Source organism: Syngnathoides biaculeatus, chromosome 4, assembly GCF_019802595.1.
Source record: "Syngnathoides biaculeatus isolate LvHL_M chromosome 4, ASM1980259v1, whole genome shotgun sequence".
Taxonomy (NCBI): Eukaryota; Metazoa; Chordata; class Actinopteri; order Syngnathiformes; family Syngnathidae; genus Syngnathoides; species Syngnathoides biaculeatus.
Window position 1 is genome coordinate 30,169,360 of NC_084643.1, and position 54,495 is coordinate 30,223,854.

General features: G+C 41.5%; 1 protein-coding gene across 1 annotated transcript; it reads right to left on the reverse strand.

Annotated features, from left to right (window-relative positions):
- Nucleotides 1-14,371: 14,371 nt before the first annotated feature.
- Nucleotides 14,372-53,105, reverse strand: cemip2 (cell migration inducing hyaluronidase 2). Its single transcript, XM_061818026.1, has 24 exons — nt 52,897-53,105; nt 47,488-47,852; nt 46,991-47,131; nt 45,509-46,073; nt 41,234-41,403; nt 40,090-40,281; nt 37,983-38,152; nt 36,397-36,609; nt 30,756-30,961; nt 29,378-29,447; nt 28,869-28,997; nt 26,893-26,981; nt 24,538-24,669; nt 24,400-24,435; nt 22,524-22,679; nt 21,452-21,629; nt 21,163-21,378; nt 20,874-21,085; nt 19,677-19,859; nt 19,264-19,483; nt 17,192-17,293; nt 16,129-16,274; nt 15,942-16,048; nt 14,372-15,855 (listed from the first exon to the last, which is right to left on the reverse strand). Exons 2-24 carry the CDS (start codon nt 47,819-47,821, stop codon nt 15,653-15,655), a joined length of 4,170 nt encoding a protein of 1,389 aa, XP_061674010.1. The 5' UTR covers nt 47,822-47,852; nt 52,897-53,105; the 3' UTR covers nt 14,372-15,652.
- Nucleotides 53,106-54,495: the final 1,390 nt, after the last annotated feature.

The following is a 54,495-nucleotide window of genomic DNA, read 5'->3' on the forward strand; positions in this document are numbered from 1 at the left end:
TTTTAACAACATCCATCCATCTTCTTAGCCGCTTATCCTCACAAGGGTCACGGGGAGTGCTGGACCCTATCCCTTCTGTCAACAGGCAGGAGGCGGGGTACACCCTGGCTGGTTGCCAGCCAATCGCAAGGCACATAGAGACAAACAGCCCCACTTACAATCACACCTAGGGGCAATTTAGAGTGTCCAATTGATGTTGCATGTTTTTGAGACGTGGGAGGAAACCGGAGTGCCCGGCGAAAACACACGCAGGCACAGGGAGAACATGCAAACTCCACACAGGTAGGTTCGGGATTGAACCCAGAACCTCAGAATTGTGAGGCCAACGCTTAACCAGCACCCTGCCACCCAATTTTATCAACGTTCAAAAACTAAAACTAGTTTTTCTGTTCAGAAATGCAAGTAAATAACGAGAAATATTTTTACTATCATATATAATCAAACATTAAAAATGATCTTAGTCTTCTATAATCCCATTAAACTCTCACTGCTTGACTTGGCATCTTGGTAGTTGACAGCACGGCGTCCTACTTAATACTCCCATCAAGCTTATTGATGTATTGGGAAATGGCTGGAGACCAGCACGTCTGTCCTCAAAAACATCTTACCGGCGGCTGCTGAGAGCCCAGCGCCCCCCTCTTGGTGGACCCCGCTCTGGAGCTCAGCCTCTTCCAGGACTCCGAGAAACGCCCCCTGGTAGTGGGACGCCCGAGCCCCGACGCCCCGGATGCGACTGACGCATCATCACGGGTGGAGAACTGTTGCTCCTTGCGTGTCTCCCTCCGTTCAGCCCACTTCTTCTTGGAAGCCATCCGTGTCGAAATGTGGTAAAGAGGATGTGGTAAGTAGGGCAGCCTTTGTCATCAAACTGCTGCCACAGGTGGCATGTTTGTTTCCTTCCAAACTCGTCTGCCAACTGAGCAACTCTTTCTGGGTCTGAGTGGGTGTCTCAGTCCAGGAAATGATGAAAGAAAAAGCTTCCCTTGCCTTCTTTCACTTTTGTCTCTGCGTCTGTTCTTGTGATTGGGGGAAAACAGAAAAAGCCAAAAAGAGTGCTCACTCGGCTGGAATCTGCCACTCTTCTCTTTTGTAGCCCAGTCGGAGAGGAGAGGAGGCAGAAGCTGCACCCTGTTGCATGTGCTCGTAGTGTGGCTCGATTTCCCTCTCACTGGCAAAGGGAGGGCAGGAGGGAAAGGGGGGTGGGGGGTGGGGGGGTATGACGGCTTCTGAGATCCAGGAGAAAAAAAAAAGCTTTCAGGAATTAGGAAATCTGCTCTGAGGAGAAAGAGCGGAATGACAAAGAGCAACAGATAACGTCAGACAGGTTGTGATGAGACGAGAAAAGGCTCTTGAATAAAGGGAGGGGGGAGTTCTGTTGAGCCTCAGCATTAGGTTGATCGCTCTCTCACTGTGAACACCCCAAGCTCCAAAAACTTAACTCATACTATATAATGCTGCTGCTCCTCTTCTGCATGCATAGTTCACAGTCCATCAGATGATTCACATGAATCTCGTTTTCATGCCGAAGGGAAATCCTCAAGTTTATGACTGACGTGACAAATTTCATTTTAAGGTTACGAACTGCGTGCGGTGGAAGAGTACAAAACACAACACAGAAAAGCGTCCTTAATAACCGAATTTATGCTATTCTTCTTTTGATTGATTTGTATGTAAAAAGTATGTATGTCAGTTTTCTCCTTCAAAGTTATCCCCCTGGAGTCTACGGCAGCCTTCTTTGCCTATCCAGCTCCATCATCACAGCCATCTTAATGTCGGCCATGTTTTCAAAACAGGTGCCCTTGATGACTCCCTTAAAACTCATTCAATGCCAGCCCTCCCGGTTGACACGGATATTGGACTTCTAAAGGTGTCAATGGCAGTGAATGGGAAAGAGGAAAAGTTGGATGCGTTGCGAAGTTGCTCCAGCATGACAATGTTCTTCTCAGCCAGGAAATGTCAGACGGTCAGAGTATGGTAAGCAAGCATGCTTTCCACGTCTTTGCTAACATGCTGATGGATTGAAGTGGAGCTCTTGTAGTTTCACTTTGAAATAGTATCTTTTGTGCCACCGGCGCTGGATTGGTTCTAACACACCTTGTGGTTAGTGACAAACCAAAGAATAACACACAGACAAATTATTCTTACAATGCCACCATAGCAACAGAAGCCCGTCATAAACCGAGGAACCCCTTAGAAACGAAACCTTTATGGTTGACAATTGGATTTTAGACTGATCTCATCAACTTGATCGGTATCAGCCGATAATTAGCACTTTATGATGACCGGCTTTAATGTCATAATTTGCCAATCTAATCAGTGATGTCATTGATTGGCTTCACAAAAGACATTTACTCCACGTTTCCATCGTGTACAGTATATTTGAACCCAATTGCTATTTTTAGGCTTGTCGTGTATCATTTGACTTACTACTGTAAATATCTGACAGCCAATAAACTTATTAAAAAAACACACTGTTGTGTGGGACAGACAACAGCTCTGAGACAGACAACACGTAATGGCTGGATCAGACAACAACATGAATTTGGTCTTGGCTGGAAGGATCCAACGAACTCTCAAACTGTCGCCATCATAAAATGTCTTTGAACTGTCCAGGCATCTTAACTGTTAGATACGCAGTGTTGAACACACATCTACATATCCACAGATCTCACGTATGCCCCTATTAAAATTCACCAAAATCGCATTACACTAGCTGTGTAAAAATGTTGGAAATGGTCTTGTGCAAAAAGTTAGATATGGTCTCAAAAGGTGTAGGTTTAGATCACCATTCTACCACCAAATTGTCAATGCACTGGGCAACATGTCAGAGAGCCCCCGCATATGATATGATTATCTAAATCATTGGGGATTAATCATGTAATGCCAAGTACTTTCCATCCCAAACACGGTGGACAATTTTGTAAATGTATCCATGACAATCAGGTAGCTCTAGCGTAATTCTGTCATTTCACATCTTGGTTGTTCTGTGCTTGTCCAAGCTCTCACTGGGAGGTTCTTATCCCGGAGGCAAATACAAAGAAATTACTCTGGAGCAACGCAATAAACAAGGGAAAGGACAGAGGCGCGCAAGAAGAAGAGGTGACGGTGTCAAACTCTGGGGATATTGTTGTCGTCACCAACAGCAACCATTCACCCGCTGGGAGAGAGGGCTTTGACATGTGCATGTGTGCGCATGTGTAACAGAAGAAAAAAAAATAAAAACAATACAAATTCCCCAGAGGCAATGAATAGGAAGAGTATGGCGTGGGAGTAAAAACACACATCATCCGTAAACAATCGATTATCACTCCTTGTGGATCTACATCGCATGCATATGACTGACACCCTTAGGCTAAGGAAATAAGAAAAAAAACACTGTAAGCACACTGTGTTTCTGTATAATTTGGTTGATAATAGAGGCTGTATGCAAATGGGAAAAAAATATGTAAATGAATACATATTTTTATTTAAATTCAAAGGCTATTGCCATTGTCACAATATCTTTTTAACTGCCTGTAACACAGAAGTTGAGAAGCAGCCAGTCTAATTTAACTGAATGATTTATCCAGCCTATCCTCAGAATGGTCGCAGGTGAGTTAGAGCCTATTCTTGCTGATTTTGGGACACCCAGGACTGGTTGCCATTCAATTTCAGTGCACACTGGGTATAGAAAATTATTTACATCCACCCTTATGGATAATTTACCATTTTCAACACACCTAACATGCATGTTTTTTGGAAAAGCAAAGTAATCGGAGAGAGCCCACACAAGCACAAGGAGTGAAACATGCAAATTCAACATAGTAGAGTGTAAGTGGTTGTTAGCATGTCTGCCTCACAGTTCAAGCTGTGGCCTTCCTGTGTGGAATTTGCATGTTCTTAATGTGCTTTCTTGAATTTTCTCTACTCTGGCTTTCTTCCACATTAAAAAAAAAAAACATGCTTGTTGGGTCGACTAAAGACACGAGATTTGCCCATGGATGTGAATGTAAATGCAAAGGTTTGTTGTCTTGCTTGATTCCCTACAATTGGATGGCAACCAGTCCGGGATGTAGGCTACCCCGCCTCTCGGCCAGTCAGCTAGAATCCAGCTCACCTCATCTCTACAGAGCACAAGAAAAAAAGATGGATGGCTAGGTCCACTCTCATTATCTAACCTGTCAGATGATATTCCTCTGAGAGATGGTCAACCATTAAATTCACAACTTGCTCCATAGCTGTGGCACTTTGTAACACACTTCTCATTATAATGGAGTTAAGATTTACACCACTAAAATCTCCAACCACCAGAAGTAACCCCATTAAACATGAAATTAATACCAGTCTCTGTTTGACAATGCTAATCACAACAGAGCATTACTAACTTTCCAAAGCTCTAAGGATGCTAACGTGTACAGTAGCTGATGACATGGCCGGTTGGGAACATATCTTGAGTCAACAGTCAGGATAAAACGTTCTCTGGCTATGAACAAAAATAGCACTATACACATTTACAACCAGTTAAAAGCTATCTACTGTGTTACATTACAACTTAAAATGTATCGTGGAATACGTCAGCACCCCCGTTTTTGAACAACATTATATGCTAACACTGAATAGCCTTTTACCTTAGCAAATAAATGACAACAGCGCTTGAACAATAATGGACGTCTTACCGGAAATACATCGCTGGTAAAGAGTCCAGAAGCCAAAAATTCGATCTTTTCTGTGCATCCAGGAATGTCTGTCACGTTGAGGCTGGGACCCAAAGTTACTTGAAAGGTTCGAGTTGAAGGAAAAGTTTAAGAAAGTCTAATTGACGCTCGAATGCGGAATTATCATATTATTATTGTACAGGTATTGCTATTTAGTCTAGTAGCTAGCTATATCTTACAAAATATAATATACAGCCCTCACGCACTAGCTCAAACTGAAGTGACATCACACATGGGCAACGAATATGCAAAATGACACTTCAATGACAATCAATAAAGTCATTTCTTACATAATTTATCTACGAACGATAAAGATCAGGAAATACAAGAAAATTGCATGTATTCAAGGACAAGCAGCATAACACGAAATCTCAAATGCAGACGAAATTAATCGATTAAACCTAATAACAAGAAATATATGCCACCAGAGAGCGCCAAAGAAATGCTTCAATTAATGTAGCCTTAAAAAAAAAACACGAACAGACAAGAATTTGGGCGAATAACTGATAGTTTTAACATATTGTTGTAACATGCATCTCCCTCACATGTTCAAACATTTCTTCAACATCAAGCATCCACCTCAACCCCAAATTTTGATGTTGCGTCATTAGTTCTTCGTGATAAATAATAAGAAATTATGTCCTATTTCTGCTCAACCACAGCAACGTACAAAGTTCTTATTTATAGAAGTTGATTAAGCCAATGGCGGGGGTGGGGGGGTCATGCATTACAAAGCATGGCGGATAAAAACCTCATAAATGGTCATGAATGTGAATATAATAGGTCATGCCAGGTCGTCACGAACAATCTGTGATCAGGGAGTCGTTTTAATTGCCTTGTCAAGACAGAGGGATATTTTTGTGCGATGCTATGTCCAATTTAAATTTGAAAAATGACAGAATAACAAATGGAAATGTAAAAAAAAGACATCGAAAGACACCTTGGACAATGTCACTTGCAATATCTGTGGGAGCAGAATGCCACCTTTCAGTGTTTTAATGCAGATATTTTCACACAAGAGATAAAAGTCGTGCATTTTCCAAAGTCAGAATCAGCAATCAGGTCCACCTCCAGGTGTAAAAACCTCCATCAGTAACCACTTGAAAGTGCGGCGGAATATTTGAGACGTCATTACTTTCACCACATTAAAATGCAGAAATTAATCTGTTGGTGGGGGGGGGGGTATGATTTTGCACTTCCAAATCCAACTTTCAGAAATCCATAGCTTAGTTTCTGCCTTAAATCTGATCTTTTGAATTTGCTGCCTGCATTTATCATCCACTTACAGAAAGTCTATATCTGCAACACTTGCACAGATCATCAAATTGATTATAAGGGGGAAAATATTTATTGTTACAATTAGATTATTCATATCTTTTATAATTAGCTGATGCCATTGGAGAAAAATATTTGAGCCGACTTATTGTGTAAATGTAGTAATAGCCCCATCCCTGCCCACACTCACATAAAGTGAGTAGTGAGGCCACAAAATGGCAACCAAACATTAAAAATGGAGAGGATCATAAAGCATCCACACCATGCTTCCAGCATGCACACAATCGCGAATCGACATTACATAAATTATCGTATTCAATTGTTTAAATATTTAACACAAACAAATTTTCACACGCGGCCGATCACAGAAAATCTTAATAGCATCACAAAGGCCCCAGATGGAAAGCTTCCCATATCCTTGCTTGATAATGATTACTGTTTTCTGAAGTGAAAATATGTAAATCCACAGGGATATTCTAACAGCATATCGGGTATGACATATTTTCTGGGCAAAGAGAAACTTCTTACCTTTATCTCTACACAGAGCGGGGTGAGAACTCTTCTACTGTGCGGTTTCCTCGCCATCTTCCTCTGAGGAGCCAAACCCAAAAGAGCAGCCGCTGAGAAAACATTTTTCATCAAGCTAAAAAAAAGCTTCTTGTGTGTGTTTTCAAACCCAAATAATGCATTTATATGGGATTTGAAATGTGCTTAATTTGTCGAAATTGTATCTCTAAAATACACCGCCCGACTCTTGTCTGGGGTGCTTTGAAGAAAAACGCAGAGAATACGAAATCAACAGTACGAAGGACGCTATATGTTCCATTTGCATAACCGATCCAAAGTCTCGGACTAACATCTGATTTGGATTCATGAGCGGAACTTGGTATCGGCACAAACGCTAACGAACGATTCTCATGCGAGGGGCCGAAGGCACCGGCAGCTCACACACGACATTCCTTTGTGGTCCTTTCCCAACATTTCATCACGTTCATCTATCGTTGCACTGATCAGATAGATTTTTTTTTCTATTCATAACGGCGGGACACGGGCGCGTCGTCCTCAGTGAAAAAATCAATCAAATGTATTTCAGAAAATGTGTGGGATGGAATTCGGGCGGCCTCGTTGAAGCGTGACAAATCTCGGGTTCATTAAGTGGATCGTTCGTATCTGTTCTCAAATTCTCATTTTATTGTTAATTTTTGGCTTTGGACATGTAAATCGGGGCTGGGGAATCAATAAGAAAATCAATAAGACTGATATCAGCTATATTCTGGTTTCCTCCCAAAACCGTTACACATTGGACAGGTCAAGAAACACTTTACGAGTGCATTATACACTCTGCGGTGCCTTGAGAAACAAGTTTAATTAATTCCTTGACCGTACTCGTAACTCAAAACATTCAACACTCAAATCATCATTCCCCCCTGAAATGAAGGGAAAGGCCATTAATAAGTTTCAAGAGTACAACGGGAATAAAAATACAATGGACATTTTTGGGGTATATGTTTTATAAAAAGGAAAATATTGTTGTACTTGATGACATGAATAAATAGAATGTAAAGAATTAAACAACTTCGGCACCATGATTTAAAGCTTTCATGCAATTCAATGTACTTCTCCTTAGCCAACAAGAGCTAGCTTAATAAAGTCAGAGACACAAACGAATCATCTCTATGGTGAAAGTGACAGAGTAAGCTGCTATGTTGTTGTTTTTTGTTGGATTTTTGGAGGGGGTAAAATGCAGTATGTGCCTGGGAGTACTTGGACGTTGTTCGTTCACATGTGTTGCTCCACTGTTTCTGTTCAAATGTTGGTATTTTCCCGAGTCTCTTTTAGAAAAAATTAGTAGAGGTCATAAAAGTCACTAATTGTAGCTAAAAATGTCACTTAATTTCGTGAATATTCTCTGACAATAAAAATGGCAACAGCCGCTGATAGGGAATAACTTCTGATGTACTATGCACAAACCTTTTAAGTTTCATATTCAAAAGGAAGGTTGATTTTTACATATCAACATGTGATGTTTACCTCCCTGTCGCATTCCAACACTAATTATGACTTTCTCTTTTTGTGTGACAGAAAGGTTGCGATGCATTTTTAAGCAAGCTGCTCGCATTAATAATTTAAGCGCAGCATCTATATCCAGACTATACTGGTGTTTTTCTTTTGCCACCATTTGTAAAATCTATCCAAAGAAGCTGGTTTTGTGGATCGGGTCCCTGTTTACACATAACACTCGCAGGGGAGCGGATCCAATCACAAAGTAAATTGACTGTGCAGCTGGGGCCATTTTCCTCAAACGTATTAAGAAAACACACAAAAACCTCCAGATCGCAATTTGTGATTTCAGATGAGAACAAAGCAAAGGCAGAGCCCGACAGGGGAAAAAGCGCCACATTGCTCCATTTACACTAGAAAGGATGGACTTGACGTCAGGCGCTGGGAAAGTTTGAGTTCCGCGGACTGAAATGAGGGAACAACCTGGAGGTAAAGTCGCTGTGTGCCGGACCACAAGAGATGTGCAAACACACCAAAAGTTCCGTTACGACAAGACACAGAGCGAATAAAAGTCTTGCAAAAACAAGCACACGACACTTGAAACTATTGTTGTGGACTCGATATATGTTTTATGCCAGTGCAAGGGTGCCGGGGAATGATGATAATTTATAGATGTGGAGCATATGGTTGCGTCTGTGTCCAACAGCTAACAGATGGAGGGTCAAACCAAGAAATCGAGGGAATATGGTGCTAATTATCATTTATTCAGCACCACATTGGGTAGAATACATTTGTACAACAAGAGTCAGTAATAACGTCATAACTGAGTCAATGGCTGGTTTCTTACCACGCTGCTCCTTCTGACTTTCGGAATCCTCTTCAGGTGGAAAAGGGTCCCTCGTGTCTTAGTCTTAAAAAATTATAATATCAAATAACAGGGAAATGTGTGAAGGATAAAAATGAAAGAGACGAGGAGAGAGGAGGAGAGTGCACAGATGATTGGCAGAGGAGAGGAATGGAGGCTGGGAGAAGATGGCTGGCTCCAGGAATCAGGAAAAGCCACAGGTGGGCAAGACATCCCTGTGTGTGTATGTGTGTTTGTGTGTGTGTGTCACACTGTCTGTCTGTGCTATAAAACATCTGTAGGTCCATGAGAAAAAATGTGACAGCACATTATTTTCGACACTCATTTCCTTGTCACTTCAACAAATGTACAGCATTTCAATCCTGAAATGACTGGATTTGTAAAAGGGTTTGAAATATAAAATATGTGAGGCCTACAAAGAGGAAGATGACCTCATTTGGCTACCATGGAGACCATATGGATGAGCTCGACTTTGCTGTATAGTTGAAAAGTTGCTGCAGTGCAGACTTATGAGGGAACTCATTTAGACGGCTGTGCAGGATTGGAGATCCAAGTGTGTGTGTGTGTGTGTGTGTGTGTGTGTGTGTGTTGGGAGGTAGATGGTGAAATTCATAGCTTCCTCACCTAGCAACTGGCCCTAGAGAGATGCTGAAACGTTCTAAACACACGCACACATTACCACACAAAGACATGCCATTTGATGGCTTGGAAGGTTAATGCTTGCAAATAAAGCAAAGTCAACAGCGGGTGGCTAAATGCGTTCATTTGCGGCATGAATTAATGACGACATCACTGGGACGCCACAGCAACAGAGGGGAAGGGGTCGCGTCTTGGGACGGGGCGATCGGCCCCCGTGTCACGCTGATGTCATTTTAGGGCTCTCGCATGCGTTTCTGTTGTCTGGCAACATGAGCGCGATGGATGAAACAAGATGAAATAAACACTCGTGACATATGAACACTCCCTGGTATCGGACACCTCCGTCCGCCCTTTCACGCCCGCAAGAACCGCTCAAGGGCGACAAAGAAACGTTCGGTTCTATGGGAAACATAATGGCCAGTTAGTCCTCAAATAGTGTATTTTATAAGGATGATTGCTTATACCACAACAAATTCTCAGCCCACAGAGAAGAAATAATAATTTGAGTGAGATGACACAAAAAGATATTCACAAGGAGACCACCTTGAACGCAAAGGTGAAATTGCGCGTGCCTTTCAGCGTTGATGGAGAACAAAAATCAAGTCTGCGAGGGCCTTAAATCTGATTTTAACACTTTCCTTTTTGCCGTGCACTCAATGGCTGCCGTGTTACGGCACAACAAAAACTGAAGAGGAAAGAATAGATTCCCGTTAATTCTGTGGCAGAGAAAGAAGAGCGTGTCCTTTGCCAACACTGAGATGATGGTCGACTTACTACGCAGGACAAGATGTTCTGGGAAGTGACAAAGGCGAACGGAGGCATGTGTGAAAAGCTGAGCATTGCATTATATCCAAACTTGACTGAGTTCCACCAAAATCTTGTAATGGCATATGCTGTACGCCCTAAAAGCACCTTTGTAAAGGAAGATTATTTCTCGCATCTCGTGTAATTGGATTGTGCATTAGATTGTGCCTGGCAAGAGGCCTTTGTAATGTTTTGACCCTTAAACACCTCCAACAAAGCAAATTTATCCCCGAACAAAACGAGTCACATTCAAGCTGTTAAGATTGTCACAAATACGCACAACAATGTGGTTACGCTGCAACTAAATGGCTTCAGGAGCGCCTGCATAAATCCCACGCTGGGTTTTAGCAGTTAAACACGGCGGCTCCCTTGCGTCCTAATCACCAAATTGAATTGAAGTCCGTGCTGAAAACATAGCGTAAGCACTTTGGACGACAAACAACTGTGTCGTAATCCCGCTTTTATTACATTTCTTTGGGCCTGATTAAAAAAAAAAAATCGCCACCCCACACGGAAAAGTACACCGCGTTGCTGCTAATAATAGCGCAGGGCCGTAAGGTATCACATAGAAACGTGGTCTCGTGCATGTCCATGGCTGTGTCTGGATCTATCGAGGGAGGTACACGAGGCAACAAAATTTTAGGGTAGCCATTGTTAAGATACTCAAAGGTCCCAGTTTATTTGTATCACACTATTCTTACACCAGGCAAATAAATATTCAATAAAAACAAGTCTAAATAAAAAGGTGGAAATTAAGATTGATTTATGAGGACGTTTGTTGAGCCTTTGAGGTGCAGAAAAATAGAATATTGCTTCAGATTACTACCTACTACACTGTGTAGTCAATGAAGTGCTTCCTCCACAATGAAGTGCTGCCTCCACAAGTGAAAAGACTTTTATTTTTTTTTAAGCTTCCCGTAACCAACAACCAACCTCTCTTTGCTTCCAGTCACTTACTGAAGCTCCACCCCGGTCATCATGGTGATTAAATCCATACTCGTCATTTGCACAAAGCCATTTCTGGTTCTGTGGGTGTCATATTATCACATTACCCCCTCTTAGCAGTCACTGTTTCTCTTCGGTGTTGACGTAAAATAATAAATTGAAAATAATGAAGTCTCAAAACTGTGAGCCGATATCTCACAAAATCTGATTTTCATAATGTTTTGAGCACTCCACCTGCACCGTTTTTTTTTTTTTTTTTCCCCCCAAACCACTTTAACGGGCCAGTAAGATGACTATAAACAGGCAGTAGATTGACATCACTCCTCAGGGAGGAGGGGTTGCCATGGAGACGAACCCCCACGAAGCAGTCAGAATCATTTAATTATTCAGGAGCGGCATCAGCAGGGAATCAAGTGGAACTGCAAAAACCATTAAGAAGTCACATCACGGGCTGATTTTGTGAAGCTGTTTAAACAGCTGGGAAGAAAATTTCATTAAATACTTATCACAAAATGTAACGTGAGGTACACCTGCACAAGTGGACTACACCCTGGACTGCTCGCACTTTTCGACAGGCATTACCATAAACACTCACATGCATGCCTCCATTGAGTCGGAATGGAATTCAGAATGGTTCACTTCTCATAGAGTCACTCGTCTAAACGTGTCTGTGTGAGTGCAAGATGTGAGGTAAATAAACCACAGTATCACAACTGCTCGGGATACCCAGCCGCAAGACGGGCCGCACTATTTAATGGATTCCTTAGCTCTTGTTCTCAGTTCTCGCTGTCAAGAAATGGGACACTATAATTTCACAGCATTCACTTGCTATTCATTTTCTGCTGCTTATCTGGGAGCGGGTCACAGGAACCCCTTGTCCAGCTCTTCTTGAGGGAACCGAGGTGTAGACTCTCCAGCTAAAGACATAGACTCTCTAGTGTATCCTGGGTCATCCTACCTGGGACGAGCCCAAACACCTCACCAGGGAGGCGTTCGGGGGCATCCCATTTGACTACTCTCGATACGGAGGTGCAGGGGCTCTACTTTGAGGCCCTCAATGATGATCTCATGCACCTCTAAGACAGATGCCAGACCAGGTTTGCAACTCATTTTGGCCACTTGCATCCGTCATCTTGTTCTTTCGGTCACTTGTGAACATTAAGTGACGGTAGAAACATAAACCAGACGAAAGCTTGGCCTTTTGCATCAGCTCCTCCACTACAGACCGATACTACATCTGAGACATTTTGTATCAGACACTGCCAGTCCATCTCCTGCTCCGTTCTTCCCCCACGCTTGAACAAGACACCAAAATGTACCGTAATTCCCGGCCTAAAGAGCGCACCTGGTTATAAGCCTCACCCAGTACATTTATAAAGGAAATACCATTTGGTACATACATATGCCGCAGCAGTGTAAAAGCCGCAAGAGCCCACATTGAAACCCACATTGAAACACGAGATATTTACAAAGAAAGACGAGTTTTCTTTGACGAAAGATGTGAGAGTTTAACGCTAGCGCCGCCGCGCTAACAGGGCCACCTTGAAAAAAATTATACCGTTAAAAAATCACTGAGACACGGCAGCGCAAACAGAGCCGGACCGGTAAAAGTCACTTCGGCACATATATTCCACCGGTCTCGCTCTTACCTTTCCCGCTTGAGTGCCCCCTTGCGGCCGTTAGAAAAACTGCACGAATTAGCCGCATCGCCGCATAAGCGCAAAGCGTGTGAAAAAAGTCGCGGCTTATAGGCCGGAAATTACGGTATGTATTACAGTGTATCCATCTCTGCATGTCCCCTACGGCTGACTGGCGACCAGTTCAGTCAATTGGAAAGGCTCCAGAACCCCGAGACCCTGAACAGGACAAACCATGCTGAGAATGCATGGATGAAAATCCCATATGGTTCTCGTGGCATATCGTGATCCGAGTGGAGATTTCCTCTTGTTACCTAATATGGATTCGTGACTTATAAATGCTACCTTGTAGGTTTATTTCATGATTTAGTGTGTTGATATAAATGTCAATTATTTCATCTGGCCAGCACTTGGCCTCATATGGGTGGGAGTCGGGGGTGGAGGTTGAGCTGGAGCCTGTTCCAGCTGCCTTCGGGTAGGAGGCATGGCGGTGTGCTACAACCCAGCCATTCGCAGTATATGCATTTTTATCCCTCTGCTAAAACATTACAGTTGTTCTTTCTTGCATTACATGCCTCTTGTGGTTTAGTCCGTTATTTGTTTTTTGTTTGTTTGTTTGTTTGTTTGGTTTTTTTTTTGGACTGTTTTTGGCACTTAACATCCCTACGATATGCAGTAAATTCAATGTTAGTGAGTGAACATACTGCATGTGTATGCAATAGCCCTCAAGCCAGCTCAGCCACCCACACACGCGCACGGGCGCACACGGACGCATGTCTCTTACAGTGTCATATTTTTAGCCCTGGCATTTCGCTAATTGTGTTTGCGCAGTTTAAACGGCCCCGTATTACAGCATTAAAAGTAAATCCGTGCGCAATACGGCAACACAAGCATCACAGTCAGGGGAAATTACGTTGCATGTTACAAAAAGATTTATTTTTCTTTTTGCACAAGAATGTAATTGACGTGCCCTGCCTTTCAAGTCGCACAATGTGAACCCCCAACGTGGCTCTGCAGCATTCGATTGTGTTTTGTTTTGTTTTTAGAAAAGGCCTTTCTATGTTTCTAATGGGATTTACAAACAAACAAATGAAAATAATTCCCCTCGCCATCCACTCAAGAGGCGTTAATGGGAAGGAATGTTGAAAGTCAGTTCTTTTTAACCAATGCTAGAAATGCTAGGCTGCCCCCATGTGGTCAAATATAAATACTGTTGATGTAATCCAGCCAGCCATCCACTTCATCCATCCGTTCTCAACATCGTTTCTCCTGTGGGGCGTCGCGGGGTACCGGAGTCCATCCCAGTGGAAGGCAGACTGAACCAGAGCACATGTACACGAGGAAAACCATTCATACTCAGATTCACACTGCCATCGGTGACCCATGATTTAAATTTATAAATGATTCATTGTTATGTACTATATGTCAATGAGTTTATTGATAACTGATAGCTGCCTGTACATGTGTATACAGAGTACGCCCAAGGAGAAAGAGCCAGATACTTCTGAAAGCAGCCTTCGCATTGCATTTTAATTGGGTTTTGGATCAGACTACAGTGCTCGTACTACAATATATCGTTACAGGTTCAGTCATGGAAACAGCACTTAACGAAAAGCATACGTGTTTATTTCGGTAACATAAAAAATGGCAGGTATCCACGTTGAAACAAAAACACTCTCGACAACCAGTTTGCCTAGTATATGTACAGAATGACAAAATACAGTATAATTACAATTTAAAAAAAAAAAAAGTGACTTTCTCTCTATGGATTTTCCCTTTTTAAACAGCAGAGTGGTTACAAGGCCACAAATAGTCCCATATTCACACATACACTTGTAGTCAGTCACACATTGACGCGTATCAATGCTCAGTGGGGGAGCCCTGCTCACATCCAAAAGGCCTCTCACACTCACGGGCAGGCACAACACAAACGGCTGCTAAATTATATTCAACAAACTATTCTATAGCCCGGGGAATGTCTTTACATTCCACTCTACATATATTTGATAAGACTTATTGTATTTTGTCTATCCTTTGCTCACGTGTCCTGCACTTTAAATACCTCTGTATAGGCAAGCAGTCAAAGGGTGCGTTACTTCTCGTATGGTTGCACTATATAATATCAGGAGGATTTCCAGTTAAACGATCCCGAAATGTGTATTAAAATAAGGCTAAAGCAGATGAAAGTAGCTGCAAAAGAGGTGTTGAAATATGCATGTGAATATGGCTTGTTGTTGTTTTGGCACACCCAACTCCCATCAGCTTTGTTTAATACACATTTTGGTCAGAATGGCGTTTGAATTGATATCGACGCAAGTACGTCTTGTTCCAGTTTTGTTCCCTGTCCAAAAGGGTTTTCAATTGTTTTTGTGTTCGTCACTAATGCACTGTGCCCTTCCCTCTGATGAGATTCCGCTTTTCATTTATTGAACCATAAAGGAACATAATGGCTCGTTTGTTTTCTCATTTTCTTTTCCAGGCTTATTTCGCAAAGGTCCATTTGGTGGCTTTGGCTTATTTTATTTTTAAATAAAAGTGCTTTGGAATTATCGGCCCATGCTCACACACACACACACACACACACACACACACACACACACACACACACACACCACACACACACACACACACACACACACACGCACGCACGCGCACGCACACACACACACACACCACACACACACACACAACATCATCCAAAACACAACATATATGCCATTGTTAATAAATTAAAGTTCAGCAGTTCACATTCATCAGCCAGTTGTGTGTGTTCTTCTAGTTCACATTGGTTCTCACTGGAGTCCCGTGGCTTGGTGAAGCAGTTCCAGGTCTCTGCGCGTCTGCTGGACCGCCGGTGGCGGGCAGCCGTACGCTTGCTGAGCGAGCGGCAAGAAGCGCTCCTGCGGGCCTGGGATGTCGTCCCCTTGGCCCGCCTGCAGACTCACCCACGGAGGTGGGGAGGTGCTGCCCTGAAAAGCCCACAGTGCCACACTCTCTGTGGGAAGAGGCACACACGTTTTTTGGGTTTTGTTATGGCACCAGACAGCGATATTAGTTATAGTTGTAGTCATTGCCACAAACCTTTGTTGTGCAAATCTGCGGCCTTGGCCAAGCCCAAGGGAATGAGATATGGAGCTACATCAGGCAGACCCTCTGGCTGACCTCGCGTTGCCATCAGCACAATGGACCTGTTGACCAAGACGAGAACCGGGTAAAACAAAAGAAACATTGCCGCCGACAAAAGTCGACCTTAGGTTTCCGCACTCGCCTTTTTGATATTCCAGTGGTCAAGTGCTGCTTCATCTTGTCGTCCATCTTGGCAAATGAAACTTTCTTTGTGACTTTTCCAGAGCAGGCGTCCACGGAGACCACGAGATAGCCGGGCTCAGTGAAGGCCATCATCTCCTCATTTACCTGACAGAGAGAAAAACAGACAGGTCAATACCGGAGAGTACCTACTTAAAAAAAAAAAATGAACACTAATTGATTAAACCTTTGCAGATTACTATAACCTAGATGACAGAGAGTCAACACAGAAAGCACACAGTCATCTTGCTGACTAAATCATATTGCTATGTGAAGGGCCACCGTGTGCTTGTTGTATGCTAATATTAGCCAAAAGCATGCATCCTGTAATCAGGCTCATGTATTTTGCTTTTTGCATGTACATTGTCCGCTTGCAGTTAATTTATTTTATTTTTTTTAATTGTGGGCCAATACCCATTTCTATCAGCGCTGCATCTACAGTGGGACAAAGCAATATTTAGTCAGCCACCAATTGTACAAGTTCTAAGCGAGGCGTGTAATTTTAATTGTAGGTGTACATCACCACATACAGAAAAAATGAGGAAAAACAATCCACTCTACTTAATAGATACAATAAATATGAAGTTCAATGGAAAATTTCAACTTTTTGGAGGGAATGGGGAAAGTCTCAAAGGGATTTTATGGTGAAATTGATCCCCACTAAAGTAAACAGGCTGGGCTTTAGTTTGAGTTAAGATTTAAATTTCACATTTTTTGGTATTTTAACATGTATGGGGTGCATTTTGTTATTTTTATCACGGTTTTGGAGAAGAGTAATATTTAACTCAATATTTCTGTTTTCATTTTTGAATGAACGACTTGCTAAATAAACTTTATACATGTGAAAGTTTAACGCTTACAAATTTACATTCTTTTGCATTGAATAAATGATTATGAATAAATGTTTATGTTGACACTTATTAGTTCCGACATTTCCCAGCTGAACTTCCCGTGGAACTTTACCAGCCACTTTCCACTCCAGTTAGTGACTGGCTAAAGTGTGATGCGTGTCACATGTTGCTCACAGCGATAAAGGAAAGGTTGTCTCCTCTTTGCTGCTCCTTCACGCTTAGAGATTTGATTTGTGTCTGGAGGTAGGACATCCACGGTTCGCTGGTAAATACCCGCTGGGGAAAAACAAACAAAAAGTCACAGAGGGAAAAAACTTCCAGCACAATAAACAAAAATCATGCTAGTTTTACTGCGCTATATCATGGAAATGTGCAGTTGTTTTTTCTTTGAATGTAGCATTTTATGTTCAAATACATATGGAACAGTGTTGACGAAATATAAATGTGCGATAGTGATTACATGCAATAAAAGGTCAATCCATATATAAGATGAATCAATATTTGGAGGAAAAATTTGGTGTGTGACAACATTTCACACAACTCATGAGTGCACATCAAACATTTGTGTTGTTTTCAGACTGTTCCATTAATTTATAATTTATAGTTTATGCCACAGCTACCCCACATTCTTTTTCCTTTTTAAAATAAATTTCCAGTGAACCATATTTTATGTTTTGCATGACCCTGAGTATTCCCCCACGTGTAGTCCCGATAATAGGGAAGTCTGTTTAAGGCATGATAAACAGTAGACTGGCGGCATGGTGGCTCAGCTGAAAAGCTTTGACCTTACAGTTCTGAGGTCCTGGGTTCAATCTCGGACCCGCCTGTGTGGAGTTTGCATGTTCTCCCTGTGCCTCTGTGGGTTTCCTCCGGGCACCTCGGTTTCCTCCCACATCCCCCAAAACATGCAACATTAATAGGACACTCTAAATTGCCCCTAGGTGTGATTTTGAGTGCAGCTGTTTGTCTCTATGTGCCCAGTGATTGGCTGGCAACCAGTTCAGGGTGTAACCCGCCTCCTGCCCGTTGACAGCTGGGATAGGCTCCAGCACTCTTCGCGACCCTCGTGAGGATAAGCGGCTAAAGAAAATTGATGGAGGGATGGATAAACAGGAGACTTTACACTGCCCTTATCGGTATCAGACCATAATTAGCATTTTATTGGCTAATCATCTTTAATGACAAAATCCACCAATCTGATCGACGATGTCATTGATCGGCTACACAAAAGACTAATTTTTATCTCAAGTATGCTGGAAAAGTGGTTCATACACAGTTGAAGTTGTTTCTGGATTAACATAATGTTATGGAGGTCTTCTAGTCAGGTTTTAAGATGCTGCTTTGTACTTCGTCAGCCTTTCTAAGTGTTTTTAATGACATCCTCCTGGCTAATTGACTCAGGGATGATGTTTGTCTTGTGCCACTGGACCTGACTGCAGCAGTTGATCCTGGGGACTAGAGGATGCTTCTGACTTGCTTGCAGCACCTGGTGTGTATTAATGGCAGTACACTTGAGTGCTTCAGATCCTGTATGACGGGCCGCACCATGTGTAAAGGCCTCTTGATACTCCTGCATCCGCACGGTTGACAACACCTGCATTGCATCACGTGACCTACGCATCCCCCCACATGGCACCTCTGTGGAGCTTGCCACGCACACGTCAAAAAAAGTTGCTCCCGTGATTGGTCCGTTTTTGGTCACATGCTGTGATGACATACAAGCCATTCCTCTCTATTCCACATATCACCTAGGTCGCCACCTTCTTGATTGGTTCTGCAGCATAATTAAACATATCATCTGGTCATTTAGGTTGATTTGTTCAAGCAGACACTGTTCCACAGTCGCCATTGTTGTTGCTTTGTTCCTTGTTAAGGTAAGGAAAGTAAAAACGGCTACTGGAAACAACCAAAAAATGCTGAGGAAACTCCACCTTGTGGCGTCCAAGTCAATAAATGAATCCCCCCTGTTGACCTGTGCCCCTTGACACACTACCAAACACCAAGAGTTTTGAACTTGGGTTTTACAGTGGGCAGTGATTTTAAGATCGATAGGCAAGGGCAATACTGATTTCCATTTTCTATAGATTTTATGCTTGCAATTTTTATGGACGTTCAAATGTGTTGATAATGTGTTAAAAATGTGTGTTTTAAGTTGTTCAAATGAGTTTAAAGAAGTATTAAATCATTATTTTGATTTTGTATCTCAAGCAGATCTTTTCACCTATTGCGCTGCGTTTGAAACAAACCTGTGTGGCACCACAATCCTTGCAGGGTTGTGTTTCTGGGGTCGGCATAGGCAGGACGGCCACCGGAGTTTTAGCATACTTGGGGTAGGCCTTGCTGGTGCAGTTGCACGTCTGTTGGGAGGACGTAGTGGCCGTCACTTTGACTCGCTCGCAGCCTTTGACTGAGCAGTAGCTGTGACCGTCACGGCCGTGGCGGGCTCGCAGGTAAAGCCACAGCAAGCTGGTGGGAACAAAATGTCATTGTTCATAAAGTTTGCATGTGATGGCTGTAAAATTTGATTGTTATGCACATCATATTTGTTTCAGCGTTGAGAAATTAAGATGGCTGTAAAAGATGCATCTTATTTTATCAGCTAAACTTTACTGTACTCGCACATTTGGTTGATGTGATTTAGCTAGATGGCTTCTCTCACCCAACATTTTTGTCAAAGTAGTACTTTCTATCGAGTGGTCTCGACTCCAAGTCACCAAGAGAGAACACGGGCCCGTAGTCGGTAATGTCATCAAAAGTGTTGCTCTGCCTGTCGTTGATGTCAGCCATGATCAGGAAGGTGGCGTCTGGTGGGTAGCACAATCCAACTAGGACCCAGTCATCTCTGATGGACAGGAAACATGGGTCAGCTTTTAAACTGGATGTGACTATATTGTGACACCTGGCTGTGACACCTACTGGAGTGATTTTGAACCACTGTGCCAGGAAATTATCAGAATATATATGACATATACAGTATACTCATTATATTTTATCAAAGGGTGTGTTTCTATTTTAGGTAATCAACATAAAGCATGAAATGAAACATTTTTAGTGGTTGAGGTTAACAAGATTATCATTTGTAAAAAAAATTACATCTTAATTTTGGAAAATCCAACTTCAGATTTAAGTATCCACAGACTATTGTTCATTCATTATTAAATGGTTTGTCAACTTAACAAAATGCTTAATGTTAAATAAGTTCTTAAATCAGAACAGTCATTGAGCCCCTGCTTACTACAGTGAGTGAGCCCACATTTAATTAGGAAAATTGCTAATTTATTGTTTTTCTGTGCTATAAAGCCTCATCGAACAAGGTTTACTACATCTAATTACCACATACTCAGGACAAGACACTTCCTATTCCATCACTTCACACTTAATTTCTGGGTTGTAGTACACTCCTAAATGTTCCCTGATGAACACCATCAGTGCTACCTAAAGCGAAAAATCTTTTAAGTACAGTGATCACCACTTATAGACCTGTTACAACAATGTACAACATGTGTTGGAGTGTTTGAAAATGGAATTTAGCGCCTGCTGTTTGTTATCTTCTATTTGAAGGATTGCAATCTTAGTAAGTAAAAGATCACTCAAAACACAAACCAACAGCATGTGCAATATTTTAGAGAGAACACACAATTTAGCACCCCTAATTTGAGATCTTGGTTAATGGGTGTCATGCCATTAACAACTGTTCATGGATGAAGACTACACAATGTACACAGAAATTCGTAATATATTTCCTAATAATGATTTACTATTACAACACTTTTTGTAGCGCGGTATCCCAAATTGATAATTACTTTTAAAACTTAAAGATGACTTTTATATCTCATACACGTGTTTGTGGGCTCACTTTTCAAAGTTGATAAGAGAGAGGACAACTTCTCTGGGCACAGGTCCACTCCAGTGCAGTGTGTAGCTCTTGCTCATCATCAACACCGGCTGGTACTGCTGTGACGGCGCCCCCTGGCTGTTAATGCCCCTCAGAACAAGCGGAGCAGCGGGGTACTCGTCTCTGTTGATGGACAGAGTGAGACTGGGAGCACCTTGTGTCTGAATGTAGACCTGAAGAAGAGTGAGAAAGAATGTATATCATATAACGGTACAGACATTTTAAAATGCACGAGTGGCCTTTGACGTACCTGTGAGTAGTGGCCACTACAAATCACTCCATTCCACAGAGGTTGATTTACACAACTAGGATGCTGGATTAAAAAATTGTCAGCCCTGCCCACATAAGTGTCCTTGTAGCCTGTCACAGAACCGTCCACATCATGGAAGATTGAGTTCTTGTCTCCATCTAGGTCATTCTCCTCAAACCACTGCCCCGGACGACCAAAGAATGACCGCAGACCCACCTGAGGATGGGATTTGGTGGTTGGATGCTAAGATAATAAGATTTAAAGATAAAATGGATGAACATGTTCTTACAGTGGAGTGGAAGTGGAGGTGGGACATGTTGTTTCGCGGGGTGAGCTGCCAGGTGTTTTTCAGGCTGAAGCCCACTGCGCTGGTGTAACGCTCCGGCGTGGGGATAAAACCACGGAAGGTGCTGCAGGTCAGCCGCAGTGGGCCGTCATAGATCTGGAAACCCCGGATTGGGAATGTCCTATGATGGAGAAGCACGGGGAAACATAATTATGTGCTAACAGTAAATACATTTCATTTTACAATTAAAAACATCCTAAAGCAATACATTCATTAATTTTCCAGACCGTTTAATGTCAATAGGGTCAGGGACATGCTATAGGTTCATTGAAGACTCTAAATTGTCTGTAGGTATGAATGAGAGTGCGAATGAATTTTTTAATATGTGCCTTGTGACTGACTAGGGACCAGTTAAGGGAGCACCCCACCTCTCGCTCAAGCATAGCTTGGATGGGCTCCACCATTCCTGGGACACTAGTGACGGTCATCAGGATGGAAAATTGATTAATTTTCACAACTACATTATCAACAGGTCCTCGAAGTGAAAATTCTTACTGTTCACATACACTGACCAGCCACAGCCTTATTAGACTGAAAGTTAATACTTTGCAGGTTAACTAGCAAAAAAAAAAGGACAAAACAAAATACAAAGTTCTCAGTGGATATGCAGTAAAGGGAGGTCAATACGAATAATATATATTACTTATATTTCTACAACCAAATAAATATTGAGTTCTACTAGTGATGGCTTTATAATTTAAATGTCATTAAATTCCTTTCCAGGAATCATGGAGGAAACAGTGACACCAACCTTATTAGGAACTCTACACTGAAAAAATGGAGCAATTGTGATGAAGTCATCAAAATGCAGCCATGAGTCATGTCACTCAAGCAAACTATGTGTTGAAAGAAACCAGCTCATTCCTCTGTCAGGAAATAAGCAATGTACTTCCTTCCACAACCTCATGCGATACACAAACAGCTGCGGCAATATCTACCATTTTTCTGTTATTTACACACGTTCCTTCACATGACCAAAGTTTTTTTTTTTGCTATTCACGTCAAGTTCTTTCACCTGTTTCGAGGGAGAGTTCTCATCTTCCCATCAGTCCCTCCTAATCCCCAGTATTTATTCTGTCCTCCATTGGTGCCCCGGTTTCGACTTTCTCCCACAAACAGAGACTGCGTCACCTCCTGACTGGAACCCTCGTCCTTTGGGTAGCTGCCGTCGCTGCGACAAGAGCAAGGTAAGAAATAAAATACAAAACTCCAGTAATGCTTTCCTGAAAAAAATTCTCAAATTGTATACACCAAGTACCAATTAAAAAATAATTAGGTCTACATGTAGCCCAATAACGACTAACATCAAAATACAGTGCAGTCTGCACAAATGTTAACCAAAAACAAGAGATGTTTTTATTTCTAAAAAAAAGTATATTTAATACTTCTGAATGCCACTGTAACATTATGCAGGACGCCAATGTAACATTATGCAGTTTAAAACGTAAATACTGTTTAACAGAACTCTAATTCTCTGAACATTGGCAAGTAAAAAAAAAAAAAAAAAGAAGAAGCAAAAAGAAGAAGCCACATCATCCCACATGAGGTAAATGCTTGCAGATTAATTTCTACTTATCTACACGCGTTTCAGTACAATGTTGGATTGATTGCATCCCTACTGCCTCGATGATCTTTAAAGAGACTTTGAATGAATAACATAACACGAGTTTCTGCTTTTATATGATTTCTGTACTGTGGTGGTGTCATGTTAACACAGGCGGCTTTTAAGTGCATGTGTTTTAATCAAGGACAGCAAAAAAAAAAAAAAAAAAAAGATTATTTTTTTTTTGTCTAAGAATCTAGCGACTGAATAAAATTTGGGGATGCCCGCTGTTATTTTCACTTGAGCATCCAAATACAATGACATGATTGCTTTGCTTGAGCGAGGCTTCTGACGAGGACGTCTGGCACCCGACGCCATGTTCGTTCCATTTTCATCAATAGCACCCTAAAAATGTGTGATTTTTCTGCATATTAAATCAGCAACTTGATATCATTTTTGGGTGATCACTGTTGTTTTCATGTGAGAGTGCAACAGTATATAATCGCAAAATAAAGCATAACACCAACCTCAACAAAGTGGTATTTGTATATATAAGTAAGATGGCGTTATATTGTTTTTTCGAAAGTTTTCATTTTTGAGGTGAGGGGCTTCTGTCCAACAGCAATGACCTATAAAATATAATAAAATATTTTCCTTTCTTTTATAAATTCCTTTTCCCACAGTGGCTATACAGTGAATTTGATCTCTATTTCTGCCCCTGACATCACACCAAGACATGGGGGCATCTTGATTCTGGCGATGAAAAAAGGTTGTTCCACATCCAATTAGTGAATTAACAAATGCTCCAAAAGAGATTGATATTATTGGAAATAACTGATGGTTTTGTTTTCGGGAGCATAAATACTTCAAATCAACTTCTTAGTAAGTCACCTTCTTAGTGAAATAATGGAGCATTTAGACCGCACAATTCTAATCCATATAGAAAACAAAAATGTGTTTGAATAATGATTGTATTCTAATGTATAACACATAAAAGTAAAATTGAGAAAATTGCACCTTAATAAATGCTTGAAGCAGAACTTAATAAATTATTATAAATTATTAAAAATAACTAGAAATATAGTGTACATCATTAAATACAACTAAACAGTACATAACAAATGAACTGTTCTGGATTTTTTTTTAAATTAAAGAGGTTTGTATACAGTTAGAACATTTAATTCAGTGATTCATCTGCATACCATTAGAGGAATTAATGCAACTACCATTCTTTGGAGTCACTGCACTAGAAATTCAAAAGACAAATATCATCAAGTTCGGGGTGAGAAAGTGAATAAAACAGCTGCATGAAGCCTGATACGAGCTAAGCGTTCCCATATGTACGCACCTGGCAAAGGATAATCCCACTCCATTGTCTGCAAAGCTGTTCCCAAAGACAAAACAAATGACTTAATTTATGTCTGCTTTTGGTTTTCCACCGATCATATTTCAAAATGTATCAATATTTCCGCTGCATTCGTCTCACCCAGAATTCCGGATGACGATGTCACCGCCTCGTATCCATGCTCCCATATCGTTGTTCTTGAATGAGACCAGGGTGTCAATGACCGCCGCCACTCGAGGTCGGCTCGCATCCGCATTCTGGTGAGGTCGGAATCTGACAAGTGTAGTGATACAAGTGTTACCGTCCCTCCACTGACATCCTTTTTCAACCTTCATCTGCTTTTATCAACCCCTCTTACATCTGTAAAAGAGGTTCTCGGTTTGGATGTTTCTGACATACAGTACAATATTTCAGGGTTGCGGACATTACATTATAACTGCGCTTGCTGGTTAAAATTTGACTGTTTTATTTGGGGCACAGACGTGAATGTGTGAATGTGATGCGTTACCGACGGTTATTGTAAAAATTGAATTTCTCTATATTTGCATTACAAGGTTTTTCTTTAAAGCTCCAGTGGTAGCTGCTTTACATATTTTAAAAAAAACTGATTTACAGCCCTTGCAGCTTAACAAATACAAACACAGTAATTAAATAACTAATAATTGTGCTATATAAATGGACAGGCATAAGTGGGTTTATAGAATTCAAATATAGGTCTTTCTGAACCGTGAACACTTCTGTCTGCAAGCCTCCTTTGCTGTGCACTGCGGGTGCAGAGCTGCCAACCTGTGAAAATTCACAATTTGCTCAAATTGGTCTTAATTTGACTGGCGACCTGTTCAGGGTGTACCCTGCAACCTGCCCAGTGGCAGCTGGGATATGCTCAGCACGCCTATGACCCTAGTCAGGATGGAAAATCAATGACTATTTCCTATATCCGCAACTGCTGCTGACACGATGAAAAATTTCCCTTTTGTGGGAGTAATAAAGTTTATCTTATATTGCATATATCTTTGAACAATGTTCAAAGATGTTACTCACTGGAAAGACTTGGTTCCAGACAGACCTATGTTACAAGTGTATTGTCATATCAAATTTCTTATTTCGATGTTTTGCAACTGCTTGTGACAATAGTTTAGCAATTAGCATGGCTTTGACATTATCTTGGTGTCTCTCCTCCTGACACTCGTTTCATGACACTTTTGTAAGAGGCGTGGTAAGAAATTAATCTTATTCGCTACCATAGACCCGCTGATCAGTGACTACCTATCTGTTAACATGAGACACGAAGAGAACTTTCACCTCCGCAACTTAGCAGACAGGCGTGATAAAACAGAATCCCCCATTCAGCTGTAAAATGTTGACGCAACAGTAATGTCAGATGCTGTGTTTTTTCCTTCTAATACCTGCAACAATCAGTGTTACGGCCGTAACGAGTCAATGTTCAGTGTTTTCCATAACATAATATGAAGGTTCCGTAACATTTGGCAGCTTTGTGACTGGAAAGAGAGGACGTTTTTTTTCTCTTGAAGTGGTTTGGTGAAGATATTCATAGATTCGGAATGCACTGCCAAGCAAGATTACGAGTTTTGGCCAAAATGGCAAGAAAAGAAGGGCCCTTTGTCTTTCAGTCTGACTCTTATTTTCATCATCTTATGGTTCTGATTGGGAAAGGCTGTGGGCACCATAAAAAGATCCAAATATGGATTAAAGAACTTGGCATGTTACCGTTCTCAATGTTGCTCAAGCTCCCTTTGTCCAGGTGTCACAAACTGCATTCTCTTTTCTGTGTAACATTAAGTACTGAGTACATTTTAATATTTCCAATTCCAGCCCAAACTCAGCGTGGTCAACAGTCCCAGGATTTTTTTGTGGAGCCAAGGGTGAGTTTGGGAAGAGAGGACACGATGTGTGATAGATTGCTGTTACTCAACACAAACCTATCTGGACCACCACCAAAATGCAACAGTGTTGTAATATCATCCATACACCCATAGTGAAGAAAAGATAATGTTTTGGAGAGAGTTACAAATAATTTTTGGCATGAAGTGAAAATTAAATTACATTTTAAAAATTTAATTAATTTAAATTTAGGAAGAAAACAATTAAAAACAGGTAATAAAATGATAAACACGATATTGAACAACTATGGCCAAACAGAATATGCTTCAGAATCCTCAACAACTTCCAAATAGCATGGGAAAAAAAAAATCATGAGAGACGACTCGTAATGTTAGTCTGCTTCTCCTGCTATTACAAAATGTAATTAAAAAAAGCTAATCATGCATTTGAGTTTTTATACAAATAAACTGAACTTTCATCAGGTATACTGAAATCCTTTGCAAAAAATGTTGAATCTTAAAAAGAAAAATCAAAACTCTCTGACGTCTCACATGACCTTATGCAATGCTTTCTGTGAATTTAGAGGCATACTTTTCTGAATTGCACAATCGGAGAGGCATTCAGACTATTTTTAATCTTTGAAAAAAACCTCACCTGGCATTATTGTCTAGACACAGGTATTCTCTAGGGTCTGCAGCACTTGCATTAGAGGTCTTTACTCCTTTATCAATGAACAGCCCGGCCTGCATGATAAAGAGACGAGGGTGATTATTGACATACATGCAAGGATTCCAGTTCTATAGTGTATTTTATTTTTACAGTCATTGACTTCCAGAGCTCATACATGACCCTATCTGAATGTGGGTTGTGTTGGGTATGTGAAAATATGCTGTGTGTCAATCTTGTAGGTAAAACAAAGTAGAGTTGATCTGCTCTCTCTCTTTCTCTCTCGCTCTCTCTCTCTCTCTCTGTCTCTCACACGCACACACACACAAACACACAGAGTGGACAAAGAACTCACAGTTCACCTGACGACCACTTTCATTACACAAGAGAGAGGCTTGTTCTACAGTCAGTTTCGCGTGTGTGCATGTGCCTGTGCGTGTACATGCGTGTGTGTGTAACGGCTGCGGTTCATATGTGCTTCTTGTAAAATATTGCATTCAATAAAACACATCCGTAAAAAACACAGGTCAATATCTCCATAAGGTGCCTTTTAAAGGTCCCTCTTTCACCCCCCAAAATTGAGATTTTTCCATTGAAATAAATGCCGTTGGAATTTCATATTGGTCACACAGTTAATATAACCGCAAGCACATTGTAAATGCAAACAGTAAAATGTGAGTTTGCTGATGGGCTGTGCTCGCATTTTATGAGAGCATGTTGGACCTCCACTTCTCAATATGATTCAATTAGCAAGCTGACTACATGTGCTGTTTATCAAATATATTTCCAATTTCGGAAACCTTTTGTTGTTTCACTATGACAGTGTGGAAATGTTGACGTGACAACATCCAATTGTACAATTAATATAATGAAAAATATTCAACACGTGTATGTTTTTATTTTGCAAATATCCACAATTTCAGCTTCCATGGCCAAAAATACAGTGCACTTAATGTAACTGAAAAGAAAAACATCAAAGAGTTTCTTAAAAGGGGTAGAGTACCCCAAAAAAGAAAAGCTAGCAATTTCAAGGATATGTGAAAAATGTTCTATAAATAATAAAATTAGAACATACATGATCAAAATGACAGAAGTAATTTTCTGTGGACAATAAAAGCAGTACAAACACCTATAAAATGAAGTAGGGGTGTTGTTTAATTTAGAAAATACAAAATCCAATGCTTTAAAAATCAGTTTTAATCTGTAGTCACTTGAATACACTACAAAAACGAGATAATGTTGAAACTAACTTTTTGTTTTTTAATACAAATATTCACAAATTTTGAACAGGATGGGAAAAAGATGAGACATCTCAGATGAGATGAGCTCTGTCTCACAGGAGTTTATGGATGTTGTTATGATATGGCTTTTGCTGCATGGTAGAGTTTTAACTTGGATTTGTCGATGTAACAAATAGCGTCTTACTTTGTTAACTTACAATAGTTTTCTGAAGTTTCCCTGAAGCCAAATGGCAATATTCTTTTCATAATGATGATAGTTTTTATGACAGGCATAGTGTTCAGTGTTGGTTTTCAACCTTGCCGCTGATTTCTCAGGTCTCTCTGACTCTTTTGAGGATATTATTCACTGTAGATTATGAAATCCTTAAATCCTTTGCTAATGTGCTTTCTCATTGAGAAACAGTATTCATAAACTGCTGGACTATTCGGTCATGCAGTTGTTCACAAAGTGGTAAGCCTTGCTATATCCTTGAGTCTTTCAGGGAGGCTCCTTTTACCCAAATAAAAACAAATCTAAGTGGGAAAAAAATAAATAAATAAAGGAAACATTTTAAGAGACCTTGTACTGCTCTGTGTGCAAATGTTTGGCTACAGATAATGAGACATCAGCGTTTCATTATTCCGCTACATTTTCAGAATGACAGTGATTCTCATGAAAACAACAGAAACATTCCCTTGCGATATTGACCTACTTATTAATGTCGTATATCTTCCTCACATTACCTTAAAATTGGAGTGAATGCGGTTGTTGTAGAAAATCCCCAGAGGGGTGAGTTCCGCTTTCGTCTCAGGTACCAAGCCATGAGAGTCTCCTGTTGAGGAGCTGTGGAACACAAACCATATGCCAGCATCCTGGAACACAGGGAAGTTGACAACATAAATCTTTGTTGCTGGTATCGATCGTAGGGTTTGATAGCTTCAGTCAATCTCAAAGATAACGAAGGCAGGACCACTACATGCAGCATTTTAGATGAAATATGCCACTTGATCAGTTACAATGCACAGAAAATATCCCCTGCCTGGAAAACCAATACATACCAGCAAGTAGACCTACCCCCCATGAGACAGCTCTGCTTTTTATTCTATTATATTAAAGCTCTCAAATATGTATGTACACCTAATCCGAATAAAGACTCTTAAGTCCTATTTTATTGACGGATCAATTTGTTATACGCATGAAACGATTCACCACAGGGATCTTTTCATTTACGGAGGGATCTTGATGTAATTACCTGAGAACCAGCAGCGGCATTGCTGATAAGATTGTTGTTGGGGTTAGTGATCCAAAAGGTTGAAACCGCCCTGGAAAACATTCACCACACAAAGAATATTAAGACAGCAATACCTAGGCACATGGGAGATGACCAGACTATGAAATCTGTGATCTTTCTCAAACATTCCCCAATAATCTAGGTCTCCAACATAAACCTTGGACGGACACAACCCTGCCAAAACACACACACATACCACTGGAACCAGACGTCGGAGGTTCTCTCACAGTTGCACTTCTCTGACTGTGACAGGAAAACATCCGGTCTGAAGGAGTGGATGTTATTTCACCGATAAAAGCAGTGTCTCTCTCATGGAACTGTACCCTCTGTTGTCAATCAAAGTACGTCCACACCATGTCTTCCCACAGTGACTCACTGATTCAACAGTGACGTTCATACATGCACATATTTTCTAATACTATTTTAATCTCAAAATGAATATTTGAGCAATTTTAATGCTTGCCAAGATTGTGTGTGTAAAATAAGATGTTCTGGCTCTTAGCTTTACTGTTGGATAAAAAACACTGTGTTTTTCTTCAATTTACTTCCATTAGTAAATTGGTGGTTTTCCTAAATCAGTCAGTCTTCCTGCAAAACAGTATAGCCCAGTAATCAAATACATACTTTCATTAAAATTAGCACAACATTTGGGGCCTCTTTCTGTTAACGTAAACTGCAGGGGTACGATACTTTAAGGTTCTGTATTTTGTCAAACCAACTTTTTGTAGTATTTGGAATGTAATATTGCATTATAAATTGTATTATCGTCCACACAATCCTGAGTCCCAGATGTTTTTTTTCAGAGCGTTCTGAAATTTTGTCATAATAATTTGTTGAGTTTTTCTATGTCACTAACAAACATTTCAACCTAGCCCTAAACTCTCAAGCCAGCGCTGTCAACAAAACAAACGTGTGCTATCACAAGTGGGTCTATCTACATGGAAGCAACAAATCAGAGGAGAGGGAGTGATCTTGGCCAAAACAGGTGATGGCCTACTGGGCTTTCGCGCATTCACCTATCCTCAGTTATTTCCTGCAAAACTCTCATGTCTCATATAAAAATATTATATTTGCCAAGACTCTGGTGGCATCTGGTTACCAAGCACCGACTGTATGTTAAACTGAGGGGAGGAGCATCATTTGGCCAGCCAAACAAATATGACCATTCATCCGAGATGACACGCTGTGGCGACACCTAACGGGACAAGCCGAAAGAAAGTGTGTGTGTATGTCTTAGAGAACAAATTTAGCATTGAAAGACAACTACAATCTTTTTTGTGTAGATGTCAATTTGTCGTGGATTTTTTGCCAAGGATTTACTGTACAGTCAATGGCTTACTTGCACTCTGTACTGGGGGAGGGAGTGTAGCCCTTGTAGACTTTGTCCTTTATGCTGAGGCAGAGGGTGTCATTGCGGTCAGTAGGTAGCAGAGTACCAGGTCGAGTCAGCAAGCCCAGGTTGCGGTAGAAAGTGTTCCGCTGCTCGATGCCATCCTCCAGGAAGAAGCAGTGACCCAGAGTGTCATAGCCCACAGTGTTCTTCACCTGATTGGGAACATAGCAGAATCAGACAAAGATTAAACACTTTTTGTTGGAAAATTGGTTATTTCAAATACTCTAAAAGAAGAAGTGAAGCAGTGGAATGAGATAATATTTGAACCTTCTGAACCTTCTGAACTCAATTGGTAAATTTCTTATTGATCGCCTCGTCGATTAATTTGTCCATCCCTAGAGGTGAAACAATACTAAAGTATACAGCATATGTTAAGGCCCATTGACAGTGTATTTAATATTCTCAATATTCACACGAGAGGAAAACAAAATATACGACCCACATACTTTGCCTCATTTATTTAATACCAAATACCAGGCCCGTTTTCGGTTGTTAAATCCTTCTAAAGCTAGGTTGTGGATGAAGAATCCAAAGCTTTCAGTTTCCTGTCTCTTCAGGAAGTCATTATCCACGGTTATCTTGTTCAAGGTTCATATTGAGGCGTTTCAGTGCATTACTAATTGTGTCTGGCTTCCTCTTTTGCACAAACACAATGCTGGGAAAACGTCACAGATGACGCTGTAGTTTGAACAAAGTCGTTTACTGATCGGTGCTGAGGGAAATTGGTTGGCGATTGCCAGTGGAAGAGTGTTGACAGGAAACCTCCATGGATGAGTTAGACATGGGAAAGAGTTCATATTGGCATTGTACTAAATATGTGTACTAAATACCTTTGTACTTTCCATTTCCTTGATGCTGAAAGGAAAAATGATGCCACTGCAACGACCACGGGGGAAAGATTCAAATGAGATGATGTCCCATTGACGTCAAGGCATAATCGTTTTCAACAGACAACCTTGAACACTTGATGTCAATCAAAATGTGCTTTAGTACATAAGATATAGAAGTAAGTATATGTAAAGTATGTATAAAGCTCTACGTAAGGGGCAATTTTTGTTTTTGTGTGCGCTAGTTTTTCTTTGGTCTACATTTTGTACTGTTTTTCATACGTCTAGTTTTCATGAAAAATAAATTGTGACTCTGCTATTCAGTTACATGAATCGATGCACGTTCATCCAAAGCATTTTGTATGTTGTATATAAAAGGCTCAAAACACAGTAAGGCGTATGCTACAATTCAAGCTTTTATAAACAACTCAAAGCATAAACCCTCCCATCTGTTCTGCGGCACTGAAGTACTATTTGCGCAACACATCCTTTCAAAAGTCAGACCTTCAAAAAATAAGCACAGAATATTATAACAGTTACACCACACTTTCCTGGGGTACATGGTGGCTTATTTAAGAGTCACACTGTTAAATAACACCTCGTAGAGCCAAATAAAGGGTGATGGTACTGTTATTACATTGGCATGTTTATAGGTTGAAAGCCAAAGTTTTACCCAATACAACAGAAAATTCTGAGTGCCAGTGATTTGACACAGAATGCGAGAAACACTAATGAATTCAAGAAAGAACACAGAAAATGCTTCACGTCTCTCCCCTCCTTGCTGTCAAAACCATCAAGAGTCTTCACTAAATTCAAAAGTTATGTTAAAACTTGATTTATCTGCTTCATTAGTCTTTTGTATTTAGTTGACACAGTCTGTGTATGTGAGGTTATAGTTATTCTCTATAAATTGTATTTTTGGCCGATATTTTTAAGATGTCTGGAATGGATTAATCGAATTGTCATTATTTTCTATGGGAAGTATTTCTTAGGACTTCATACGGGTCAGTTGTAGTCAGACTTTCTGGAAATGATTAATCACACAAACTGTCATTCTCAACATGAACCTGCACACATCTGGCAAGGTCCTATAGGCTACAAGTATTCTTCTTCTTTTCCTTTCGGCTTGTCCCGTTAGGGGTCGCCACAGCGTGTCATCTTTTGCCATCTTAGCCTATCTCCTGCATCTTCCTCTCTAACCCCAACTGCCCTCATGTCTTCCCTCACCACATCCATAAACCTTCTCTTTGGTCTTCCTCTCGCTCTTTTGCCTGGGAGCTCCATCCTCAGCATCCTTCTACCAATATACTCACTCTCTCGCCTCTGAACATGTCCAAACCATCGAAGTCTGCTCTCTCGAATCTTGTCTCCAAAACATCCAGCTTTGGCCGTCCCTCGAATGAGCTCATTTCTAATCCTATCCAACCTGGTCACTCCGAGCGAGAACCTCAACATCTTCATTTCTGCCACCTCCAGTTCAGCTTCCTGTTGTTTCTTTAGTGCCACCGTCTCTAATCCGTACATCATGGCCGGCCTCACCACTGTTTTGTAAACTTTGCCCTTCATCCTAGCAGACACTCTTCTGTCACATAACACACCAGACACCTTTCGCCAGCTGTTCCAACCTGCTTGGACCCGTTTCTTCACTTCCTTACCACACTCACCATTGCTCTGGATTGTTGACCCCAAGTATTTGAAGTCATCCACCCTCGCTATCTCTTCTCCCTGTAGCCTCACTCTTCCCCCTCCACTTTTCTCATTCACGCACATATATTCTGTTTTACTTCTGCTAATCTTCATTCCTCTCCTTTCCAGTGCATGTCTCCATCTTTCCAATTGTTCCTCTGCATGCTCCCTGCTTTCACTGCATATGACGATATCATCTGCGAACATCATGGTCCAAGGGGATTCCAGTCTAACCTCATCTGTCAGCCTATCCATTACCACTGCAAATAGGAAGGGGCTCAGAGCTGATCCCTGATGCAGTCCCACCTCCACCTTAAATTCCTCTGTCACACCTAAGGCACACCTCACCATTGTTCTGCTGCCATCATACATGTCCTGTACTATTTTAACATACTTCTCTGCCACACCAGACTTACGCATGCAGTACCACAGTTCCTCTCTTGGTACTCTGTCATAGGCTTTCTCTAGGTCCACAAAGACGCAATGTAGCTCCTTCTGACCTTCTCTGTACTTTTCCACGAGCATCCTCAAGGCAAATAATGCATCTGTGGTACTCTTTCTAGGCATGAAACCATACTGTTGCTCGCAGATACTTACTTCTGTCCTGAGTCTAGCCTCCACTACTCTTTCCCATAACTTCATTGTGTGGCTCATCAACTTTATTCCTCTATAGTTCCCACAGCTCTGAACATCCCCTTTGTTCTTAAAAATGGGAACTAGAACACTTTTCCTCCATTCTTCAGGCATCTTTTCGCCCGCTAGTATTCTGTTGAATAAGTTGGTCAAAAACTCCACAGCCATCTCTCCAAATTGCTTCCATACCTCTACCGGTATGTCATCAGGACCAACTGCCTTCCCATTTTTCATCCTTTGTAATGCCTTTCTGACTTCCCCCTTAGTAATCATTTCCACTTCCTGGTCCTTCACTCTTGCCTCTTCAACTCTTCCTTCTCTCTCATTTTCTTCATTCAACAACTTCTCAAAGTATTCTTTCCATCTATTTAGTACACTACCGGCACCAGTCAACACATTTCCATCTCTATCCTTAATCACCCTGACCTGCTGCACATCCTTCCCATCTCTATCCCTCTGTCTGGCCAACCTGTAGAGATCCTTTTCTCCTTCTTTCGTGTCCAACCTGGTGTACATGTCTTCATATGCCTCTTGTTTAGCCTTTGCCACCTCTACCTTTGCCCTACGTCGCATCTCGATGTACTCCTTTCGCCTCTCCTCAGTCCTCTCAGTATCCCACTTCTTCTTCGCTAATCTCTTTCCTTGTATTACTCCCTGTATTTTGGGGTTCCACCACCAAGTCTCCTTCTCCCCTTTCCTACCAGATGACACACCAAGTACTCTCCTGCCTGTCTCTCTGATCACCTTGGCTGTCGTCGTCCAGTCTTCCGGGAGCTTCGGTTGTCCATCGAGAGCCTGTCTCACCTCTTTCCGGAAGCCCGCACAACATTCTTCCTTTCTCAGCTTCCACCACATGGTTCTCTGCTCTACCTTTGTCTTCTTAATCTTCCTACCCACCACCAGAGTCATCCTACACACTACCATCCTATGCTGTCGAGCTACACTCTCCCCTACCACTACTTTACAGTCAGTAACCTCCTTCAGATTACATCGTCTGCACAAAATATAATCTACCTGCGTGGTTCTACCTCCGCTCTTGTAGGTCACTATGTGTTCCTCCCTCTTCTGGAAATAAGTGTTCACTACAGCCATCTCCATCCTTTTTGCAAAGTCCACCACCATCTGCCCTTCAAAGTTCCTTTCCTGGATGCCGTACTTACCCATCACTTCTTCATCGCCCCTGTTTCCTTTACCAATATGTCCACTACAATCTGCACCAATCACAACTCTCTCGCTGTCTGGGATGCTCAGAACTACTTCATCTAGTTCCTTCCAGAATTTCTCTTTCAACTCTAGGTCACATCCTACCTGTGGTGCATAGCCGCTAACCACATTATACATAACACCCTCAATTTCAAATTTTAGTCTCATCACTCGATCTGATACTCTTTTCACCTCCAAGACATTCTTAGCCAGCTCTTCCTTTAAAATAACCCCTACTCCATTTCTCTTCCCATCTACTCCGTGGTAGAATAATTTAAACCCTGCTCCCAAACTTCTAGCCTTACTACCTTTCCACCTGCTCTCTTGGATGCACAGAATATCAACCTTTCTCCTAATCATCATGTCAACCAACTCCTGTGCTTTTCCTGTCATAGTCCCAACATTCAAAGTCCCTACACTCAGTTGTAGGCTCTGTGCATTCCTCTTTTTCTTCTGACGCTGGGTCCGGTTTCCTCCTCTTCTTTGTCTTCGACCCACAGTAGCTGAATTTCCACCGACGCCCTGCAGGTTAGCAGTGCCGGGGGCGGGCGTTGTTAACCCGGGCCACGACCGATCCGGTATGGGATTCTTTAGATGAACGCTCATATTTGTTTGGCACAGTTTTTACGCCGGATGCCCTTCCTGACGCAACCCTCTGCATTTATCCGGGCTTGGGACCGGCCTACAGATTGCACTGGTTTGTGCCCCCATAGGGCTGCATTGTCCTATAGGCTACAAGTATTTCATAATAAAAATAGTAATCCTCACTTTTGATTGACATGGACAGAAAGCTATTAAAACAAAACATCTACTAAAGTATTGTGATTGCAGTGAGAGTAGCATAGATGGGTCGGTTATGCCTTTTAGCTATTCATAAGATAAAAAATATAAAATACTGAGATACGTTGCATTGTGATACAGTGCAATTTTAAACCATTGTATTAGAGCCCATTAGAATCTGTTATCCATAGTCACCAGGTAAACATTGTCTGGATGTACCAGGACTAGCCAGTTTATGTTAGAGAAATCAATATGGACAGGAACGTGTGAACAGACTTAGTGGGACCAAAGGAGAACGTGGAAGAATATAAGTTAGTTAATTAGTTATCCAAATGTGGAACTTGTAATTGAAAAGGACTCTGGAGTAAGAGTTAAGTTGCAACAACCAGTCTCACCAAGTGTCTAAATGGACAATTTATCATCTGCTTCAGCATTTTAACATGTATAGAATCACTAACCAGCAAGCCATTGGTGGCATGGATGGTGATACACCGAGAGAAAGAGTGGTGGATGGAGAGTCCGTCCACATAAGTGGGCTCCCAGTAGCCTCCCTTCTGGTCCACGTCACCACACATGTGGAAGTGGATCGGGTAGCGACTCTTCTCTCTCTGCTGGCCCATGTTCTTCAGCTCTACGTAGGACAGATGCACCGAGGAGAAGTTTCCAAATATCTAACATATTGGAAGAGAACAGGGGGGCAATAAAATGTTTGTGTATTACAAAAGTAGACCACATTGGCTTTGTGAAAGCTAATTATCAATATTACAGAGACAACAAATCACAAAACCTAAAACCACACATACTGGATGTAATAAAGTGCAAACAAACAGTCCAGGAGGTCTTAGGTCTGTGTGTGTGTGTATGTGTGTGTGTATTGCATAATCTACATGGTCTGGATCTTGTTAAGGAGGAATTGGTGAAGCCTTCAAGCAAACTGTAACTCAGTCAGTGTACGTGACAGCTCATGCTCTCAATTTTACACTGACACACATACGCACAATGGCATAAACTACATTAACCAGTTCTCATTTTTGTGTCCTTTAACAAAATATTTTGCTGTAAACATTGATTCCCTGAAGAGCATAGATTCTTGCTCCTCATGCAACTATTTAAACAGCAACTTGGTCCTTCTAACTCTGTCAAAACAACTTACAGTGAATGCTGAAAATAAAGGAAGAATAACAGCAAAACAAGGCTTTTTAACGAAATTGCATCATTTCCAGCCATTTTAAAATTTAACTTTCAAGATTTTCATGCAAAATACATAGAATACACATTTCTATAAAGCTGGAATGCTTATGCAAAGAATGGTGCAAAAGATTTTCAGAAGTATAAAATCAAAATTTTATTTTTCACTAATATCTGTAATTATTGCCATTTTATTGCTTCATTTGCAGCCAGATGATATTAATTTAACAAACAAACATTCCATTTTAACACAAATGTGAATTTGATATGAACAATTTCTGAGTTCCGAGGACCGGGGTTCATTTCCCATCCCTGCCTGTGTGCAGTTTGAATGCTCCCCATGTGCCTGCATGGGTTTTCTCTGGGCACACTGGTTTCCTCCCACATCCCAAAAGCATGCATTAATTGGACACTAAATTTCCCCAAGGTGTGATTGTGAATGCGACTGTTGTCTGTCTCTATGTGCCCTGTGATTGGCTGGCAACCAGTTCAGGGTGTAGCCTGCCTCCTGCCAGATGATAGCTGGGATAGGCTCCAGCACTCCCGTGACCATTATGAGGATGAGCGGCTCAGAAAATTGATGGATAGATGGAGGGATGGAAGAATGGATGAAAGTGAGGAAATTGGTGTTTTAAAACAGCAGTTGTTTACATAAAAATCAGAGCAGGGACCATGAATAACGCCACTCATTCAGCACAGAAGGTAAAAATAGAACATCCAGTTTTACTATGCAGAATGGGAAAATATGCAGCAAAGTCAGAATACAGTCACCTGAGAATGTAATGTTAAGCTGAAGCTTGCAAACCCACATTAGCACGTTGGGTGTAAAGTATGTGGTCTGCGCTATAGTTACTACCTTGATGTGGCCTCCGTAGGTGTCGTGGCTGTAGAACTGACAAAAGTTGTTTCCGTAGCAAGAGTTTTCCATTTCACCATAGATGAGAATGTTTCTGGAGAGTAGTGCTACTTCAGCACGCATGTCCACTCCATCAATGATCTCACCAACATGGTTGTAAAGAGGTTTTCCTGTGCAACACACACATGCAGTCAGCATTGGATGATTCACTGACTGGATACAAATAGAGAAGTAAGGCACATAATTAGACCAAACCGAAAACAGTTGTAAGTGAAAACTCGAAATTCAAAGCAGTAAATTTGGCATGTTGGTACAAGAAATGGATCAGTGAATTAGTTGACAAGAAACCAATACAGTATTATCAAACATTTATTGACTGAATGATTACACCCCTCTACACTGATACCAACTACGGAGTCGGGTCCAGCAAAGAAACTTCATTCAACATTGCAGGGGCCAAAAATGGGTGTTAAAGCTGTCTGGTGTCCCTGTTTTATCCATAGAAAGCCTTGACACAATGTGAAAAACGTGAGGGAGTTAATCAGAATTTGACAAGCCAGGAAGGAATGTACTGGCATCTGTGGTAAACGGTGTGCCGCATTGAAGTGCGCCGTTGAGCTTTCAGGACCCAGCAGCCCCTTCATCCCCCACGGCCCGTCAAGGACACTGTGATACACCGTGAGAAAACTTTTGCAGGACTTGAATATCCATCAATCCATCCATTTTCTGAGCAGCTTCTCACGAGGGACCCAGGAGAGTTGGCGACAATCCCAGCTGTCATCCGGCAGGAGGCAGGGGACACCCTGAACTGGTTGGCAGCCATTCACAGGACACAGAGAGACAGACAATAGTCGCACTCACAATCACACCTAGGGGCAATTTAGAGTGTAAGAGTTGAATAGTGAGGAGAAAATGGCCCAAACCCCACAGTATTAAGGATTAGGGGCTGCCATGGGTGCCAGGAGCATCGGGGAAATGTAGCCTTAAATTTCCAATTAGTATAACCATAATATACGTATAATAGATAGATGAAACTGCAGTTAGTTTTTCTTCATACTTGTATGGTAATTAAGAATGTTAGAAAGCTACTGAAAATAATACCTGGACAGATAATACAGATATTCTGATGGCAGCCTAGAGCAAATTACTTCACTTTACATTCTTTCCCATGGGAAAAAAATTATTGTGAACCTAAAGAATCATCGAACGGATTGTGTTCAAACCTGGATGTTCCTTTCTACTAACCAAAAGTACAGTCTTTCAAATAGTTAAATTCATTATTTGCTCCCCACCACAGAAATAGGCTTAGAAGCAGCCGCACCTCACACTCAACCCACTAAAATAATATACTGTACAGTTGGAACAGAAAACTGGCTTATTAAAACATACTTCAGCTTTCAAAGTGCTTCTGTCCACAGGGTGCTGCTAACAATGATAACACAGTGCAGCTGTTGGGTTTTAACAGGGACTCCAAAGTCAAGACCCATGCTTTATCGCATCCTTTTCTGCAGGAAGGGAGTTGGCCTTGGCTGACAATGGAGTAATGGCAAAGGGAAATATACCTGATGGTAGGATGGACAAAGACTGTTGGGTCAGAACATTAGGGTTTAACAAAAAGGCAAATACCTTTCAGGCAGATACCGCCTTAAAAATATATGTATGGATAAGTGTTGTAAAGTATTTATGATTTTACATACAAATCATTAAAAGTCAACAAAAAAAGTTCAACAGGAAGGTGAAGCAGCATGGTGCAGCAATAGTTGTCATATCTGCCTCGCAGTTCGAAAGTACACCGGACCAACACTATTTGTAGGGGAACAGGGACTGGGGAACTGCGAATAGCGAAAATCTGCCAATAATTGACAACCATTAAAATTGGCATTAAAAAAACAATATTTTTTTATTGTGGGGGACAGCAGCAAGGTACTGCAACAAGATGCTGCAGCAAAAATTTGTGGGGTTAAATGTACTGTGACTTCCTGCCACATTCCAAAAACATGAATGTTAGCTTAATTGAAGACTAAAATGCCCACAGGTACGAATGCGTGTATGAATTTTGTTTTTGTCTATACGTGCGATTCCTACCATGGATACCACGCTGGCTCACCTTGTATTCGGACCTGTTGAGTGGTACAATGAGGGCAGGGTAGAAGGGTAAACTCTTCAGCTTGATGCATGGAATAATCTGTACTCGCCACAACAATTTGATTGCCAGGGTGCCAGGTCTGCTGCACCTCATCCTGGAGATTCAGCACCACCTGGTCCACCGCATCCACCTGGAATCCTGAGATGGGGAAACCTGGGAGGGGAAAATAATGATGTTTTTATTAAAAAGAATCAGTAGATCAATTGAAGACTCTAAAACTGCCCGTCGTTGTGAATGTGAGTGTGAATGTTTATTTGTTTATATGTGCCCTGTGAGTGACTGGCAACCAGTTCAGGGTGTGCCTCGCCTCCTGCCAGAAGATAGCTGGGATAGGCTGCAGCACTCCCACGACCCTGGTGAGGACAAGCGGCTCAGAAAATGGATGGATGGACGGATGAAAGGGATGACGGGACTTTATCAAGTAACATTTTCTGAGCAACATCACCAAAAAGGGGATAAAACAAAGTGCACGCCTGCCTGTAGAAATGAGTCAACTATGAAATAGGTTTGCCAAGGTGTGGACGTACAGCAACCCTAAATAAACAGCTCTAAGGTAATCTTTAACAATTTAAAAGCCTGGTATTTGTCATAATGATATGGTCACAAAGAACCCTAACCTGTTACCTAATGCTCAGATGAGAAATCAGTCATGTGATACACCTCATTTTTCACCTTTGTACCGGCTTACACAATAATGAACAATAATCCACCACCATTTATAAATGCAAGCTCACATGGCCCCAGAAGCAATATTTATCATCACTATATTCCATCACTATCATGCCCCAATAGGTACAGTGTACTATTATATGAAGTGTATGAGTTTTTACATCATATTCTAAGAAGAGTCTATGACTTAAAACAGACTTTAAACGTTTACAGTTTAAAGTTGAAATTAAGTATGGTTGTTTTGTTTTGTTTTGGGGTTTTTCTTGTTGCCCAAAGCAAACTGTAGTAATCTTAAAATAGCTATTAGTAGTTATGATTTAAAATTCATAATTCTAATTTTTTTTTCAATGAAAGCACCAGAATGAACTGCCTAATATATATTGGCAAAGAGGACATTGCAAAATGTATAACTATTGTACCGCTAAGGTTTCCTCACCATTCTTCCACTCGCTGTAGGCAGTGACCGAGAAGTGCACACCATTGACGGTGGTGAAATTTCGTCTTGCCAGAGCTCTCCCTCCAGTGTCGTGGTTCTCATGTTCCCTGACATCCTCGGAGCATGACGTGTTACCGCCGCCCACCACGGACACCAAAGCCCATGCCTGCCTGCAGAGGAAAGGGAGAGGATGATGAATTGCTTTATTGAGTTTTAGAAGAAACATCAGTGGGGGTTCAAGACTGTCATGTCATCATATAAGATGACAACAAATCTTTTAAAATTACAGAAATTCTCAACTCAATGTTTGTTTATGTCTAAAAGAAAGCTGACAATAATACTAAGGTACACAGAGTCAGCAGCTTTCTGGTCTTCGTGTTTGCTCAGAAGCAAATGCAGTTTTTACAGGTGAAACCAAAAGCCGAAAAGGACAACTATCTAATGTTTAGCCAATCCAAAAGGCAACACCTGAGCGCCAAGACACAACCAGAACATCAGTCATGTCTTCCAACACTTTTGCTCACTTGAAAAGTGAGTGACTTCAAACAAAATTAGCTCTGTCCTGAGTAGTTTATTACATGTAAATATGAATGCAGTGGAACCTCGAAGTTCAGATGACTCAGGGGTCATACAAATGGGACTTCGACCCAAAAAATCTGTGTAAAAAATTTTGTAGTCCCAAGACCTGAGCAAAGCTTAAAACCATGTGAAATGCAAAGGCGGGTCAAGCCAAGCGATGCCGAATGCACATGAGCCGGTGCTGTTTGCCATGGGCCCAAAGAAAGACAACAGTGCTACCAGCAGCAAAGGAAAAAGAAAGTTGAGTAAACCACAGTGGATTTAAAGAAGGAGAATACATAAATTAAGTGCTATGATAAGTATGAAAATGGGGTGCATTTTTGCTACCGTTTTGCTAACTATTATCATATGGCTAAGTCGAGTTTTTCGACTATCCTAAAGAATAAAGATGTAAAGAAAGGCAGCTAGTGTTACCAAAGAAGTGACTAGTATTAAAAAGCAAACCCCACAGATATGGATGAAGTGAAATGGGGAACCGGATGAAATGGAGAAGCTACTGGGGTATGATCCAATCAAATTATGGAAGGCGACTTTGGTGTAACACTTCCTCCTTCCTTCTTGAGTCTCTTTGATTCTATTACACCGTGACCAAAAAGGTAAATGATACACATTTAAGTTGCTTTAAGTTTATGCATTTTTTTTATTGTTTGAATACAGGGTGTGCATGTTTTTACACAAATAGCAATTCAAATAGGAATTTACGATTTGAAGGTCGGGAATGGATTAAACTCATTTATATTATTTCCCAAGGAAAAAAACGTTTCAGAGGTTGAAAACATCGGACTTTGAACACTTCACAAGAATGAATTATGTTTGAACTCTGTTCCACTCTACCATGAAAAACAAGCAGGAACTACATGTATGTACATTTGTCTCATATTCACCTTTTGATCTGAAACCCAAATGCCTACAGTACACAATAGAAACAAGGAAATGACCTTGCCATTGCAATACTTTTGGAAGGGACTGTAACAGGACAATTTTGACATCAGATCCTTGTTGTCTGCCTCAAGTCTCCCGCAATTCTTTTATAAGTCAAAAAGAAAAATAATACAACAAAATGTACAGCATTGCATTTGGCAGACATCCTTGTCCATAAAGATGAAGACTGCTGTTTTTGTAACTACCAGCAAGAGGCTAACTTCCTTTACATGACATAATTGTATAAAAGTTCACAAAGCTAAATATGGGAAAAAGTTTATTTTTCTTTACATCAGTTCCATGATTTATACTGATTTGAAAATTTCAGAGTTGAGAGTGTTTGACCTCAGATCCACTGTGTCACATAATCATTAAAATTACAAGAATGACGGTTTGTAGTGAAATGGTGTGTAATAGATTGATTGTGACTGTCAAATTCCAAGTGTCTAAGGAAAGCGTGAATGTTCATGGGATAATTGTTTAAAATACACAAAGATGAAATCATCTGACTGGTTGAGCCCAAAGGGTGTGGATGCTGAAAGGCACTGGCCTTGGGCTGAGGGGTGTAATCCTGTCCTGAATTTCAAATGTCATAATTAATTTATTTTTGTCCAGATTCCAAATGAGTTTTAAGACTTTGGATTTTATGGCGATAATATGTCAGAATAGTCAAACACACCATAATAAAACCACCCTCTGGAAAACTATCCCTGAACTATTAAAATGCTAATTTGATTCCAATCCAAGTTCTCCATAAATAAGGTAACAATACAAGGTAAACAACCTTCACAGAATAATAAAATAATCTTTTTAAAGATGAAAGTAGTACAGTGCACCTCGTGGATGCACAAACCGGATCCATCTGGGGAACCACACTGTTAAGTGTGGAACTTCCCAGGGGGGAAAGAACCTTTCACCTTGCACCCTGTGGGAAAAGTGACAAAAGCACAAGCAGGAAGCACGGGGAGAGCATAAACTCCACATTTTGCCCTTCAGCCTCGGCCACTGGTTGATCTTCACAGCCTTTAAACAACCTCATTATTGGTGGGTGTGTGACAGTCTGTAAGTGCTCTCCCGAGAGATAAAAAACATTTAATACAAAGGATCTAATAACAAATGGTCTGCTTTAGTTTCCAAAACATGTTAGGTTTATTTTTTTGTACCAAACAGAAAGGTTTTGAAAATATTTTTTCAGCAATTTTGTGTTGGAATATTGAGCTGCAGTCTATTATTTGGTTGAAATGGCTCTAGAGTCATGGACATTATTGGCTGACGCACCGTGACAACCCTCAATGCATTTGGAGAATGCTGCTACACGAGCTGGATTCTTTATTGTGTTAACTTTAGCATGCGTCTGATGTGTTGCTGTAACAGTCTCCCGTTATTTGAGCCAGTTCACACTCAGTTCTATGCATTTAAAACCTGAAATACAGTGCGCTTCAACTACAGTGAAACATTGAACTGTGCACTATGTTTATATATGTCAGCGGTAGGTCTCCTATAAGTCAAACCCACAGAGAGCTAAGACCAAATCCCTCCAATAAATGGTGAAAGATTAGAAGAGTGTGCATGAAGACAGTTGTGTACACACACGGAGCTCAATCATCTGAACCACTTGAAGTGCTGTGTTGTGAATTTAAGTGGATTTCTGTGAAGACCACTGTGCTGGCCTGGTACACTGAGGCGAAACGTGACACTGGAGAACTTGGCTTAGTGCTCGACTTGTCTGCCAAGCAAGGACTGAGCCGGACCCGGTTAGAAATAAATCCAGACCTCGCATTGGAAGAAAGTTATACTGTATGTTTACGGGTCCATTATAGACACACATGGTTCAATCAAGCAATTCAACATTTTACAAAAACACTTTTGTCCTTTGAAGAAATATCAGTATTAGACACTACATTTCCTGAAGAGTGTTTTTTTTTTTTTTTTTGGATGAATGTTAGAAACATTAGGACCATAACATTGTTATCCGGTGTGTGCTTCCTTTCCTGGCAGAAAGAACAAATCCAGAGAAAACAGGAAGAGAAATACCATGCAAGAATTCAAGGTAGAATCCCAAATGGGAATTTAAGAGAGCACATTATTCTAGACAATAAAAACCTATGGAACAAAGAGATGTTGCTGGTAGTCTATCTGAAGAGGATTCAAAAGGTGAGAGGGTTTCAATGTAGTCGTTAAAACAAACTAATTTCAGTCCCAAAGGACCAATAAAAAACTAAACCCTGTCAATGACACAACAAAAGCGCACAAGTATTTTTCATTTGGCACTGAAGCTCAAGGTCTTATTTTTTCTGAGATGAGACTTTTTCCACCTGCTTCAGTTTGTACTTCTAAGTAGACATCTATTCGATTGCTCACAAAGAAAACTAACATTCCTAATTCGTAGGGCCTGAAACTGTGAAAACCATGCCGCATTGAACGCAACACTTGCCTGGAGACACGCAAACACACCAACATGCATATGATATATGAATATATTCTGGGCAAGAGGCGCTTGGTCACAGCAACTAGACAATTTTTTATCAGAGAGGAAACTGAGGTAAGCAAGAAAACAGATCGCTGTAGCAAATTTGACACTATAGGCACATAACACTGCAGTATATATATAACTAAGTAAGGCACAACAATCGGTAAACTATTCGAGTAGTTGGCCAAGACCCTTTTTCATGCTTACCCACTGAAAAATTTACCTAAATATGTCAATCAATGGCAGTAGTCAGTTGGTAATCCCCCCCACAGCCAATTAAATACAAGTGCAACAGGATTCCTCACCTGTATTTGAGATCGTAGACATAGCTGCTGCCAAGGGTCTCTTCAAGGGCCTTCTTGGTTTCGTCCAGAAGACTTTTGACAGCAGAGTCTCCAACGGCGAGTGTGACTATGCGACCCGATGGCAGGGACCGGAGCAGCTGGGTGAGCCTACGGCTGTCATTGCGGGATTCGTGGGTGTCGTAACGTTCCCTGAGAAGGATGTCTGCTGTGTCCTGATCCACCACACGCAGGTTGATGCCTCTGCTGAAGTTGCGCTGGAAGGCATCGCCCCCCGTTCTTAGGCCAGAGGCAGGGACGCTTTTAGTTAACAGAGACCAGGAGACTCTCTCTGTGCCATGGAGCTCCAGAGTTCCACCACTCATGACACCGATAAACTTCCCGCCAAGACCGGGTACATTGCTGTCTTTGCTGTCAGAGCGGCCCACGAGGGCGATGGCAGCGTGGGAACGGTAGCGACATTTGGGCGCACCGATGTGAAGGGCACCGCCATTTTCAATGAGGATATGTCGTGTTCTTAAGGATATGTTCTTAGAGCCTTCAGGATTGTCTGCGAAGACTACACGACCTGTGAGAAGAGTAAATTGAAATGAGGAGTTAAACTATATGACAGCACGAACAGTTACAAGTATGAAAATACCTTCAAAATTAGATCTTATACAATAAAAGTAGAAGAGAGTAAGAGAGTGTGTGTGTGTGTGTGGTGTGTGTGTGTGAGAGAGAGAGAGAGAGAGAGAGAGAGAGAGAGAGAGAGAGAGAGATCTGTTGTGGTACAAGGGGTTCTGGCAGCATTTGTTCAATATGACACTGGCACTAAAGCCGAACACCAGACCATTAAAAAAGAAACTGCCATTCTAGCTATTAAGTACACCCATCCCTGGTGAATATATTACATTTCATACAATTTTTCAAAATTTTTTATGGTGCCAATCAAAATTGGAGATTGTGTCATCGAGGCAGGTTGTTTGACACAGATCGATTGTGTTGTCTACTTAAGTTGTCCAATACGTAGTGGTGGGTAAAATATTGTTTCAACAATGCCCTGCAATTTTTCTTTATCCAATTTAATATTGATTCTGCAAATCTGCTAATTCAGTTCACCTTCTGGTAAGGTGCTGTGTGTATGTGATTCGCCTGCTATGGATGGAAGCCAAACGCAATGGCTACTCAAGCAAAGAGCGACTGCAGGAGTAATGATGCGTGACGCTGATGTTAAAATCTGACATTTTGGGGAAATTTCAGATTCCTCTGTAAATCCAGAACTAATTGGCAAAATACACTGCAACCAATATCAAATCCAATTGAATTGTAACCCCAGAATCGATATCAAATAGAATTGGACCCTAAAGTATCTAAATCAAATTAAAATTTCAAGTTCTTAACAATGCCCAGCCGTACTAATTAAGTATCATCGGCAGTATCCTTCTGCTAAAATAATTTATATAGAACTCATCAATTGCCGTTGTCCTTTGATAGTCTTCTTACCTCCTGATTGAATGGTAAGTGAGTGGAAAGTAGCGGAAGATTCCAATCGAAATAAATCTCCTCTCCTGACAACAATGGCCTTCTCTGGCTGGTGGCCTGGGTTCCAGTTACTCAGGGAGGGATTGTGATCAGGACAGTTCTCTGCAAAGATGACCAGTAAGAAATCAAAAAAGGATTCAGCTTAAAGGATAAGACTGTACATGGCTCAGATGGTAGCGTGGTTATCTCCTAACCTGAAGGTTCTTGGGTTGATCCATAATGTTAAAATGGGGAACAACAATACTAAATACACTTTTAGGAATAAAGCTTCTGTGTCGTTTCTGATGGAGACCTAGATCTATTATGAAATTGTATTTTAATGTTAATCATGATGGTGGACCTGACAGTTAACACATTCACTGCGATATCCATGTTAGGCTGGCATTAAATATCTTTAGAGGTGGTTCTTGATGTAAAAAGTTTGAGAACCACTACTTCAAAGGACATAAAACACTTACCGTCTAAAATGTCACCACTAGTGAGACTAAGTACAAGTATGAGACTGAGAAAGAATGCCCCAATGGACACCCCGAAGCAGATGATCGTGTTCTTTCTCAGCCGGAGGCTCTGCGCGCGCTCCCGGCGCTGGTTCTCCTCTGACAAGCTGAAGGTGGCTTGTCGCTGCGAAGGCAGGCCATGGGGTTTGATCGGTGGTGGCGGTGGCGCTTTGGCCGGCGGGGGTGAGCGTACTGGAGCCACCCGCCCAGGGACGTAGCCTGGGGAGCGCTGGTGGCTGCCTTTGGGGGGGGCCGCAAAGACCGGGAAGCGGCTCGGACCATCACTTGTCGGCATGGTAGTTACGTCTGCTGACGCCTGCTGCTATCTGAATGGGGGAAAAAAACAGAGGGATGGAGAAAGAGGGTCAGGCAAACAATAGTCATTCAACGCTCCATGTCTGAACAAATGAGTCAGTGCGGCGCTTTGGAAAACTTTCAAAAAGTGTGGCAAAGAGAGAAAAAAAGCATGGAACATTTTTACAAAAGTGTTGCATGCAAACTTAATTTGAGTCACATTTTTGTGTGCGCACTGAATGAAACCAACAGTTTGATATTTATTAGTATTAGTACACAGATTGTCATGGAGTTCCATTCCTACAACAGCAATGTAGTTAGAGAGTTGGAGTCTATCAAAAAACTACACTCATGCAATAGTCATGTCATAATTTCAGGAAATACTTGTATGAAAACGCTGTGTGCAACTGGCTAGAAAATTGGCCTCACAGTTCCGAGGAACGTGGTTCAATTCCCGCACGCGCCTGCGTGGGTTTTCTTTGGGCACTCTGATTTCCTCCCATTTCCCAAAAACATCCATTAATCAGAGCCTCCAAATTTCCCGTCGTTGTGAGTGTGAATGTTTGTTTGTTTATATGTGCCCCGTGATCGGCTGGGAACCAGTTCAGGGCATACCCCGCCTCCCGCCCAAAGATAGCTGGGATAGGATCCAGCACTCCTGTGACACTTGTGAGGATAAGCAGCTAAGAAACTGGATGGATTTTTATGAAACCCACTTTTCATCCATCAATTTTCTGAGTTACTTATCCTCATAAGGGTCACGGGAGTGCTGGAGCCTATCCCAGTAATCTAACCGTTTTACTGTTTGCGTACTGTTGAGCGCCAGGAGGTTAGTCGTAGCTGTACCAACTCGTGTATCAATGTGCTTATTTTGTGTTTGTTACCGTTTGCTCAACAAAACAAAAGTACACCGGCAGTTGTGTCTATTCTTCTTATTCTTCCACTTGTGCAGGGATTACAATACCTTCAAACTAGTCCTGGTACTGGGCTGTATTGAATAAATTTGAATTGATAAGGTGGAACGGTGGATCAGCTGGAAAGCGTTGGCCTCACAGTACTGAGGTCCCGGGTTCCATAGGGCTAGGTTAGCCTGTCTGGAGTTTGCATGTTCTCCCCGTGCCTGTGTGGGTTTTCTCCGGGTACGCCGGTTTCCTCTCACATCCCAAAAACATGCAACATTAATTGGACACTCTAAATTGCCCCTAGGTGTGATTTTGAGTGCAGCTGTTGTCTGTCTCTATGTGCCCTACGATTGGCTGCCAACCAGTTCAGGGTGTACCCCGCCTCCTGCCCGTTGACAGCTGGGATAGGCTCCAGCACTTCCCGTGACCTTAGTGAGGATAAGTGCCAAAAGAAAATGGATGGATGGATAAATTAATTAATACCATGTGTTAGCATTTTTAGATGTGCTTCAGTGATAGTAGTTCTGTTTAGCAGTATATTCAGTGCACTTTTTTAAGCGTGCAATGAACACAAACTTTGCATATTCTTTCATACAGTCGTACTTCCTGGTTCGTCACTATCACACCAAATTATTTATTCAAAGAGTGGTGTGTAAGTCTGCAGTAACGTGAGTCGGTGTGGAAAAAATATTACTGTGAAGCTTCAAGACAGATTTTGCTTCTACTTTTTCTGTAATGGCAATGTCCTAATTATTCAATAAATTGTTTAAAATCATCAAACTTGTACAAACTCGTTCATTGTGCCGTCTACAACAATGCAAACTGGAGACCCCCACAAGCAATACACCCATGTGTGGTGAAAGGGCAGTCAGGAAAAAGAAGTCAGACAGAAAAGGTCAACAGTGAGGAAAAGAATCTAAAAGAGCTCATAAATGACAATAAAAAAAAACCACAGGAGGCAAAGAAAATAAAGTACAAAATGACACACAGGCCAAGTCACTGCTATAATAAATAAAAGAGCTGAAAATATACAGTTTGTAATTTATAAAATAAATCTACTGGAACCAGTTAAGGAGTTTCTTGTAGGTAATGCGACTGAAAGAAACTCAAATGAAAAACACTACAGGTGGTCATCACAAGAATGAACTGTCCATTGGTTGGTAAGTGTCCAAAAGGTGGTTGGAAATACTGGCCGATGATAAAAATTTATGTAAACACAGTTTAACCAGATTGCACCAATTACAGTAGGGCATTAGTGCTCCACTTGCATCTCTGCTTAAAGAACACAAAAGAGGAAATGAGGCACAAAGTGGGTGACACGGATATAATATATATAGTGTTTGCACAAAAAAATTGAATGGTGACACCTGCGCATATAAAAATAAGAATAGAAAATGTTGCTGCAAAAACAAAAAAAAATCAGCAGCTACTTCTGTGGAGCCAAATACTCTGCACCACTAAAGTCACATCACTTCCTAACCATAAAAGTTTTTATAAACACTTTGACAAAAATGCTATTGTCCATTCTGCATTAAAATGCCACAGACATACTGCATCCGTTTTCCCCGGCATTTGCCATCATTTCAGTCACACGTGAACTGGATCCTATCCCAGCTGACTTTCGCAATAGGCAGGGTACACACTGGACTGGACTGGTCATCAGCTTATTGCATACAGACAAAGAAAAGCTAAGCAAATTTATTGACATAGCACATTTTATATAGTGTCACTGATGGTGTAGTGGTACACATGCCTGACTTTGGTGCAAGCAGCATGGGATCGATTCCCACTCAGTGATGTTGTCGATATATATATATATATATATATATGGCTGGTGACTACTTCAGAGTGTAGTCTGCCTTTCCCCCAATATTGGTAGGGACTGGAACTGCTGTGACCATTGTGAGGATAAGTGGCTTGGACAATGAGCACTGACATTTCATATACAAGGTAACTCAATGTTTTACACGATTGAAAGCATTTAAGAACAAAGAAAAGAAACAGCTTATAAAAATGAAAAACTAAAATAAAATAAAATGAAAAGTGTAGAGTGCAAGAAACATTGAAAAATAGAAATTTTCAAAAAAGCATGAAAAAAAAATAACTTTTTAACCTGGATTTAAAAACATCCACACTTGGGGCCGATGTCACCTCTGTTAATAACTTATCCTATTTGTGGGCAGTATAATAGCTTCATGGTGCTTTCACCATATTTGTTTTGGACTCCGCACTCAACCATTTGACCTTAGTCTGTCAATCTCAGAGCCCTACTGGATTTTTATTCCACGATCATTTCTTTCATATATTTAGGAATTAAACCATTCAGTGATTTATAGACCAGCAGTACAACTTGTACAATGTAAAGACTTTAGAATTTGAGTTATATGCTCTAACCTCTTCTGGTCAAAATCACAGCTGCACCTTTCTGAATCACCTGCACCTTCTGTATTTAATTCTCTTTTGGGGAGTCCAGTCAGAGGACCATTACAATAGTCAAATCTACTTGAGATAAAAGTATGGATGAGCTTCTCCTGGTCTACATGGCACATACACACCTTGACTGAAAATATATTTCTTCAGACTTCAGAAGGCAGTTTTAGAAATTGATTTTATATGACTGTCAAAAGTCAGGTAGAATCTATTAGTACACCAGGTAGAATGTATTAGTACACCAAAGTTCACACTTGTGGATGATTTAGCATCTTTAATTAACCTCTCACTCTAAATTGCCCCTAGGTGTGATTGTGAGTGTGGGTGTTTGTGTCTATGTGCCCTGACAGCTGGGATAGGCTCCAACGCTTCCCGCGACCCTCGTGAGGATAAGCAGCAAATAAAATGGATGGATGGATGGATGGATGGATGGGATAATAGCGTTGCCACTGGACTTTTGCCATTTGCCTACAACGTTACCACCGCAAGCAGCACTGACCCAACATGGAGCCGGCCGACGTCCATGAATGCAAGAGAGAGAGCTCAATGTCTCAGCGGATTTGGAACATTCCTTCTATAAATGTGTGACTCACAAACAGATGACCCATCAGTTATTAGAAAAGTAGAGTTGTTTGTTTGTTGCTCTGCTTTCATCTTGTAGTAAATGTGAGTCATGCACCCTGTGAGTGCGAGATTACAATGTTGGGGTAGATCGGTATAATGCCAGCACCATTATACCGGTTGTGAGACTTGCACCACTCTCATCTACTAATAGCTTCACACAACATGTGCAACAACAGGGTTTAAAATACTTCTTCTCCTAAATGCTAATGTAAAGGGAACTCTTGAGTATATTCTTTGGAATATAACACTTTATCTACTTATTATTGTATTGTTACTACTATTTGAATTATTGTCTTTTATGGTCAATGGACAGAACTTTGCTACAGGTGCGGTTATTGTTTAAGTGCTTGAGATACATTTGAGTTGGAAGTTACTGTACACATTCCTGACATTGAAAACGGGCTGATCTGCCCCTGTTGAGGTGAAGGACTCAACATATCAAAGTATTCATCGCCTTGGACATGACACTGATCACAATGCACATGCACACACAAACGCCTCATGGACCTTCCTGCTACTGAATATCAAACAGATGTGAAAGGCAGACACTCACACATTCCTCTGTCTTTCAAAACAACAACAACATTATTTTTTTCTTCTCCTGACTTCTACATTCCTTGTGTTAAAACACAATTCCAGCTGAGCTGAATCACGCGTTATCTTGTACAGTCGTTAAATGGATAAACACTAAAAGAATCTGCAACATCAAAGACACGACTAATGTTCCCTGATCCATGCACGGGACAGTACTCGCCTCATTCTTGGCAAATGTCTTCATCACTTACAGTAGCTCAAATGAGAGGGGGAGCTCGGCTTATGATTAAGCAACAGTACAATACGATATACAATAATATACGTTGTTGATTTCATTACATCTTCACAATTTGAGTCAAAATGACACCACAAAAAGAGGTACTAATTGAGAATGTTAGTATTTGGTAGCTTGCCGAACGGTTTCGCACTTTGAGAAAAGAATGTGACACGCACAGACATCACCGGGGATGGCTTCAAGCGTTCCCTTCCTCTTAGAGACAGCGAAGCGTCTGGTTCTTCCGACGGCGCGCACGTTGACACAAGCGGGCACAATGTGAAGCCTCTCGCGGAACGGCTCGTGAGTTACCTTCGGCGGTGGTCGGGCTGTCCTGCCCCCGCTCTTGTCCATTCGCTCCAAAAGCCAACTCTTGGGACGGACGGAATCGCTTCACCCTCGCCGTTGGGTGTCCGCGTGCCTTTTATATTCACCTTTTCTACACATGGTCGTTTTTTTATGCGTGCTGAGGGGCAGACGTTCGCCCTCCGCATCCGACGGTCAACCCCCTCAGTCGCCGAAAGGAGGACTGGACTGGAGAAGAGCTGGAAGTGAGGACGCGTTCAATGACAGTCGGAGAAGAGATAAAACCGGAATGGATGTTTACATTTTGCACCACACGCTAGACATACTGCTCTTTTCTGTGAGATTTGAAAAGTTATGGCGTGTAATGACAGATGTTTATGTGCTACAATATTTTTTCTTCGCTTCTTTTTTTAAAAAAGGCCGCGTAATCCGTCTCCAGAGTCCATGAACGTCTCAACAGGGGGCCTTGGAGCCTCATTGGTGGAGGGGAGGAGCTGTGAAGGCAATGCCACACTGCCACCTGCTGGAGAAAATACAACAGATACAATTCTTAGAATTGCTCGGAACACGGGAGTATTGACTCATGTGTGGGCCCAAGGAAAATCTAATCATCCGGATCCGTTTACATAATGCAAAGATTTTGAGTACTGTTTACTGAAAACCAACGTGTGGATTTTTTCTAAACTTGATCAAAACCTAAAAATCCTTATTTTACCCACATCTAACAAATAAATCATTTCAATGCTTTTACTGTAATTGATAAGAACGTGGGGGTATGGCAAGGTGGCTCAGCTGGTAAAGCGTTGGCCTCACAGTTCTGAGGTCCCCGGTTCAATCCTGGAACCGCCTGTGTGGAGTTTGCATGTTCTCCCCATGCCTCCGGTTTCCTCCCACATTCCAAAAACATGCAACATTAATTGGCCACTCGAAATCGCCCCTAGGTGAGTGCATGAGTGTTTGTCTTAATGTGCCCTCAATGGCAACCAGTTCAGGGTGTACCCCGCCTCCTGCCCGTTCACAGCTGGGATAGGCTCCAGCACTCGCCGCGACCCTCGTGAGGATAAGCGGTGAAGAAAATGGATGGGGGTATGGTGGATGAGGGGTTGGCGCATGTGACACAATTTCTGAGATTTGGGATTTCATTCTAGACTTCCTGTGTCGGGTTTGCATATTCTCAACATGCTTGCATGGGTTTTATCAGGGTACGGCGGTCCCTCTCACTCCAACATTCCCAAACAAGCATTTAAAGTTCATGAAATATTCTAAATGGTGCTGAGGTGTGAAAGGCTGTTAGCCGAGAATGCGTTACTCAGTCGCGTGCGAGCATGAAGCGCGCCGGCTCGACTGTGAACACAAAGCGGCACCGCTCGGCTCCTTCATAAGCCACACTGGCCGGCTGCAGTGAGCCGCGATGGCTCATCTCCGCCGCGGAAGTTGATCGGACGGGATGCGGTTTGGCCGTGGTGGCATATCATCTGAATATGGCTCAAAACAATAGTGTAATATTGCCCTGAGGGCTCGAAACAATAGTGTAATATTGCCCCGGTAACTTCACTCGGTTGTGTGGTGTTTGTCCTTTTGGATAAAAAAAGTTCCCTGTCAGAA

Excerpts from the sequence above, each read along its gene's own strand:
- cemip2 (XM_061818026.1), bottom strand. The coding sequence starts at position 47,821 with ATGCCGACAAGTGATGGTCCGAGCCGCTTCCCGGTCTTTGCGGCCCCC. Across the intron at positions 36,610-37,982 it reads CCTACGGAGGCCACATCAAG|ATATTTGGAAACTTCTCCTC; the intron begins GTAGTAACTATA and ends CCAATATGTTAG. Across the intron at positions 19,860-20,873 it reads TCTCTTATCAACTTTGAAAA|AGATGACTGGGTCCTAGTTG; the intron begins GTGAGCCCACAA and ends CCTGTCCATCAG.